Genomic DNA, 71,551 nt, shown 5'->3' with positions numbered 1-71,551 from the left:
CCTCACTTGCACTAACAGTGTAATATTCCTGGATTTCAGTAGTGTTTCCATAAAGCAGGCTGTACCCATATCTGCATTTACTCATTTCTGTGTCACTGCAGATGTAGCTGTCCTTGCTGATGGCAAAACTAATGCCCACACAAAAAGTTTATTGAAAGCCTGAGAGATATTTTCACACCAAAGCAGCCAAAAAACTGGAAACAGCAAAATGAACCCAGTAGGATCTGCTGTACATGATGTGGGCTAAAACCCCAGGGGTCAAAAGCAGAGGGTGCAGGTCACCCACCCCACATTTAAATCATCCTGCTGATGGGTGGAGACCCCTCATCCCTGGTATGAACAGGCAGCAAAACCAGCTCAGCCAAACCACTGACTTTCCATTTTCTTTAACACCTTGTCCCACCCAGCAGCTCATGCAAGCCACCAGGGCCAGCTGAATGCATCCCCCTGAGCCAGCACATTCCACCAGGGATGGATTTGCTGGCTGTGACCCTCCAGGGATGGATTTGGCTGGCTGTGCCCCACCAGGGATGGATTTGGCTGGCTGTGCCCCACCAGGGATGCATTTGCTGGCTGTGCCCCACCAGGGATGGATTTGGCTGGCTGTGCCCCACCAGGGATGGATTTGCTGGCTGTGCCCCACCAGGGATGGATTTGGCTGGCTGTGACCCACCAGGGATGGATTTGCTGGCTGTGCCCCACCAGGGATGCATTTGCTGGCTGTGACCCACCAGGGATGGATGTGGCTGGCTGTGACCCACCAGGGATGGATTTGGCTGGCTGTGACCCTTCAGGGATGGATGTGGCTGGCTGTGACCCACCAGGGATGGATTTGGCTGGCTGTGACCCTTCAGGGATGGATGTGGCTGGTTGTGCCCCACCAGGGATGCATTTGCTGGCTGTGACCCACCAGGGATGGATGTGGCTGGCTGTGACCCTCCAGGGATGCATTTGCTGGCTGTGCCCCACTAGGGATGCATTTGCTGGCTGTGACTGATGCCCTGGGATATTCCTCAGAGGGCAGCTCCAGCCCTGGGAGGGAGCACACAGAAATGGGGCTGCATCCCAGGGCATTTTGTATTCTACTGGGCTCCTCATCATGCATTATGTGTAAAGAAAGTTGGAGCAATAAAGCCCAACTGATTGATTGATGCATCACCACTTTTAGGGTCCGTTGCACAAACTATTTGGATAGTGGGAGCCCATAAAGTATAATGTCTGTGCTAAAAGTGACACAATGAAGGAGATGATGCACCTGCTTCAATTTCAGCTTGGAGTCATTATTTAGAGCTGGGGGTCTAGGAGTTGCAAAATACTGCCTTTCTAGTTCCCTACTGGTTTGCCACAAGATAAATGTCTAAAACTAAGGACCCCGGGCACACAATAATAAAAACCTTTTTAGAGTCTAGACCCTTCCACTAGTTAAAGGAAACCTATTCCCATTTTTCTGTAAGGAAAAAAAAATGGGATGCAGTTTCCCAGTGGCAGAGATCAAATTTTTTATTTATATTAAAAATGCAGGATTTGGGGGGGGAAAAAAACCAAACATACAACCTTGAATGGACAAGACCAGCGAGTTGAGGGGCAGATCTGATCTCAGCTCCCCAGCTCTGATCCCAGCACGTTACAAAAAGGAGCAAAACTGGAATCCCTCTCCATGGTGAAACACAAACCACCCTGGCAAATTAGCTAGTGGTGTCATTTCTATCTGGGAAATGCAATAAAAAATAACAAAACACTCTGAAAGCTGAAACTAATTAGAAATTAATAATCATAGTGCAGAATTATTGGCCAAATCAAGGTTGCCTTTCCCTCTGGTAAACTCTGGCAAATGTAAATTTGTAAAAAAATTCAATCCTCTCCAAAATCAGTTCAAGACTGAGCCCCTCAGCTCTGTCCCTGTTTTCATTGTGGGTTTTGCAGGTCTCAGACATCTTAGGGGGGAACACATTCCTCTCCAAACTCAAGCCTGTTGATAATTTTTAAGGACAAAGCCAGCAAAGTTAATTTTCCATTCCCACCTGTATTAAGAGCAGTTGAGGACATTCAGGTTAGATAGTCCCAGATAGATTTTTTTCCCCTCAAACAGATTCTCAGCTCTTTCAGAGGTTTTGCAGCTTTTTCAGTCAGAATGAATGATCCATGCATGAATGCAAATCCTCACAGGCAAAACTCTCTGAGAAAAATGTAATTTGTGAGATCCACTTGTGAAATTCTCACTGGAAAATGGGGACATGAACCTCTTGGAGCAAATCCAGAGGTGGCCACAGAGATGCTCAGGGGGCTGGAACATCTCTGCTCTAAGACAAGCTGGGGGTGTTCAGCATGGAGAAGGATCCAGGGAGAGCTCAGAGCCCTTCCAGGGGCTTCAGGAGAGCTGGAGAGGGTCTGGGGACAAGGGATGGAGGGACAGGACACAGGGAATGGCTCCCACTGCCAGAGGGCAGGGATGGATGGGATATTGGGAAAAAATTCTTCCCTGTGAGGGTGGTGGGGCACATCAACACATGTTGGCATTACTGGGGGTAAGTCAGGTGGGAAGAGCAGTGAGGCAAAAGAGGAATGAGATCAGACTTTGTTCACAGCCCACAAATTAATTTGCCTTGAAATGATCCTTTCATTAAATCCATGCTGTCATTTGTAGCATACAGGATTGAATCCATGGAAATTGTATGTAATGCATTTATAGGGAAGAGGCTTGGCTATCAAATGACCAGAAAGAAGAAAGGTTAAAGAGCATGACTTATTGAGCAGTGACCTTCAACTGTTCTTGCAGGAGACACATTTTCCCTTGAGGAACAGAACTAACCTTTGAACCTCAGACCTTCACATTTACCTTCAGCCTTCTGGCTGCTCCTGACAAAACTGCAGAAGAACAGTCCTGGCCAGATCAGGTTTGCTTCACCCTTCTGATCAGCTTGGGACACATCTGGCCCTCCTCTGCCCTTTGCACCTAGATTCCATTTGCTACACAGGGGCAATCCCCCAAGGTCAAAAACAGGCACTGCTTTTCCAGACTCCTCACAGTCATCAACACAGATCACTTTAGATCCCCATCAAACAGGAGCTAGTTGATCTCCTCCAACCCATCACCACAAGATCTCCCATCTGTGTTGATTCCATCTGCAGGGTTGCTCTACAAAGCAATGACAAATATCTTTCCAGATCAATGGCTCCTGCTTGGAAAATAAATGTCCTGGATTAGCCTTGGACATTTGGGTAGCAGTAGGGCACCATTATCCTGCAGTAATATTCTTGTCTGTTGATGTTATCTCTTCATTTTTATCTGTTGCAGACTAAACCAGCATTGTTCAGAAGGAAAACCCTGGATGTGATTTTCCAGCTTGGTGGAAACATCAGAGCTGTTACTAAATGCTTCACCTTTAAAGAATTTCTCTTCTACTTTCATTCCATCAAGAATGCCACTTTTCCAAAAGAGACTGTAACACACTGCTGCAAGCTTCATCCAACAAACGGCTTTATCCATCAGTTTTCCCTTCTCTCCACACATTCCAGAATTTTCTGTGCATTTTCACTGGTTTGTTGATCTTCTGTAAGGAGAAAAAATAAATATGAGTCAATACAATGCTATTGACTCAAAAATACAGAATACAATTCCTAGCCTTGGTGTTTCTCTCATGATTTTCCTGACTCATACCAACCCTGACCTTCAATCTCCTTCATATTTTAAGCTTGGATCTTCCATGGAATGACCTTTATGTTGTTGTTTTTTGGGGTTTTTTTTATTGTGGGCAAGTGTCCACTAAGGACCATTTGCCTGATCTTATATAAATGAACTCATTCAGATGGGCACCTCCATCAAGATGGGAACCTTCAAAACAAATTCAGCCAAAGCACCAGTTTGCTGTTTCCTGGCTCCCTTCTTGAAAGAGCAGTGCCAAAAAGAAATTTAAAAAAATAAATAAATAGGCCATACCTCACAGAAACAGCATCAACAGAACCCATCCATAAGATGCTGTAAAAAAATTGCCACGAGTCTCAGAATCACAAAGGTCAGAATCTCTTAGCTAAGTATCATCACCCATTGGTATGGAAAAATGTCCCACTGTTTTAAGAGTGCTACAATGCCTTCTCACAATGGAGCAGATAAAAAAGAGCACTGCAGCTTTAACTTTATATTTCTGGCTTTTGTTGGCTGAAGCCAGATCCTTGGTGTTATTTTAATGCAGCAGCAAAGAGCTGCATTTAATACATGATAGGCTCAAGATGCTTCTTTCTTTTTTTTTCCCCTCTTTTTTTATATGTGTGCTGAATATCCAGCATGTAATTGAAAAAGGAAAAGGAGCTGCTTGTTTGCTGCCTGATCCAGGAATGATTAAAGGTAGAAGTTTTTCAGGCATTGCTGACAGAAAGGGTATAGTTAAAGCTGCTTTAAAAAAAAAAAAAAAAAAAAGAGAGCCTTCATAAAGAGCCACTACTCAAACGGCTATTAAAAGCAGGGAGTGAAATGCAGCTTCTTCACCAATTACTGAGAGCAGTGTACACCTTAAGCATCCTTTGAATAGTGAGCTGGCAGCTCCCCAGCCCGGCCGGGCTCTGTGTGTGTGTGTGTGTGTGCTGGGGCTCTCCAGCCACTGCCAGCCCATTCAGGGCCACATTAGTGCTGCAGGGGGGGCACGGGGGGCCACGGAGCTGCTCCAACTTCACTCCTGCCTCCTTGTTTGCGACCCATTTACAGCTGAACGCCTCTGTGCAGAGACAGCTCTAAATGACTCTCTCCACCTCTTCACCGAGCCACTTGTTTTTGTCATTTCTTTCTCTTAAAAAAAAAAAAATACGGAGGAAATAATTGATAAACTCAATGCTATCCACCTTAAAGGCAAATGCATATATCCACCTGGTTAAAATTCCTCCTCTTTCTATTTTCCATCTCCCTATATCCATTTTGCTCGGCACTGTTTAAACAATACTTCATCAAATGCAGCCCGAAGCAAATAAAAAGCACAGTAGAGTAAATAAAAAGTTAAAAAAAAAAAAAAAAATCACAGGCTGGAGGGTAAGTACTTTTATTCCTGTACTTTCATAGCTTGGGGGAATTATTATTCCATTGCTGGTTTCAGGAGGCGTGGGGGAGTGGGGGGGTGAAAGGACAGCCGTGTTATTCGTGAAATGGATTGCTCCTCTCACTGCTTTTCACTCCTCTGGGTTCTCAAAAGTCCAATGATTACAACAAAGTGTGGCCATCTATTCCGTCTTATTGACAAAGGTCCTTAATTACTGCTGCACCAGTAATACCTGCTATTAAATTCTGCTAAACAGAGGCTGCAAATTAGCCGTGGATCCCGGTAACCTTTTGTGTGTAATTACAGGATTGACGCTGAGGCTGCAGCGCTGACCCGAGTCACAGCAATGGGAAACCTTTGTTTATCACCTGTGGTGGGGGCCAAAATGTGAAATTAAAAGCTCTCCATCAGTGGAAGGCCTTCAGAAGCCCGGGAAAGCAACAGGAAGGCAAAAAGCAAACTGCTCTGTATTTATCACCGGCTTCTTCAATTGTGCTTTAAACTCGCGCCTCATTAACCTGGGGGGTGCTCCAGCACCCAGGCAAAGTTTAAAATGGCAAAAATTTAGGTTGTCTTTTTGAGGTGTTCTGTATTTCATCAAGGCCTTTAACCTGCATTTAAGAGCCTGCTTGCTGCACTTCCTAACACTAAACAGGTTGTGACGTTGTGAAACCAAATAACACACAAATGTTTTGCATTTCCTTGGCAGGAGACAGGTGAGGGGGAAGCCCTGGTCTGCCTCCAAAGGGTTAAAGTGTGAAAAGTGTAAAGTGTGTAAAGTGTGAAAAGTGTAAAGTGTGTAAAGCCCATCCTGGGGCACTGGAAGCATCACCAGCCATGGATCCACCCTGCCCAGCCCTGCCTGGGTGGGACAGGCATCTCCTGGTGTGCTGCAGGTGCCTGGGAGCACCCACTGCAGGTATAGATGCACCCTTAGGGCTAGCAGAGCAAGAGAGAGCCCACAGCATTAAACCAGTGCTGAGATTCTTTCAGTTATATTGTCTTTTTATAGAGTTTTGGTTTTATAAAGCGAGCTCCTTGGAAATGTGGCATGGGCAAGTATCTCCCACAGTAGCTCTTTTCTCCTTCCTCATCCCCAGCCTTAATACCTGACTGGTGAGCTTATTCTACTGTTCAACAACCTTTTCAGTCAAAAAAGTCTTCATAATATCCAGTCCTGATTCCCTGACATACTTTAAAGCAAGAACATCCTGCCCATCAGAGATGGAATCAGGCTCCCTCCTGACTGCCAGACCCTGATCCTTGAGCCAGAGCCCGGGAGAAAAGCAGATCTGAACATTCAGGAGTGGATATCAGAGGGGTATCCCTGAGATGATGCCAAGCAGAAATTGCAAAGAGCAGGATCCACATGGTTGTGAATTTCAGCATATGGTTGTATTCACTTCAGCATAAAGAGCAGTTCCCACATCAAGCAACTAAAATCCTGACTTTATAAACAATTAATTTATGAAGAAGTCTCAAGGACTCTGATGCAAACCCTGAAATCCTCATCCCAGCAGCACTTTCACTTCTCCCAGCAGGTAGGAGCTTCTGCTTAGAGCTGCCCATTAATTCAAGTCTCTGGCCTGGGTCCTGTGGCTGCAATTCACATCTTTCCTCTCTCTCTAACACCACACAATCAAACACAGGGCTCTGAAGTTCTTTCATGCTTCACATGGACTCATTTCTGCAAGTTACTGAACAATCAGGGTAGAGTGCACAGCACTTTGCAGTTCTGAGGCAAAGATGAGGTTCCCTAAGGAATAAATTTGATTCTGTCCAGAGGCCTGGAACTAGAGCCATTCCAGCCCTCAAGTCCCAGCTAAGCACAATTTTGGGGACATTAGTGATATTAGGGACAGGTATTCCTCAGTTTTTAAGGATGAAGTGGCAGAGCACTGCAGCACCTTGTTACAGACAGAGGTGGAGCTGGGCAGTCAGGGCCAAGTGACCCTCTGAAAGCAGAGCCCTGACCCTCCTCTCCTGAGCAGCCATCCTGCCCTTGCCCTGCCTTTCTGTGCTTTACCAACTCAGCCAAAACCTGCAGGGCCACATCAGGCTCCAGATGTAAAATGGGTACCTTGCAGAAAAGAAGAGGGGAAAAAATATCCCAGGTCACTGTAAAGCATAAAAAAAAAAAATTGTGGTCCTTGATCCAAATCTCAGGATGGATTGGGAGCATTAGACAGATTCACCATTGTGGCAGAATTTTGCTTCCATATACAGAAATCTGTATCTTTACAGCAAGGAGACCATTCTGTTAAGTTAATCTTTCAAAAGTGGGTTTTTTGGGGTTTTTTGGGGGGTTTTTTTGTTGTTGTTGTTGTTGTTTTTGTTGGGTTTTTTGGGCTTTTTTTTATTCCAAAGCATTACTGACAGTTAAAGCTGTTTGTGTCATAATCACTTGAAATCCTAAAGTCTGAGCCTTTATGAGAGGCTGTCCTGACCTCTCCCTATATTCTTTAGGAAATCAACTAATTCTCCTGGGTTCAGAAAAGAGCTTGAAAATTAGATCTGGAGGCTTTAAACCCAAAAGACAAATAAGAAGAAATCATAGCTCATTGGTTTTTAGAGTAAAAAGGGTTTTTTTCCATTTATTCATTTTGGGTGAGCACTTAATATTTTATAGTATGTGAGCTTAGCAATATCAGAAATCGTTATAGAAATGTACTTATTATATTTTTGCAAAATTTCGTGTGATAATGATAGTGTACAACCTGTTATTAACAGGAGAATGTTTTTTCAATTAACAGTGTTAAGCATAACTAAGTGATTTTATAAATCATCTGTTTTAACTCTCCCTAAAACATTCACTTGGCATTAGACTCTACTTCTGGAAAAACTCTCCATGACCTTATCCCAAGTCACTAAATAAATAATGCAGACACCAAAGAAACTGCCAGAAACTGAGGGAAGGGACCTTCTTTTTATGACTTGTGAATGTTTGCATTCTTAACAAATTTTTAAGAAGCAAATTGCATATTAGAAGAGGGCTATAAAATAAATATGAAATAAAAAGTCCATCCCTATTCCTTTTGGACCACTTCTTGAGAAAATTCTCAAAAGAAGCCCAAATAACATTTTATCTGAACGTTTCTATAGAGACAATGCAATTTACTGGGGTAATTTGCACTTCATTGTCTCTGGGGGTTAAAAATTAAGCATCTGCCTTAACCTTTCTAGGTTTTTCTTCACAAGATGCCTCCAGACAGCAGGAGATCTCATCCTGACCCATGTGCTGTCCCACCAAAGTTTCTTCTCTCCACTCCAAGCTCTCAGACTGTCCAGGTGCAAGGTTAGAGGAAACATTTAACTTTTGAACAACTTACAATAACCTCAGTGAATCACAACCTATTATAGGTTCAGGCTAGACTGCAGTTTTTCAAAGTTGCCTTAAGTCCTTCCCTTCTCAATGAAACATTTTTACCCTTTCATTTGGAGGGGTTCAGACAATGCAACATCTTCTGGAACCTATAGGGAGGTGCAAGAGAGCTGGAGAGGGACTTTTTGCAAGAATCTGAAGTGACAGGAGTAGGGGGAATGGCTTTAAGCTGAAAGTGGGTAGATTTAAATGGGATATTGGGAAGGAATTCCTCCCTGTGAGGGTGGCAGGCTCTGGCTGCCCCTGGATCCCTGGAAATGTCCAAACCAGGTTGGATATTGGGGTTGGAGCAACCTGGAATAGTGGAAGGTGTCCCTACCCATAGCAGGTGGAACTGGGTGGGATTTAAGGCCCCTCCCAACCCATCCCATTCCATGATTTCACAATTTAGGGGCATGATCTGAAGCTGATGAAGCTCAGCTGGGAGCTGCCCCTCTGGTGCCTTTTCCAGCTGATGATTTCAACACCCACCACCTCCTCTGTCAGGGGCACATCTCACCTCCAAGCAGAGCCTGCAGGAGCATCCATGGTTTTATTTTAACAACAAAACAACAAAAAGCAGCCTCAGCAGCTCTTGCTCCACAGGGACCTTGCAAGAGCTCTACCCAAGCCACCCTAGTGACCTTGTGAAGGCACATTCAGTGTCCCCATCACCTCACCTTTGCTCTGTGCACAGCTCAGGATTTCACCCTTTGCCATTGGGCTTATATCAGCATTTGCCAACTGCTCTTTAAAATATTAAAACACAATCATGAGTTTCCAGAGCAGGATGAAGGTTGAGTTTTTTCCCTTTCTCACTTAAAATGCCTTAAAGTCCCAGAAGACAGTGTAAATATATGTGGTACTTCACAGCTCAGATGGCCAGCACAAACCTTTCTAAACTGCTTGCCTATCAAAATCATATTTGGAATTGTGTTTGGTAAGTATGTGCAAAAATTTACATTACAAAAGATGCAGTATGACATCGAAAAAGAGTTACTACAACTGTTCTCAACCACTGTAATGTGGAAAAGGGGCCTCCAAGGATTATTTTTATCGCCCTTAGGACTCCTGTTTTGAAGTGCCTCAGCATGACAGCAGAAAACCTACAATTAAATATTGAAATCACCATGGCAGTATTTTTTAAGGAAAAAAAGAACTTCAAGAAACCTCTTTAGAAGCTGAGTGATTCCTCGTCACATTACATATGCTGGTGAAATAATTCTAAAATAAAAAGGTAATCTAAATTTTATATTGCCCTGGATGTAATAAGCTCCTGGTGAGCAGAGTAATATCAGCAGTAAAATATGAAAGTGCAATGTGCTTTTTGATTACATCAGGGCTTTCTATTTGCCACTTTAATCCTTAGAATTCAGCTGTTCCCTGTTCAGTCCTTTTACATCATCCTTAGCCAATCTGTCAAACATTTCAGACAGCCAAACCAATTTTCAGATTGTTCAGGACTTTGCCACAAGCACCGTGTGCTGTTAATAAGATTTTCATTTGGAGTGATGCCATGTCGTCCATGTTTCCCATTGTATATAAATACTGAGATTTAATGGCTCCAGGTTTTGTTTAATGTTAACATCAACAATAAAAAAAAGGGAGGTTCTCAAACGCCAAGCCCCATAGTGAAATGCACTAGTGACAGCTATTTGCAAGGTTAATGTTGTGGAAAACAACATCCATCTTTGAAACAGTTTCATTAGCCCCATACAGCTGACCTCTCCACATAATGTTGTCAAATGTGACGTGCATCAGATTATTGGGAATATGGAGATCAATAAATATGCAACACCAGCGCTCAGAGCGCTCCTGGCACGGCAGCCCTGCAAACACCATCCAGCATCCCAAAGAGAAGCTGTCATCTGTCAAACCTACAGGCAAACAGACAGGCTTAAGGGGAAAGCCATTGGTGAGGGTAAAATACATAAGCAAAGATGAATGTGGGAGTGCAAAGTCAGGGCTCTGATACATTACAGCTCCAAAGGAAAAATTCCAGATAAACACTTTAGAGCAAGGCTTTCCTTATTTGTTGTGTTAAATGGAAGCCCCTCCACGAGGCACCCTCCTTGTTTCACTGCTTCCCTCAGTGCTGCTCTTGCTGTAAAATCACAGAATTACAGAGCCCTTTAGGTTGGAAGAGGTCCCCAAGGTCACTGAGTCCAACCATTCCCAGCACTGCCCCATGTCCCCAAGTGCCACATCCACACAGCTTTTAAATCCCCCCAGGGATGGGGACTCCAGCACAGCCTGTTCTAATGCTTGACCACCCTTTCTGGGAAGAAATTTTTCCTAAATCCAATCTAAACCTCCTCTGGCTAATCTTGAGGCTGTTCCCTCTCCTCCTGTCCCTGTTCCCTGGAGCAGATCCCAAATCCCCCTGGCTGTCCCCTCCTGTCAGGGAGTTGTGCAGAGCCACAAGGTCCCCCTGAGCCTCCTTTTCTCCAGGCTGAGCCCCTTTCCAGCTCCCTCAGGAATTCTCCAGCCCCTTCCCAGCTCCTTCAGCCTCTCCTGGGGCTGCAGATCCTTCACCACCTTCCTGCCTTGTCCCCACACTGTGTCCTCTGAGGGTCACCCCACTCTGTGGGACACACCCCAATGTGCTCACTGTCCTGCCAGCCCCAGGAGCTGTGGTCCCCAGTCCTGGTACACTCCAGGTCTGCAAACAAGGCCTAAAAATGGGATCACAGGGACAGGAAAGGTATGTTTGGCTGTCATAGCTCCCACAGAAGTCACCAATTTGTGATAATATAATACTAAATAATGAAAATAATATTATTTCCTTTGATTTTTTTGGAACAAATTCTATCAACATCAAGGTCATTCTGGTCTTAAACCAGGGTACAACTCAGCAGCAGATAGAGAAATCAATGTATGTCATATCATCAGCCCACTTTGTCTTCAGATCCAAAGATCTGAAGATATGGAGCAGTGACAGAATTTAAAGAGAGGGTTGAGGAGCTGATTTCCAAAGAGAGGAAGAACAGGCAGTACCTTGCACCACTGAGCTCCCAGTAATTTCAACCCAAAAATGAAGGTGCAAAGATCTGTCCTACCCAGACTTTGACTGTAAACATCTAGGGACTAAAAATAGCTGATTGCCTTTTTAATTGTTTTTCTTTTTTTTTTTTTTCTGTACATATGGTGTGGTTCTCACTACCCTGCCCTATATAATTGGGTAGAAATGCTCAGCTCACAGCTTTGGTGGGTGATGAAATCCTGCAATAAATCAGTGATTGGCTTCATTCTCTGAGTGGGGGCTGAAAACTCCCCCAAAACTCAAAGAATGACACACCTGTAAACAGCACCTTCTGCCAATTATATATGTTTATTAAAGATTTACAATGAGGACATGCTACCCAATTAAAGACCCAACAGATTTGGGTTCTGGGGGATTTTTTTTTTTCCTTATGTGGTTTTAAAAAACACTGCTCATGCTGTGGAAAAAAAAAAAAAAAAGGAGAACAAACAGAAAGCAGAAAGGTATTTTTGAAGTATACAGTTATAAGGTGCTTGGCTGATAATTTGCAACCTTGGTACACAACATACCTTTTAGCAAGGCTATTTATTTCTCAGGGAGAATGCTACAGTACTTACGATAAAGGCCTCTGTTGGACCTCTTCATCAATAGCAAACCTTTAAGCACAGCACATTTCATAAATAGGAGTTCCACTAACACAGACTTCAAAAGGATAGAACCTGATAATTCAAAAATAGAGCTATATTAAGTGTTCCAACAGTCCATCCATAAAAGCAGCCTCCAAACGCCTCCTCTGTGCAGCATGACAGTCTATTAGAATAATGGCAGGGGAAAGCATAATTACAAGTAATCATTGGTTGGAAAGGAGCTAGTTGTTTTTGTAGAGTAAAATGCCTGACTGAACCCAGCAGAAAATGCAGTGCTGGTTCTAGCACAGAGGGCAGGCAGCCACAGAAAATAATCAGAGCACAAATCTTGAGTGATCAGGGTTTATTTTTTTAAACCCCTACGGATCGTTTAATATTTCCCTGGTGAATTGCACTTAATTTGCTGCCACAGTTTAAGTCCAGTTACAATATTATTGCTGCAGGTTGGGTGGTGACATCCCTCCAGCTTGGATTTGGAAGGCCCATGACTTAATGATTTTCTTCTCATCAGTGTGAGGATGTCCCTTTTATGGCAGGAGGACCAGATGTGAACCAGCCATCCTGTGGTTCTGTGATTTTAAGACAAAACATCTCCACTGACCATGATTTTTGGCCCATTCAAAACCCTCCCTGCAGACTCTAAAGCTGGTTCAGTTACTTGTGTGAGAAAGTTCAGGAGGGGTTCAGAGTTCTTTCCACATTCCTCATCAATGTAGGACTTTGTCTCCAAGAGCCCAGACGTAAAAGCAACCTGTGTTTGCAGGTAGAAGAGTTTAATAAACTCCACTTCTGATTGTTCCTTCTCTCTCCTGTTTACTGAATGTTCTGCCTTCAGTCCCAGCCTCAGTCATTGTGAGCCCACTTTAAAATAAGAGTGGCAGATTTGACTCCAGCAAATGTAGCACTGTGGGGTTTAATCCCATAAACCTGTCCCTGGGATTATTTATGGTTATCCCTGCTGGAGTTGTACTCAATAACCTCTAAGTACCCTTCCAACCTGCTCTAGGAGACACAGCCCAGCTCGTGAGGCCAAGGAACTGAAAAACTCACCTGGCCTTGCATTCCTCAGCTCCCTCACCATTTCAAATCCCAGCAGTTTCCCTCATCACAAACGAGGCCAAGAATACCCTTGGACCAATTAAGCAATTCTAATTATACCACCAAGTGCCCATCATTTCATTCATTCTGCCATTCCATGGGAAGGATGAGCAACTCTTTTGTATTCCACGTGCAGAAAGCACCTTTGTGGGCCAGGCCTGGCCCTCCTGGCTGGTATGATAATGCTTTTAAGGTAAAAACACCTCTTTGTGAGCACAGCCCCATTAGAAATGATCTGCTTAGCCAGTGCCTGCTGAAAAGTTTCAATGTTCATTACATTAGCTAGTCTTAAAAATGGAATGCAAACCAATTTTAATCAATATGGAGTAATAAATAAATATTAAGGAACTATAGCACTAATGTACAGGTAGCCTAATTAAAGTAACAGCATTTGCTGCACTCACATACCTTAATTTTCCCTACAAAATCCTTATTGAACCACTACTTTTTTTAAAAAAATTGCATTTGCAATTAGAAACACTGAAGTTACATTATCGATTTTCTGCTAAAAACCTTTTTAGTAAACAAGCACAAACTACATTCATTAAATGTAAGTGCTTGGAGCTATGGTGTGAAATTCAATTCAGCCATTATCATGAATTACACTGATTATTGCTGTAATTATTTTCTCTTGGATACAACTGCATTTCTGTTCCTTGCTAGTTGTGTTGGACATATAACCGTGTTCATTTTATAGCTAATAATACTCAACTGTAGTTTCAGCAATTACTATCACTTATACAAATCATTAAGTTAAGCTATGGGTAGCTAGCAAATTAAAAAAAAAAAAAAAAAAAAGCAGGTAGGTAAAACATCCTTTTATTTTTTACCTCTAAAATAACTAATGGCATTAGCAACAGAGGAAAATTACCAATGTTAAATGATTTACACTAGAAAAAGTGATCACCCCTGATACACTTTCAGTGGTATTTCAGTCACAGTGAACTCATAACTCTCCATTCAAAACCAGGTAAACTATCCTTTTACCACACAGCCCAATAGAATAATCCCTTTCTAAAAGTTTATCTCTTAAGAGAACATATTTCTTTTGAGGGCCATGTGCACACAGACAGATCCTAGCCAAAATTAATTTTCCATTAATTATATCCATTAAAACAATACATTTCAGAGATTAATTCAAGCAAGGCAACAAAAAATTGTCATGCAATTTGTGATTCATTCCCAAACTCAGTACTGCAATTGTGCTGCCAGCAAGGGTTGTTGCACTTTTCAGCCCATCTAAATTTACTCATTTTCAGTTTAACCCCTTCCCCCTTGTCCTGTCATTCCAGGCCCTTGTCCACAGCCCCTTCCAGCTCTTTTGGGGTCCCTCCAGGTTCTGGAAGGGGCTCTAAGCTCTCCCTGGAGCCTCCCCTTCTCCCAGGTTGTCTTCATAGGAGACACAAGGAGAAGTTTTGACCTGGAGATATTTTTAGCCAAGGAGGCATTTATGCAACACACTGGCCATCTCAACATTTAGAACATTTTTTTTAAGGTCCCTTCAACCCAAGTCATTCTATGATTCTGTGATCCTTCTCTGAATGTCAAATATATGGAAGTTTCTGTACACAGAGTATTGGGGGAAAAAAAAAAAAAGTTTGCTGCATTTGCAAAAATGCAAAAATTTTAAAAATAACACATGAAAATTTTCTAAAATAAAAATACCACCTCATCTTCCAAACCCAAGAAAGCAATTGGAAACCTAGAACAAAACTCAACTTTTAAAATTTTAAAACCACTGCATTCTTACTCTCTGTCCCACTTTATGGTGTGCTAAATTAGAAAGCACTGAATAAATAGCAAGGAAATCCTACCTGAAATGCAAGCATTAAACACACAAAAAAGACAATGGATATTCCCAGATATCTTCTTCATAGAGGAACCTTTCCTCTGGCCACTTTGAAACCGTGTAACTCAACCTTCAAAGCAGGGCAGATGTGTTGTGGAAGTTCTGCTTAGCTAACCATGAGTGCTAATTGCAGGGACAATGATCTGCTGGGGCCGCAGGGCATGAGCTCAGCCAGGGGCACAAAAGTTCCTTCGTGCTCCTGCAGACAATGAGCAGGGTGATGCTCTGAGTGCCAGACATCCCTGAAAGGGGATACCTGCCTCAGCTCAGCTCTGCAGGAGGAAGGGAATGCCCTTATCAAAGTAGCCTTGGAGAAGAAAGGATGAGTAAAGAGGAATTTTGTGTGTGTGTGTGTGTGTGTGTATTGCCCTTCTGTGCAGCTCTGAATCCCCTTCCAGTCTGGCTGCACAGACACTGCCAATATCCTGGGTGAACCACCCCAGCCACTGCTCTGTGTTCAGCAGGGGCTCAGCATCCTCTGCCACATCCCCACCACATCACTGAGCCCAAACCTCTCAATGTTCCTGAAGGAATCTGAGCCACAGGTCAGGGAATTACTGCCAACAAAACATGACTGGAGAACCATCAGCAGGCAAAAAAACCCCACTGAAGCCACAGCCCCAGCACCCCACAGTGGGCTGTGCTTGCTCCCAGTGCACCCATGAGCTGATTGATGGTGGGGACACTCAGCTGGACTTGGGGAAGACAGCACTCTTCTTTCCTTCTTCCAAATAAATGTTCAGCTCTGCCTTGAGACAAGGGAGGAGCTCAATGACCTGTTCTCTAGAAGTCCATTGATGTGACAGTGCCAGATGGAAGAGGGTTTGAAAAGGCCTGATGTTCAGGGAGGAGCTGCTATCACTGGTTACAAGGCAGGGTCTTCTCCCAAATCCAAAATTCAAAACTGCAGGATCCAAAATCCTACCTGAAACACAATTTTCTAATGAGCATCACAATAACCCTACTGAAGCAACTCTGTGGTGCCTTCCAGACAGTACAAACCAGCAATACTTCCAGAAAAAAAAAAAAAAAAAAAAAAAAAAGGAAGTTTCTATTTTTGGATCAGGGGATATGCAGAGAAAAGCAAAAACAAAGGAACTGTGACTGAAAATCCAGGCTGTAACTTTTCAAAAGCAGCACAAGGGTTTTCTGGTCTCTGTTTCCTAGCACAGGCTGGGATTCCCTTTGCCCTGGCTAAACCCTCAGCAAGCAAGAACAACCCAACACTGAATGTTTTTGGAAAGCAGCTATATTTTTTCTTTCCATGTGGGATGTGTGCAATGAGACTCAGGAGAAGCCAAAGTCAAACTTCCAAGCACTGACTACAAGTGGAGCAAACAGACACATAAACAAAATATCCTTAAAACAGGGTTTGTTTTCTTTTCTTACAAAGCTGGGGCTTGGGCAGAGAAACAGAGAGAAGCTGGGGAGCAGACTGTGTCCCACTTCAGGAAAATTATGGAAATTGGATTTTTTGTTGAGGTTTTTTTGTTTGTTTGTTTGGTTTGGTTTGGTGGTTTTTTTGTTGGTTTTTTCTAGACTTCCCAGTGATGATGTATTCTGATTAAAGGACCGAGTCTAGGTGAAATATTTTGGTTTAGAGCTTTCCTTTGAGATAAATGGCAAAGAAGCAGCATCATGATAGTGCTTCCCACCTTCAAAAGAACAGAAAACCTAATTGGGGACAGAAATGTCCTGGGATGAGCTGATTCCCCTGACAAAACCTCCAGCTGCCCATGGAAATGAGATGCATGAGGGTAGCAAGATAACAATATGAACTTAACCTGCTCGAGCACATCTTCACAGAACTTTGCTTTTTATTTGTTATTAAGAAAAACTGCAGCTGAGGTTTTCCCTCCTTCCTTGCAGCACTCAGATCTGTCCAACTGAGGTACTTAAAATAACATTTATATGACTGCTAGCAATGGTTGATCAGTTACTGTGACATGGTACAGATAAAAGTTCCAATTAAGCCATAACTGTTTACTTAATAGAAAGACCTGTTAGGAACAAGGATTGCCTGTTAGTAGAAGAACAGAACTTTTTCATGTGGCAGATTATCAGTATTCTTTAGATTCACAAATAAACAAGCCTGAAATGCAATTACATTTTTCACAAGGACCCAAATGCTTTTAACCTTTTCAAGGTAAAAAGAGTAAAAAAAAAAAAAAAAAGAAAAAAAAGTTGAAACTGCTGTTGAATTAGGTCCAGCTAGCTTTTATTTTTAAGTTTTTGTTTCATTTTAATAATGGTTTAGTCTGTTTCACAGCCTGTGGCCTCTTCAAACCTGTTACTTTTAAAGATATAGCAGATGCTTCCTAAATGGAAAGGAAATTGTAATGATGCAAATCCCTATTCACATGATTTTCCAAATAGGTTTGAGCACTACAGGCTGTATAGGGCAGGTGGGGTAGTGTTACTGACAACCAGAAAAGGTAAACTTGAATACAAATAGACAAATCAAGCACATGTGTTCGTTTGGAAGTTTGTAGTCAGCTCCTCAATCTCCATCTGAGAAAATAAGCTATTATCAGCCCTGAGTGGCCTTCTCAGCATCAGAAAGCTCAAAATTAACTTAATTGCTGAACTGCACCTAAAATCAGCTGCTTTAAACATTACAATTTGCCTTTTAGTCTCATCAAAATTCCAAATATGTTAAAATTCTAATTTGCAAGCGTGCTAAATTAACACTTTGAAACCACAATATTTAACCTGTTGGCTAATCTGATGTCAAGTGAAAACATGTCAAACAGTATGGAAATCATATACTGTACAAAAAGCCACAGCAATTCACCTAAAAATCTTTAGCTTGGGGGGTGCCACTAGGAATTCTGAAGTTTGGCTTCATTACAAGCTCTATTGAGTCTTTTCTCATACTAGTAATAATGCAGATTTATCTGGATAAAGAGAAGGTGGTTTTATTTGGGAGTTTGCTAACATTTCCTTTGCTTTAGAAACTTTGCAAATCCTTGCAGTTTTACACCAGCAAGAAGATTTGCATCTGAAATTGAAATTGGCAGCATTTGGTAACCTGCCAAAAATATCTCTGAGAGGTGCCTGCCATTCTCAGGGGTGATTTGTAGGACTGCTCAGCAAACTACTCAAAATACCCATTTTTCCCCCATTTTCTACCCCAACTGACTTCATAGCAGTGGGTAAGGTTTCATTTTTGGGGACACTGAAAAAGGCAAAGCACAGCAGAGCTGGGGAAGGGTCTGGGGCACCAGGAGGGGCTGAGGGGGCTGAGAAAAGGGGGATCAGGAGGGACCTTGTGGCTCTGCACAACTCCCTGACAGGAGGGGACAGCTGGGAACAGGAGGAGAGGAAATGGTTGCACAGGGGAGGTTTAAATTGGATATTAAGGAAAAATTCTTAATAGAAACAGTTGTCAAGCACTGCAATAAGCTGCCCAGGGCAGTGGTGGAGTCACCAACCCTGGAAGAGTGGAATAAACACGTGGATGTGGCACTTGGGGACATGGGGCTGTGCTGGCAGTGCTGGGGAATGTTGGATTCAGTTGTCCCAGAGGTCTTTCCAAGCTAAACAATTCTGCAATTCCATGAACACCCAAACGTGCACCCCAGCATATGATAAACCATCAGGGTTAGACCTTCTCACATCCAAAAGAAATGATACAAAAATCACAAAATTTCCTTTACAGAGCCTGCTGTTCCTATGTAACATGAAGAGATTGAAAGAAGCAAGGCAGAAATTCAACTTATGGTTTTTGACAAACTCATGTCCAAACCACTAAGAGGCTGTGGGAGGTGAGGAGCAAAATATTGTTATGGCTTAGGAAGTAATTTGCACTGATGAAGTTGAGAGAAATCTCAGAGAAGTCTGCTAAGGAGACAAATTGACTGCAGGCCAGCAGTGACAGCCAATATTGACAAATGCAAGGCATGGGAAGATCAAAGTCAACAATTCCAACAGGAAATCGGTCTCTGGGGGAAATAATTTTGTTTATTTCAAATTTTAATCATCCGTTTTTAATGAAATTTTAATCATCCTTCAAGCATCCATCAACAATAAGCTTAGTATAGACAGAATTTACCTATTCAGAAGGAAATTAATAAAGTTTCCAATTTCATAACTTTTGTTGAACTTGTATTAGCAGGAGATATTAAAAGAAAATATCTATTCTGTTACAGCTTCTTGACTTGTTTGGGTTCTGCTTTTTCTGCAGGTCTTGGGCTATTCCTTATTACATTATGGCATTTGAACAGTGACAAGATAAATTGCTTTTAGAGTAAAACACAACAGAGGGCCTCTGGTTCTAAGCACTTCTAATTAGTTCCTAATGTACTGGTTCCATCAATGAATGGATCATTTCTTAGACTGGAAACCTCTCCAAAAGTTTGCAGCAGGAAGGGAGCTGCAAATCCTGGAGCCCTCTGGACTGAGATGATTCATGAGCAGCAGGGCAGGAGAGGCAGCAGCAGAGGGGATGCAAAGGGAGAAAATGCCCCCATCAGGAAACCTGACACCCAACTAATGGTTACAAATGTGTTTTTGAGGAGAAAGAGAGGGGAAAGGGCTTTAGAAATCTTCTGTTCTACTGTGTGGGAGAGCTTTTGTTTTTTAAAGCAGCTTTTTCTGAAATCATCTCTAAAAACACCCCCCTGCTCAAGACTACATTCAGAAATGCTGGCTAAAAATAGCAGAACTCATTTCTTATGCCAAAATCAACAGCAGCCAAATAAAACAAGGCAGGGATTAAATCAATTTAACACCTTCTAGGGTTTCCACCCAATTTTCCTAGAAAAAAATATGGGTTTGTTTTCTTGACTTTCCTCAGTCTTTTTTAAATTTCACCATGTCTTCTTTGCCTGTGAATGCTGAGTGTTGGGATCATGGCTGGGCAGGCATGAGACAACACCACAAAAACAGGGGCTGGATCCTTGGGGAGAGCAAAATTCTGTTGGGATGGTGAAGAGCCCTGTGCATGCTGCCTTTCTGCTTACAAATCATTAATTATTTTAATTATATATATATAATTATCTGCATATTTAATAAGATGCAAATTATACTTTTTATATATATTAATTTGCTGTTGAACAAACAATTAGTCTTTCACATTTGCTTCTTTACTGACAGCACCTGTGGTTTATATTAATGCAAGAATAAATACTAGCTCAAGTTAGCTAGAAATTGTGAATTATTCCTTTCCCAGGTATTAATATTGTCCCTATAGAGTTAGCTGGGAGGATTTCATCTCCTGGTTTGTGACTTTTTGAGACATTAAGAAATAAAGAAAGAAGACTTGATCAGGAGTGCAGGGAGTGTTGTCCTGGAGTCTGTGGAGTTAGGTCAAGCTGGGCTTCATACATGAGGAAAAGGCTCAAAAATTATCAGAGACAAGAGACAACCAAGCCTTTGCTCCTGCCTGAAGTGAACACAACAAATCAGATACAAGCACAGCCACTCACACTTCCCTTTGCTACTTTCCACAAATAATACCTGTATTAAACTAATTTATATACATCTTGTTATTTTCTTTCTTCCAAGTCCCTAGTCTGGATTTGGGGGAAAAAAACATGAGAGGAGAGGGGAATTCCTGAAATTTTCAACCATCAGGAGCTGGCCATGGCAATTCCTGGACTGGACTCTGAATTCCTTAAGCTGTACATGTATCTCATAATTGAGTAAGTGCAAGAGAAGGGAGGCACAGGGCTGTGTGCATCTGTGTGCATGAGCACACAGGAACTTTCTTCTTGGCTGAGTTTTAAACTGCTGGAGGAAATCTTCAGAATGGGCAACAGCCACAAGGCAATCAGACAGACTGTCTGCAGCACAAGGATTTAATTTGGTCCAGTTGCCCCTTCTGAAAAATGATGTCGACAGAAGATAAGGAGACAGAGAGTTTCAGATTGTTCTATCAGGACCAGTTGCCTGCTTAGGAAGAGTATTTGAAGCAATTCAAGATTGCTCCTTTTTTTCCCAGGGTGATTGCCCATCAGGAGATGTTTGGGGCTCAGATGGTTCAGAGCAGGGAGAGGTGCTGTGGGTTTGTACATCCCCTGTACATCCCCTCCTGTGCATATTTCCCTTCCCTTGTTTAGCCCTTCCTTCTGCTTGCTGCTGAAGCTCTTTCTTCCTGAGAGTCTGTTTATTAATTGAAAATAACAAGAGCTTTTTCATTTTTATTTCCAAGGCATGCAATTAAAATAATCTCAGAAAATTGTCTCCCTATTCACTTAGGCCATACAGTACTGCAAGGCCAAACCTTGTCATTTACTAATGAGCTGAGATGGATTTAGTAGGGGAGGACCAAGAGATTGATATGGGCCTGGCTCATCTTCTTCAACACCACACAGACATGTGTTTTCCATAGGGAATGGCTAGGAACATCAGCCAGGGACAGCAGGGAACACAAGGGTGTTAAGAGCTGTTAGGAACACCTCTCTCATTGCTAAATACAATCATTCTTTTCCAGTGTATAACTTATGGTGGCCAAGGTATTGTTTTGATATTATTTATACATTTACTTTTTATATTGTTTATATATTCATGCTTGTTCATAGTATTGAAACAGACTGAGATAATCAGTGTAATTCTGGTATGTTACTGTACAAAGTGATGGCATTTGGAAGTGCCTGAGCTTGGCACTTAATAAAGGAATGATCCTTGGATATTTTGTTGTTATGAATGGCAAACTTGAGGAAGGAGCTCTGAGAACCAAAGTTTCCTCAGTGATCAGCAGTCTCCCATTAAGGAAATGAGGAATTTTGGCTGCACACACAGGTTTGCTTTAAGGACCTCGTGGCAGTGGTTGGCTGAAAGTTCCTTGTCAGTGCAGCAACACCAAGACAGAGAACAGCTCCTCGAGGAAAACTCAGCTAGGAGACATTCCCTCCCTGATTTAGGGAGCCCTGTGTCCACCTCCCTACCCAGAGCTGCTCCAGAGCTGTTTAACCCACCCACAGAGCAGCGTGCAGGAGTGACATCAGCCCTTGGTCCCCACTCCTCACTCCTGGATTTAGGGCAGTGAGCACAATGCTCTCTTCACCTCCTCATCCCTCAAGTCCTTGTGCAGCTCCCACCTCTGCCAAAAGGCAGAGTGCTGAAAGTTGTTTTATGACTGAGCAGAGAGCAATGCCAGAATGAGGGAAGTGCAAAGGTGGCTCTCACAGACTCATGGACAAGAACATTATTAGATCACCAAGTCTGCCTTTCTTCAGAAGGCAAAAAGGAATTTCATACAGCAAAACTCTTCCTTGAGCCCAGTAATTTGTGTTTGGCAAGGACTTGCAGCAGGACTGAAGCCAGATCCCACCCAGGTCTGAATGGCAAGAAGAAGTGATTTCTCTGATTCTTGGTGCTTCAAACTGTCTGAACATCTCTGAAAAGCTGGCAGTGACCAAACACAATCTCAAACAGACTGTGTTACACCCTATTTAATGAAAGAACCTCATTCTGCACCTTCCTCTGCAAATAACACCAGCACATCCCATGGCAAAGGCTCCCAAAAATCACTGTTCCAGCCAGGACCTGGAGCAGCCCAGGGTCTGATCCTGCAGCTCACAAGGTCAATGGGCTCTTGTGCCATTGAATCCAATCCGGGCAGAAATGACATTAAGATTTTTCCAGTTCAGATGTCAGCTATTAATTTGGATGATGGTTATTTGATTCCATGGAAAGTCAGTGGAATCAAGTTAAAAAGACAGAGATATATTCATATATCCTTAAACTGGGAGACACCGCAGCTCACTGATAACCTAAATTAGATTGAGCTCGTGCTATCTCTAATTAGGATCTTTCACTATGAACAAGGAAAGAAGCCAAAGTGGATTAGCAAAGGAAACAGTACATGCATTGGATCAAAACAATAACCAGAAATGTTGACTTCCATTTCAGGATGTCACGCATGAAAACAAAACGTTTCAAAAAGTATTTCCCTAAGAAAAAGCTGAAACTCTTCAGAATTAGAGAGACTCACTAGAAATGCTGGTGACATTTATTAACTAATTAGCTAAATGACCTTTGCATCATTTTTATACACAGTTTTCTTTCATAAATATTTCATGAATTACATGTAATTATTAGTAACATCAACTTTACTGAATTAATTACTGCCAATTCCTATTAATAAAATGCATCTTGTAATAAATAATGTTAGTTTATTACAGAGTATTGGTCTCGGAGGTATTCACATCTGTCAGTTGCCTTCTACTTCAGGCTAAAAGAAAGGTAATCAAATAACTGTAATTATTGTACTAAATATATCACCGTTTGTTTAAAATGTCAATGGGAATGGATAAAGGCATTTGTAACAATCTGAACTCTGTGCAGTGCTGTAAGTGCATGTGACAGAGCCACATTCCCAGCAGGACACGGGCCGTGTCTGGGGCTGACAGACAGAAACCTCAACAAATGGTTACTGCTCTGATTTACTCGCAGGGGGTTTGCCTGCAGCCCATTGGCTTAGAGACACTAATAAAGTCACAGGGAATTTAATCTGATGGCTCCTAATGAGCCCCTGTGAGAGGAGTGCTGGACTCAGGCCAGGCCTGGCAGACAGGTCCCCACGCCCTGCCCGATGCTCCAGCAGCATCCCTGCAGCAGGGCCAGACCAGGCAGCTCCAGCTCCCTCCTCCTCACACACAGCCCAGCCAGGCTCACCTGGAGCAGGGATGGGCTTCCCCTCGCTCTCCTGGAGGTTCTCCTGGGGCATGGACCTTTCTCCAAACAGCTGCTCCCCATCCCACATCTGGCAGGCACAGGAGCAGCCAACAGGTCAGCTCAGCCCTGAGCCACACAGCAGCACTGGGAGTCTAAGACTCTTTGTCACCATTTCCACTCAAAAACAGGGAGTCTGAGACTCTTTATCACCATTTCCACTCAAGAACAGGGAGTCTGAGACTCTTTATCACCATTTCCACTCAAGAATGGGAGCTTGAGCCTCTTTATCACCATTTCCACTCAAGAACTGGGAGTCTGAGCCTCTTTATCACCATTTCCACTCAAGAATGGGAGCTTGAGCCTCTTTATCACCATTTCTACTCAAGAACAGGGAGTCTGAGCCTCTTATCACCATTTCCACTCAAGAATGGGAGCTTGAGCCTCTTTATCACCATTTCCACTCAAGAACACGGAGTCTGAGCCTCTTTATCACCATTTCCACTCAAAAACAGGGAGTCTGAGCCTCTTTATCACCATTTCCACTCAAGAACTGGGAATAATTCTCCAGCACAGCCTGTCCATACAGATCTACATATCTGTATGTAAGCAAGAGCAGCTCCACCTGCCAATCTTTAATCTGGAATAAACCCCAAACTGCCATGATTTTGCAGGGTTTTATACTGAAGTTTCACAACATGGTATTATCTGATTATGGTATAAAATGTACAATCTGAGCAGCTGGAATAGAATGGGTTTCCTATTCTCCACTCCCACAGGCTTTTACTTTTTTCCTTCATCAGATAAATTCCCACAGCTGAATTATAGGAAGAAAACTAAGAGATGAAAATGGAAAATCCAAACAGTGAGGAAGAAAAATAACCAATCAGATGCTGATAAGCTCAGACTCCTGTATCAGCCTAACTTACCTTCACTGCTCTCCTGCTCACCAGGTGCATCTCAGGGCCTAATAATATAAGTCCAATAATTTTTCCTTATTTAAATATAGAACTGAACTTGTTGTGGAGCTGATTGTTATCCCCAGTATCACACCTGATACCTCAGAACAGCCCTGCACCCCAACAGCTGTGGCAGCATCTTGGAAAGAAGCTGGAATTCCTTTGCCAGAGCTCAGGGCTGAATGTGGGTCAGCACAGCTGAGACAGGCACTCACTCTCTCCACTAGAAGCTTTTTGTTGTTCTTGTTTTAAGAGAAAATTGCATATATTAGGCAGGCTTTGAAGTTCCTCCCAGACTGAGGCAGCTGGAAGACATGAGCAGAGCATTATTGTTGATGTTAAAGATGAGGGACATGTTGACCTGCTCAGAGCTATCCAGGAGCTTTGGCTTTCAGGAACTCAGAGAAACTTAATGAGAGAGGGTTTCTGTAGCTTTCTTGATAATGGGACCACAGATCTCAACCAACTTCCAACCTTCCTTGTTGCAAAAGCTTTTAATTTTAATGTCCTGCCTCCCTCTAATATTGAGGAGAAGATTTTTTAAGGGCTGAGACCCTTAAAGCAGCAGGTTTCCCCTCCTTAGCAGTATTTGATAAACTTTGACTTGCAGGCTAGAGGTAACTCTGGTTAAAACCAGAGAGTTTTAAATCATGAAACATGGAGGTACCAAACTTGTTCCTTTTAGCTGCCAACCTCACCAGGGCATTATCTTAATGCTCAAATTTCATTCATGCCCTGTTCTTTGATGTAGCCTTCCTCTAGATTTATACACTGAGTTGCAGACAGGAAAATGAGATTTTACCACTGCATGGTAAGGAATTTTTTTCAGGAGCTCCTTTAATTTCCTCACACATTGTAGGATAGTACACTGCAAAATTGAGAGGCACATTTCTGAAAGTATGAGGGAAAGAACTAGGAAGAAAATGGAGAAAATCTAGCTTAACAACTCTTTCAATTTTGAAAATTGCAATTTGACAGCAATCCTGTGGGCTGGGAAATAAACGTTCATGCCTTTGCCTCTATAGTCATTTGATTGATGTCAAATTGCTTAAGATGAAATAAAGAGTGAGATGCAGTCATATTTTTCCAGCTTCTTTCTATAGAATTGGGGTCACAGTATTTGGGATCAAAAAGTTATTTATGACATTTATTTTCTACTGCTGATTGCACTTTAGCCTCTCAAAATTTTGGTTTTATCATGAAGATGTGCCTTTATATTTAGAACTTTGCTGCACTGTGGTTTCTTAGACAGGAAAAGTGCATTGCTGATAAAAGAGCCCACCAGTTTCAAGACTTAATCCTTTGATCACTACAGATTCAGATGCTGATCCTACCAAACCCTTAAATTAATATATTTTAAAGTAAATAGCAATGTAAATAGTGTGATCAACTTCAAAGGGTGGAAATGCAATATATTCACACAGGAATACACATCTTCATTTTAAGAAAGTTTCCTCCATGGCCTTCTTTTCCAAATGTGCCAAGATGAACAAGGTAAATTTTCCCAGCTGGCTGCAAAAATGTCTCTTCCAAAGAGAGAAATGAAGGCACACAAGAGTTTGGTAACAACCATCACCTTCCTTCCCCCCATTCCCTCTCCAGCCACCCCTGCTGGACAGAGGCTTCCCCCCCTCCCACTGGAGCTGGATTTTGGTTCTTTCCTCCTGCAAGGTGAGGGCACAGAACAGATGTGATTTGCACAAACAGCTGTTTTTTAGCAATACTTCAAACACAGGAAATGGGAGAGCCTGGTGCCTTCCTCATTTAGACCAAAAACCTGCTTTTACAGAGATGAAGGTAGGGGAGATAAATCCACTCCTGAATTTCCTGTAAGAATTAGACATTTAAATGGCCTTAAAAATGGCAATTCAGCTCCCAAGGCAGAGATCACCCTTATACAATTTGACTCCCAGATGGTATTCCGTTCATAATTTTTACAGTATTTTGAATTTTAAAATAAAACAAAAAACAAACAAACAAAAAACAAACAGAAAAGCAAACAAGATTCACCTCATCAGAATTACAGGAAGGAAACAACACTGACAAAATGTAGGAAACTAAGAGTAATTAAAATCACTGTTGATTTTATGTTTACTGGAGTTAAATGTTGCATTATTGTTGTTAACTTTACCTATCATGCAGCTTTTCATTCATTCCAATGCCCTAAATGCTGCACTGTGCAAGAGATCTGTGAACATTCATCCAGAACTGAATACAAGAAGTCCCCCCAGCATTTAATATTACAACATGCATAAAAATAAATTTAATTAGTCACTGAGGAAGGGCGAAGTGATAGTAAAACTTTATATAAAGATAGAAGAAAGCACCTAGCAAGACCATTCTGTACTGGATATTATCCAGGCAAAAAAATTAAACCTGTGTTGCTGCTTCAATACCATCTAATACTAGGAATTGGCAGAAAAACATCTTTTCTATGAATAATAGCTCAACAATCCCAAAGGACATCAATACATGAATAAGGGGGAAAAAAAAATCTCAAGCCTTTCCAAAATGGTGCTAATGCTCCACTGAAACTTAATTTTATAATTTACTGGCAGTCAAGATGGCAGGAAATAAAATAATTTGCTATATATTCTGCACAACAAACCCCCTGCTTTTCCTGGGAAGGGTAATTATCCCTAAAAAAAAAAAAAAAAAAGAAAAAAAGAAAAAATACGACATCTCATATTAAGCTAAAGTCTCATCAAGAAGAGAAAGAGTGCCTCATTACATGTAATTACCAGGGAATTAGAAACATCATTTAACTAAATGAGCGAATAATGCTCAGGATATTGAAGAAACTTGCCTGCACTTCTGCAGAGCACTCTAAGTCCCATTACAAAAATTGCACCTCTTTAATGGAATAATTTTAGGCCTTGTCTGCCTTGCTTTAAAAATAAAGAGCCTCAGAGAGGCAGAAAGAGGCTGAAACTACCATAAACAACTGTTGAAAAGAGCTGCAGAGTAGGAGTAGTCTCTACTGGATACCATGATTTAAAATGACTCATAATCTAACATAATCATGAAAATTAAACCTAAGGACTTGGGTGGGAGGATGGGAAAGAGGGAGGGAAACTAATTACCCTTTTTAATTGTACTTACTCTAGACTACAATGTATTTATAATTATGCATTATAGATAACGGGTGAAAGATTTTAGGTTAAAGGTAAATGTTGCAGAGAGGGATGAAAAGCTGTTGCATTAGAAGCTAAAAAAAAATAACCATACCTGCTGGTAGATATTTGCTGTCCTGCAATGCAATTTTTTTCTTATAGTAAAGAGTTACTGGGGGAATTAATAATGGCCATGATCATTAATGCAAATGATGGAAACACAGCTTCTGTTTTAGCAGTTTAAAATCTTAATATTTCTCTGTCTGTAAAGGTGATTCTGGTGCTGAAGTTACAAATAAAATCTGGAAAAACTTATTTTGATGCAGAGGTTGATGCTGTGGCAGGAGAAACAAGGTTTTCCTCATTGAGTTTAGCCAGAGGAATTGTCTCAGCCTTACAGCAAGGCAGTAAATGGAAATTAAATTCAACTCCCATGAGTTAAAAAGGTTTTGGTCAGGGTTGGAATCCAGTTCCACACCTGTCCATGAAGAGATAAAAAACTGAAGTGATGCTACAACAAAGTCACACCAAAATGTCTTCCAGCTGATGCACAGGAAAAGCATCACTTCTTTTTTTGGTGGTTTGTTGTTTTTTTTTTAATAAAACATCCTTGGGGAAATGAAAAATGCAGAGGAGTAAAACAAGAAACAAGGGGATACACATAATACATCATCTGAAACATGTGTGCTTCCTCTATTAACATTTCCATCCTTCATTTCCTTCTCTCCACACAAACAAAATCCCTCACTATAGAGATTCTAGGCAAACAAGAGGATTTTTTCTTTACAGCAACCAGTTCCACAGCAGAACAAGCTGTTAGCAAAACAAAGACTGAAATAAGAGGAAGAAAAGGGCACTAGAGCCCCAAAGTGTTGAATCTGGACATCTCCACTGGGTAAAGCAGGATCACAGAAAATTGATGATTTTTGCTGCTTTTGAGATTATAAACATCTCAGACTGTTCACATAGGCTTGGTTTGCAGTCAGAACTGAAAAGAAAAAAAAACAAAAAAAAACCAAACAAAAAAAAAAAAAAAACCCAATAGTTTGTTTGGGGTTTTTTTGTTTAACTTGGGATTTTGGTGGTGATTTAGAAGATAGTCCAGAAAATGGCTTGTAAAAAGGTGATGGTTCTGTTCAACCTCTCCACGTGTCTCTGCCACTCAGAAGTTATACTTGAATTATTTCTGAGTGCAGGGGTAGAAGATGAACTGTTAAATATTCAAACACAAATTACCAGTGAGGTGGGGAGGGAGAGTAAATAGAATTTTGTGGAGACCAGTGGGATTTCCAGAATGTGGGAAAAAATAAGACAACCCCTCATAAGAGGAGAAATTGGTTAATTAGCACTAAGGTCATTTAGAAGCAGGATGGGGCCATGTTCCTTTGGGGTAATGCAGCTTGTAGGGAATTCCTGATGCTGGAAGAGGAACCAAACTGCAGCAGGGAATCCTGGCACTGCAAAGGCTCCAGCTAAAATGGAAAATCCAGGATTTATCCCATACTTGGATACTCCAAACAACAGCCCCAAGAGGTTTAATCCTGCAGAAGGCTGGGGAGGATATTGTGTATCACGGATACTCCAAGGATTGTTCTGCCCAAGTAATTGAAGGAGGAGAGTGGAGGGTCTTTAACCTTAATTGATTTTTTTATTCCAGTTCCCTACGGAAATGAGATTGGTGCAATGAAATTGGCTGTGTCTGTCTGCCCATCCCTGCTCCTCTCATCCCCCTAATAACTTGGGAACTGAGAGACCAATTACAACAGGGCTTGACAGAGGAAGGAGGTCTCAGAGCTATCAGATTCCTGCATCCCTCATGAAAGCAGGCAGCCAAGCAGAGGAGACAGCCTTTAATAACCTGCCCAGGAAATCTACCTGGGAAAAGTCACTGTGGCTTAAGTCAAAACTCCATTTCTCAAGAAAGAGCAACCAAAACTATGTAGAAAATTCTGCAGCTCGTTGAATTACTTGTTCCCTGTGTAGATACATTCAGTTTTTCATTGATAATCTCAAAACCGAGACAAAAAAGACAACACAAGTGGAGATCAGGAAAGAAATAGGACTTTATTTGCATTTGCTTCCATACTGATTTCCACCACCATCAAAAAAAGAAAAAGTATCACTCCAAATATTTCCATCCCCACTCCATCCTTACAAATCTCCCTTCTAATCCCATTATCTGCCTAATTAAATTTTGGGTGTATCAAACTGTTAGGCCCATCTTTTGGGAGGCTGCATGCTTTAATCACAATTCCATGCTGCATATTTCATGATATATATCTTTTGCCTATAATTAGGAATAAAATATGTAATCCCAAAAAGATGCTTAATAATTTAAATCCTGAGGATTTGATTAAAAGCATCTGAGCATTGCAGATGACAAGGAAAGAACAGTGACTCCATTACAACCAAGGGAAAAAATCAAGGGTTTAAACACTTTTTTTTTCCCCACACCAAGGCCTATAATCCTAAAAACAAATAAAAAGGAACAGAAAAATATGTCAGCCTTGAAATATTCCTGCAATTTAATCTGTGGTATAGGGCTGAGGTTTCTGCACGTTTCATTTAAAAAATTTATCTGCAAATTTTTTTTAAAATGCTCTCTTCCAAAATTTCATTAGCAGAAATTAATATTCTGATGGAAACAAGGCACTTATCTCAGTGCTCAGGCAGCATCACTTTCCAGAGGCTGTGTTTGCACACAAAAAACAAAATAATTTCAAAAATATAGGTAGAAGAGGAACAGCCAAGATCATGTACTCAAAACAATTTGCAAATTCAGGATATTTGTTGTTTTATTAGTCAGTGCCACCAGTTGACATCTTTAAGTGATGCAGAGGAGTGTAGGGATTATCACCAGCAAGTGAAAAATTAAAAACTGGGATTATATAGATATTAAAGCAAACTGGGATGGGAACAGGGAGGCCATTCCCATTTACAAATTTGCATTTGCTTCCAGGGAAAACACACCTGCAGCTTCTCCACAGCCTTGCAGCAATCTCTGAGCATCCTGCAGCCCCCAGACCTGCACAGGCAGCACTGCAGCTCCCCAGAGCACAAATGTCTCTGTGGGATAAAAAACTGATTCATCAACAGGAGGCATCAAAAATCAGGGGTATGCAACATGGCAAATAGTATTTATATTTTTTTTATTTATTTTGTAATTTATATGTCCTCTCTGCTGCACAGGCTACAGCCATGCCAATTTTTTTTGTTGTTGGTTTTACAAAAGAAGTTACAAATTCTCTGCTTAATACTTCTTGATTGTCCTTGATTTGCAGAGCCTGAATTTTTTTTTTTTTTCTGTCTGGATAATATTATATAGAAACACAGTGGTACATTTTATTATTTTTAAAAGTACAACATCTAATAATGCTTGCACTTTCTAATTTCTTCCTGTCACATCTCTCACTCACTAAAGGAAAGGCAATCTTGGCATTTTATTGGAATCTCTCTTGCCATGTAGCACTACTAAATATCAACACACCAGTATACACTGGATCATTGTATGAGAAATAAATTGAATTTTAAAAGATAGACAAATCTTTTTTAACAGCTTGGTCTCATTTACCTTTACAAGGAAGCCCTGGCTGTTCAATTGACCAAAGAATTACATCACAGGACTAAAAAAGATTAACTGAAATAACTCCCTGCAGTAAGTCTACAGCAGAGGCAAAAAAATTAAACTAATTACGTGCACTAAGAATCAAGGCATCTGCTCAAGTCCTGCCTTTGCTCTGTGACAAGGAAATTCACTTCCTTATTCTGTGCCTTTGTTGACATCTGTGGAATGAGAATATTTCTTCTCTCTCCACCTTTGTCTGTCTTGTGTATTTAGGGACCAAATTCTGCAGTCAGGATCTCCCCAGCTGTGCCCAGCTGAGGCAATCAGTGCCTTTGTTGCATTGCTGTGGCTGCAGAGCAGCTTGCAGGGAAAAACAACCCTTGCTTAGTTTAATTATAAGGAAATCTTGGGCCTAAGTGAATAAATTATTGCTTTGTGTCTACTTGAGGTTACCTAGCTGTGTTTTTTCTCAGAAGACAACACAGTGGGTTTCTGCAAGCAGGGAATAGATGAAAACACACAACTCTGCTGCTCTGCTGAGTTGTTCAGTGCTGCTGATGGTGAAGCTGTGTGCAAGCTTAAAGTTATGGAAAGGCTGATGTAAACAAAGTTTTTATATAGCAAATAAAAGTCAGACACTCTTGATTAACCTTCATTCAGAAATCAACCCTAAGAATTAATCCAAGTTGAGAAATGCCTACAAAATGAATGCATACATTGGTTTTAAGAAGTATAATCAGAGAATCACAGAATGTTTGGGTTGGAAGGGACATTAAAGCCCATCCAGTGCCACCCCTGCCATGGGCAGGGACACCTGCCACTGTCCCAGGTGCTCCAAGCCCTGTCCAGCCTGGCCCTGGGCACTGCCAGGGATCCAGGGGCAGCCACAACAAATCTGGGCACCTGTGCCAGGGCCTGCCATCCTCACAGAGAAGAATTCATTCCCAAAATCCCATCTATCCCTGCCCTCTGCCAGTTCAAAGTCCTTGCCCTTGTCCTGTCACTCCATGCCCGTGTCCAAAGTCCCTCCCCAACATTCCTGACAGCCCCTTGAGGTACTGGAAGGGCCATAAGGGCTGCAGAGCTTTTCCCTGGGAGATCAGATCCCACTGCCAGGGGAAGCTGGGAAGCAGAACAACCACTAGGACAATCAGTCCTACCTTATCTTCCCTGCCCAAAGATGAGACCAGCTAAAACCCCACCATTCCTGGCAGCCACTGGTCTGACCTGTGCTTGAGAAATTCCACAGATGGAGACACTGCAGCATCCCCAGGCCATTTATTCCTGGACTTAACCATCCTTTCACTTGAAAAGTTTTTCCTAATGTCTACACTAATCTCTGCTGCAATTTAAGCTCATTATGCCTCGTCCCAGTGGACATGGAGAACAGTTTATTCCCTTCCACTTTGCAGGTAATCACGGGAGACTCTGAAGACCTATTAGCTCCCCTATGTTGCTATCACACGTTTTAGCATTTGTGCTTTTCATGCTATAGGAAAATGTCTGATACAGTGAAAAACTGCACATACAGCCTTGGGAAAAAAGAGGTATTTCATAGACAGAGCCTTTAGAATATCAGTTATATCTGGGCAAGTCGTGTCTTTGACTCTTCATTTCTAAATTCCACGTGTCTAAAATCATTTGAAACAAAGAATTCTGACACTTTTCAGTGCAAATGTCACATTGCTGGGGGAGCAGAAGTTGGATCAATTGCATATTGGTTAAAAAATGGCTGCCTTTGTGGTTGTGATTATGCTGAACATGAGAGCAGCTAATGGTGTATTCACCAGAGCAGAGTGTGCTGGTCCAAAGAAATGGGTTCTGCTCCACACCACTGATACCAGTCCCTCAAGGGGGATGGGCCATTCAGGCCAAATTTGCAAGAGAATTCAGTAGTAGAAAAACCCATGCTGAACTTGGGGACCAAGTGGCTCCAACTCTAGAAAATGTGTCATTTTCAAGGCAGTGAAAACCACTGGGCACATACAAAAGTGTCAGGCAATTACGATGGAGCAGGCAATACCTACACAGTCATCCTCAACATCATCACTTCAGTCTTTGTTGGGGACTGAGTTCAACTTTCACTGGTTTTGCTTGGCAAAACACCTACCTAAAGAAAGCTTTTTTTAATATTTATTATAATTGCAGCAGCACCAGGACTAAAGATCCCACCTGAGATGCAGCAGAGCCCCAGACCTGCACAGAGGAAGCACACTGATTATCCTGAAGGACTGGCCAACAGAGAGAAGTACTCACAGCTTGCTTTTGTGACATTCAGGGCACAGATGCCACTTGGCTTCTAATACCAGAGTGTTATGAGGCTCTTGTGAGAGACAACCCTGGATATTCAGTGCTGCCAGCAGTCAGTGGTGATTGATGACTCTATTACAGTGATGGCTGTGGCTCCATGTTTTCTCCACGGCCTCAACACCAGCCAAAAAGCAGTGACTTAAGGAGCTTTTTTAGCTCTCAATTCCTCTATCAAGAGTCAGTACATCCTTTGTTCAGCTGCTTGTTACAGAAGTCAGGAAAGGCTTGTTTCATGATTCCTCCAGCTTATGAACCTCTGCCTTGACCTGCATTTCCAGGAGAGTGCTAATAAAAGGGAGATTAATCTTGTAAAAGAAGTATCTGTATTTCAACTGCACACTGTGGTATTTCTACCCAACACATGGACACAGCTGTAGCCCTGACCAACCAATATTCATTTTCCCCACTGGCTGTCTCATTATTTTTGTTTGTTTCAAGCATTTACATAAAACACCAACTCACCACAAGGAATCCTCCTCTGGGTTTTAAGCCAAAAGAGAACCAGCAAGTCAAATCCATTCCCTCATACATATACTGGGCTTTGTCCACTGGAACATGCAGATCTCAGCACATAAACAGGTTTTTCCCCCAGTACTTACCACTGAAAAGTTGTACTAGTGGCATCATTTCCTGGTTATATTATGGTTTACTTTGTCAACCAAAGTATTTGGAATTTCCCTAATGCTGTTTGTTTTGCCCTGTGTTCTCTAGCTCTTATTTCACTTTGCTCCCCACAGCTCCATACCTAACTCCTCACTCTATCCTCTCCCCATATTCCTTTCTCCACATCATCACTAAACCACCTTTTCCTCAGTTCCAGCCTAATTCTGCCTTCACACATTTTTGATTTGTTTGGACACGTCCTCACTTCTTTTTTCCATAAAAAATTTTTGCTTTCCTAGTCATTCTGACAGAAACCTTTAAACCACGATTTGGCTCCAATTGACCTTCTTTAGCAAAGCTAAAATTCTAAAAATAATAAAACACCTGAACACCAAGGAGTTATGACTTCCTAAGCTGACATCAAAAATTCAACCTCAGCCATGTAACCCTCACTGCAAAAAAAGCCAATTAAAACTGCAAGGAACAGGGGTGGTGCACAACTACCAAAACAGAGGCTGGATGACAGTATGGTGAGGGCATTACTCGTATTTAACTCAGGAAGATCTTCATTTTTTCCAAACCTATCAACACCAGCTTCTATTACCAAAGAATCCACATCCAGCTCGTGACAAACTACAAAATATTCCATGTACAACTCATTTACCACGTGTACCTGGTAACAGCTCAAGTTTGTCAGATTTCTGCACACACAGAGCTGTTTCCTCTCCATCACCACCTTCTCTGCAATGATCTGCTACCATTCCTGTTGTCAGCAAGTTTGTTTTCCTACAGGTAATGAAGTGCTCCCACTGGCTACAGAGGCACTGACAGAAGAGAAGAAGTTGGAAGCAAAGAATGAATCCAATCTCCAACCCAAAATACTCACAGCTCTATCACCTTCCTCATGCCTCAGCTTTTCTGTCCCTCCTTACTATTCACTGTAAAATAAATATTTAATTAGTAATACCTGACAAAAGTGACCAGGAGAGCAGTCTGAGTCTGCTCTGCAAACAGAGTTGAGTGAGACAGCTTTTAATGGTAATAGTTAACAGAAAATATTTATTTTTATTTCCTGGTTCATCTCATTGGAGGAATATTAAAGATTCAGAAATTTTTCCATCAGGAAGATTTGGAACTCAAGAACTCCTGTGATTCAAGGGTTTGGTCTCAACATTTGTTTCACAATCAGTAAAGGCTGCTACACAAAGTTTTTGTTTTCAAAAAATCTGTAGATATTTATTCAGCAAATAAGAAAGCAGAGGAAGTTTTCATAATCAGATACTACAAAATGTTTACATTTTCAAAAGGTTATCTACAGGATGGAACTAATTCAGCTCCAGACAGCAGATAAAGAAAATAGTTTCACTAACATTACAAGCAAGCAAGGGATGACAAATTTAGACAAACTACAATAAACAAACAAACATTTCTTAATTAAAAACAACAGGAGTACAAAGATTGTTCTTCTCACTTTGCTTGTTTTAGTGAAGCCTTGTTAGGAGCAGGTGAGCATCTCTTGTGGAGAAGGAGTAGAACCAGTAGTCTATGTAGACCTGCAATAAATAAACTCTATTTTAGGAAGAATATTTAGAGCAATCATAAACATCCTAGGAGAGCAGAAAGCCAGCTTTCACTTGTACCAAGATACAGAATATTAAGAGTTTAATGATGAAAAAGTGGCACCATCTTGATGCACTAAGAATGCATTGTGCAGAAACTCTGACTCAAATTAACATGCAAAAAGATCACTATGAAACTGCCATTAGTCTTCTGTCCTAAGTAACTTATTTTTAGAATAAACCAAAGATGACTCACACTACTGAACCACTAAAATATACCCATCATTCTTAGTGCCCTAAGGTTGGCACAAGCAACTTGTAAATGTCAGAAAAGCATATAAACCTCGTTAATGTTTTCAGAAATTCATTTAAAGATAGAAACAGGTCCAAAAAGATGCCTGTCTAAATGCATTGCAATTACGTTACAATTATTTTCCAAATACACAGAGATGCTCTGTCTTTTCTCAGCTCATTACTGACTCAAACAATTTGCCCTTCTGGGATCAATTGTTTGCTAATAAATAATTGTTTACAGTCACAAAATGATATTAAGGAGTATTCTTATTAGTTTTCCTTCTACAGCCTAATAAGATTCCAAACTAGCTGATTCCCAAGAGTCTAACCTTAACCTTGCTGTGTTTAACAGCCCAGGAAATGATGAACCATCTGTTTCAGAAAATAATGGAGGGCCAAGAGGAAATATTGTTTAATTGTAGATTAACCTCCTTGTACAGCAGAATGAAGCATCTACAGAATTAGCAACTCTAACTAGCAATGAATAAAAAAAAAAACTGAAAGCAGTTCTTACTATTAAAACTATTACTACTAGAAAACCAACAACAGCAAGTATTCCTTTATCAACTTTGGAAAACAAAACAAAACAAAACAACTTGATTTGGTTTGTTTGTTTTTTTTTTTAATTAATTATCATATTTGGATTTTTCCTCTCAAGGAACTCCCAAAAATAAATACCAAAATAGTTCTGGCTTTATTTTTCTAGGAATATCAAAATTACTTTAAAACAAGTATCTCCAAGTGAAAGATGTGTATTTTATACAATAATAAATATGTCATTTTCATAGATATAAACCAGCTGCTCCAAAGCAACAGACAAGTCACTTAAGGGAGTGGAAGGAAAGGTCTTGAGGTTTTAAACTTGAGAAATTTGATCACTTATGTATCTGTTTTCACAGCCACTTTTAATAATGGAGACAACCTGATAAGGTGTAAGACAGATTGAGTCCTAGAAGAGAAAAAAACTAGCAGTGATAAAGCACAGGAATTTAAAAATAAAGCAAACTGCTCCTGTGCCTCCATTATTAAAGGCAGCACGATTTTGCACTGGGATGGCAATTTTTCTATGTAACATTCATGCCAAAGTGAGCTGAACAGGAATTTTTACCTCCATCAATCAGTTTGCCTCATTTTGACAGCAACAACAACAGAAAAGTGTGGTCTCAAAGGGCTGCAGCAAACTCCAACACCCAGAAACTGAGACAGCTTTTCCTTGATTTTACCCAACCTTCCTAGAACAGAATCTAAATTCACTGCTCACTCTGACAGCTGGGTGCACACTCAGTGTGACATATCGCATTCATTCCAAGTTTTAAATATCCAAACACGCTAACATTTACTCCAATAAATTATTCCTGAATTCTTCACTCAATTCCTGAAGCAATGAGCTTGCAATAACTCTACAGCTTCACATAATAGCACCTATTGAAAGAGGATAAGAGTTTGACATTCTTCTCCCACTAAACAACCAGGCACAATTTTATCCATCAGCCGTCTATCAACCGACGGATATTGAAAGCTTGGGCGAAGCAGATACCATCAAACCCAGCCCTACTGTCAAGCTGCACTATCTCCTACCATCAATAATGCTATTCATGAATTTAGGAAAATTAATAAATCTTGGGGTGGAGGCTCAGAGAGCCTCAAGTGCAGGTGAAGCAGGCACTCACTTGGGCTTTGTCTCTGCGTCGGTCACCTGGCGGATGTAGATGCCGTCCTCGGGGTGCTCGATGTCGTCCATCTCGTACATGTAGGAGGAGGCGATGGCCAGCGTGGTGCCGTCGTTGCTGAAGGCCAGGGAGGCAATGCTGGTGGGGTAACGATGGAACTGGCACAGCCTCTTCTTGTTAAAGGGATCCCAGATATTCACAAAGCCGTCCGAGCCGCCTGCGAGGCAGCGATTTTGGGAAAAAAAATCATTTGTAAGGTGTAATTGAGGAAAGAAAAGAATCAAAGTGAAGAGATGCAGCACAGGAAAAAAAGAAAACTGCTCGTAATTACTTTGTCAGGAAAAACACAGGGTTGATTCATTCAGTAAAGAGCACAATGAGCATTTCCCAAACTCCCTGTTGAAGCAATTAACTGGAGAAAAGACTGCAACACAGTTTTATCTCATAGCTCTCTAAATCCTAAGAAAAAACAAAACAAAAGAAGAGAAATTCTCATTGCATCATAGTTTTAAGCTGACAGTGAGACTTGTGATTACATTTGCACATCCAAACACAAGCAGGGAAGAAATACTAAAAGTTAAGAATTCTCACTACATCAAATAATTTTAAAACCCTGCTTATGGGCATGAATACAATTTAAATGCTTAAAAAGTCAGGGCATATGAAGTCAAGGCTGATCTGTTTATATCAAAACTAAAGGAACTGATGCAATGTTACAAAGAATTGAGTATTTACCTGTAGCAAAGGTGTTGTGGACATTATGGAAAGAAATGGCATTAACTGGATAAATCTGCTCAATGTTATTCTCCTTCAAGCGGTGACATTTGAACGCGTATTTCTTCTTCTGGATTTCTGGGCTTGGATCCAAATATTCCACGGCTACACGACCTTCAATAGAACTTAAAACATAACCCTAACAAGAAAAAAAAATTGGAGCTACATGTTTTAGAAGTTTACAACTAGAGAAAAGACTGCAATACAATTTTATTTCATAGCCTTCTAAATTCTAGGAAAGTGGCAAGGCAGAAAAAAGCTTTCTAAGAGAGATTCTCATTGCATCGTAGTTTTAAGCTGACAATGAGACTTGTGATTACTTCTGCAGGTCCAAACACAAGCTTGTCTTTGGGGAAAAAAAATTCAAGAGATAAGAACCCCTTGCATTACCTTACCTACCCCCCCAAGGGCTTAATATCTGAAATATGAGACATACTCACAGGACTATTTAGTTTCAGAATTGCATTACATTAAAATTAGTTCAGAGCTTTATACTAACCACTAAACACTCAAGCTGAAATAGTATTTTCAGTGAAACTTGATTACAAGTTGTGTTCACTTATCCAATTAATTACAGTCCTGACTTGGAGCAACCTGAGATGCTTTTATTATCACTTTTGAGTTAAGTCCATAATAGATCTCTTCAGAAATAGGATTGCAATGATATCTAGCTATAACAAGGCTCTTTAAAATCCATCACACAATACAATCTGGAAGATCAGCTTGTTTTACTATAACTAGAACTGAAAATGGACAAAGCATTCATGCCAGTTCAAGAACAAGTAACTAGGTCTTGCAATTCCTGTACTATCACTCTGTACAGGAGAAAATTCCCTTACAAATTAGTTTGGCAGAGAAAGCCAATCTTCTTGCTTTCCTTGAAAAAGAAATACCACAGACACACCATGTTAACTTGCACAGAACAGCTGGAGGAGCACCTGAATTGCACAATTCCCCCTGGATAATGGATCCAGGGTTCTGCAGTGCATGCCACAGGCTCAGAGAGAAAAAAAGAGAAAAATACATAAACGACATTCATGCAGTTTTAATCCTGCCCCTGTTCACAGACAGTTCAAGAAACCTGGATTACAAAAGCTGCTTAAGAATCACCAGTTCTGGCTTTCTCTCTTCTACTGCAACTGGGGAGGGGAAGGATGTTTTTTAATTACATGTCAGCATTGTGGTTCATTAAATAGGTTATTTCCAAAAAGGAGACAAATCTTGAGGAACAAAATGACAACATAATATGCTGCTAAGTCAGTGGCAAACATTGCTAAGCTGCACTAAAAAGAATTAATGTACAGGAAGCCTCCCCCCTGACAGAGTTTGATTACAAAACACACCCCCCCACTGAAAAATAAACTTGAAAATAAAGGCCCATTTTCCTGAAGAATATTCAGCAGAAATGTGATTGCTGCCATACCTGTTTGTTGGGGAATGCTCTGATGCAGCGGGTCTGGTACTTCAGGCTGGATTCCCTTCGCTGCTGCACGTATCCCATGTTCCTCAAATCCCACACCAGCACCCTCCGACCTGCTGTCCCCACAATCAGCCTGTCCCCAGACACAGAGAGGGTGTAGACCTTCCAAAAAAATATATTTACAGTATTTAACATTGATGTTAGCCTGAAAAACCCCCTGCTGTTTGTACAGAATAAGCTGCCAGCAGTGAGCTCTAACACAACTGGTGACATCTCCCATGGAAGGCACAGCAACACCATTCCCTTCAGCTTTCATTTAGATCCCAAATTTGGGATAAGCAGCAGCAATGTGCAGCTGGTTAGTGAGAACACCCTGATGCAGCATTCAAAAGCTCAAAAACTATCCCAAGCATTAAATTTACAGAAATTAATGGCAAAAGAAAATCCCATACAAAGGAACAGAAGGGGAAGTGATAGATATTGGAATTAATCTCTGCTTGGTTTTGCATTCCCACTGTCAGTTCATGAGCCTGCAGTTTAGTCCTACATAAACACATCACACATTTTCTTCTCTGTTTTCCACCACCTGGTAATCAAGTATTTTTCTTTATAAACTAAATATTTTGAGTTGAGCTTCATGTTAATAAAACAAAATATATTGCCAAGAGATCATTAAAAAAAAAAAAAACACTTATTACTTTGTATACTTTAATAAAATGAAGTGAATTTGAAGAAAGCAATATGCTTGACATATTAAAAAAAAATGATAATGACTTGGAATTTTAACTCTACCCCAAAACTTAGCTCTGTGGGAAACTTTGGCTTATCAAATTTCCACATGAAAATATTTAGTGCATGAATTGTTGTTTCCAACTATTGCTTGGGATACAGTTCATCTGGCAATAAGTTAAAAAAAATGCCAAAAAAAAGGAAAAAGGTTTAGTAAAAAATCCCTGTACTATGGAATGAATTCCAAGTTGTGGATACATAAGCAGATGGAATCCATACCATCAATACCTACAGCTGCCACTGAGCTGCTAACAAGAGCAAAGGATAAGAATGAACTTTTTCTAGTGATCAAATGCAGGCAAACACACAGGAAACAGATCCTGGGTATTCCTCAGATGAGGAATGAAAAGTGTAAGACATCTGGTATCCTGCCAGAGACAATCAGTTTACTTTGGCATGTGCTTGGACAATTTCATTTGGTTTCACTTTCTGGTTTTCTGACAAAACCCAACAAAGCTGCTTGGTTCTGGTGAGATTGCACTGAAACATCAGATACAACAACTTTTCTCTATTTGCTACAAATATGTTTTCAAAAATTAAATTTCTAATAAAAAACTATGCAGACAGGTGTGTATGTATAGATACAGATAAAAAAGCTTCATTTAACCAATCCTCACCCACCCAGCATACTTTCTTCTCTAAAATATAATTATTGAAATCTTAAGACTGAGATTTTAAGATGGCAAGAGTCTTAAATATTCACACAGGAATCATCCAAAATTTCTGATGATCCCAATTATTCCTAAAAAGGAAGAATGATTATACCCTAAAAAGGGTAAAAAAACTTTGAGCCCATAGTAGCTACACCTTTTAACAAGAAAGTTTTTTGTTATTGATGCAAAAACTGCTGCAGAAATATTCATAAACACTATAGGAAATCTGTTTGTGTACATATAGGGAAACAAAGGCACAAAGAACATTAAATATCTTAAATCTTCTTCAGGAACTGATGTCACACCTGTACAGTGAGTGTTCTTTCTCCACCACACAGCCATAAATCAAATGAAACCGTTGTCATGCAGTGGAGTAGGTGTACACATTCATCAAAGGCAGCATTAAAAAAATGACATAATGAACCTTGCTGAACCAATAAGCAGCTTGATTCACTGTGGCTGTCCATTATATGATATTCTGTCAGCAATTTATCACAGTTCTTTACATGCTACATACATCTATAAATCAAAACTAGAAATAATGCAATTACTTTATTCTGCACAAAGGTCTTGCCAGAAGTAGATCCAGCTCTGCTGGAATAAAAGTAAGAGCTATTTAGGGCCAAAGGGGAGTTAATGATGGCTCATAATTAGGACTTGACAATAGGATGTCACAGTGCTAAATGAAATTTTTAAAAGGTACAGGCAAAAAAAAAAAAATCTTCATATGTAAAATTATCCAGCAGGCCAGCCTGTGTTTAGGAGTCCCTGAAAAACAATCCCAGGAATTTCTGTTAATTCTTCCAATGACACTGCTGTAAGCAGCATGAGAAGTTACCACACCATATGGCAAATTAGAAAAAGCTGAAGACATTATCCCATTTTATCCTATTTCTCTGAGTCTCCCATTAGTACAGAAGATTTCTGCTTATATCCAAAGAATATCCAAATTTACTAGGCATTAATACAAAACAGGTAGATCACAATACAAGCAATTCTGTTCAAATTTTTGAACACAAGTAAAAAACCAAAATATTATTTCAGGCAACATAAATTGCCTCCTATAGAGATTTTTTTGTGCACATTCCAGAACAACCAGACCTTAGGAGTGCCAGGGTCTGATATACCTAAAATCTTAACATTTAAGGAAACCAACTGTGCATATTATAATTAAGCCAAGATGCTTGGTTTTCCTTCAAATTTATTTTCAATTTTAAGAATGTGGTCCAGCACAAGCACCAAGAATTAGGGAACATTCAGGAAAGCTCAAAGCCCTGACCAAAAATGGCAATACACTCTGAAAACCAATCTTTTAAAAGGCTCCATTTTCACCCAGTTTAAAAAACATTCATTAGAACTTCAAAAATCCAGCCCACAGCTTCACAAATTCAGGCCAGTCAGTGTCCTGTGTGATGTTTCAGCCCCAGCATGCATTATTGAACACCTGGAGTGCAGCACATACCTTTTCAGGCTGGGAGAAGGTTCCTGCATTACAGGGAGTTCTGGGATCCCAGAGTTTGACTGTTTGATCCCAGCTGCCAGTCACCATGACATTCACTTCTGGGCAATACTCCACACACCTGATAGGAGCATCATGGGCACCAACAAGGTTTTCTGTAAGAAAACACAATATACTGCAACTTCACTGGCCCCACAAACAGTCTGAATGGGTGAAATAAAGAATAATAATAAAAAAAAGGACACAACTGCAGCACAAGCATTTTCTGACATTCTGAAGGTGCATTTCCATGCCAGAAGTCCCTGTAAGGATAGTTCAGCCTTCAGAAGCATAACTTTTGCAAAGATCTGGACTGTTACATTTAAACTTATGTCTCTTGAGCTTAAGATTTAAGAATTTTAGGCAGTCCCTGAGAGTTCTTTAGGTATAAAGTATCAACTGATATCATGCTGACAAACACACTAATACAGAAAGCAATTAAAGCTTGTGTATATCAGTAAGATGACAAGAGAAAGCAATTAGTATTACATCTCAATAAAAATATTAAAACACTTGTAGGAAGTCAGCTATGGAAGAATTATTTGAGCTTTTTGCTACCATTACTGCACACACTCATTTGTCAATGAGCAGGATTATCACCAGAAAATCAATTCAAGGCACCCTCCAAGCAGCTACCAAAATTTCTGGCAATGGCAAATTCTTCCAGGCTTTTAGGTATCACTTATTATTCTGCCAGACACTTAAATATCCCCCATCTAAAGAACCTTCAGGATACTCTGTGCATGTAGGTACATGAATCTGAAGCTCAGGCCAGTTGCTGACAGCATTTGGAATTCAACCTGCTCACCTTGGTCTGTGTTTAAGTCGTGCATTTTCAGTTGCTGATCCAGCCCTCCACTCCAGGCATGGGTAGGATCCTATAAAGCATAAAATTTACCTTATTAGTTTCCATGGCTGCTCTGCATTCAGCATCCTAAACTCATAACAAAGGACTTGCTTTCAAGAGTTTTGGGAAGATTAAGACACAAATGTTAAGGTCTGACTCAGATCCAAACAGACAGAAGCTTTACAAAATGTTTAAGTGCTTTGAGTGATATGAATTTCTTTAGTTTAGAAGTAAAACTAAAATAAATTTTTAAAAGGCAGATAGAAGCCACACCAAATAATTTCTTCATATATTTAAATGACTGACAACTTAAGTCCCATTTAGGTGCAGTGTAATCCTAAAACTGAAGGGAGATTTGAGAACCTGAGTGTTGATCTAGAGTACAGCACCAACCACATGACAAAACATTCAGTGAAAAAAAGCACAGGTAGGCCCCCTCTTTAATTTCAGGGACTGACAATTTCTCATACTTTGGACACTCTACAGCTATAAAATAATAATTAAAAACCCCTCCCACACTTACATAAAAAGCACAGTCCAGGACAGCTCCTGAATGCTGATATTTGAGTCTCATGGTGTTGGCAGGAACATCATAGAGCCGAACAGTTGTGTCCCAGGATGAAACAAGCAGAAACTGAGATGTGTTTGGACTGAACTTCACTGATGAAATCCCATCATCTGGAGTTTGGTTGAGTTTGAACTCGTTTGATCCAGTCATCTGCAGACAATGAGGCACAGATGCAATTTTAATGACTACAAGAACACAAGCCTAGCAAGTGAACAAGACTGAGTCCTCTGAGCCCAAAGCAGACCTGAAAACTTCACTGGCTTTTACACAGAACAGGTTCAGAACACCTAAATTTCTCACAAACTAAAACTCAAGATGCCAATCCCTGTCCAAAACCTCAATAAATGCCTTTCTCTACAAAGAGCTTTTAAATATCAAATGCAACATGAATAAACAACACAAAAATATTATGATCATTATCATAATCTATAAGCTTAGATATTGTTACTTACAAAAGTTTTTCCCTCACTCTGCTGAGGGTGTGGCTGTGTTTTCTAAATATTCACAAGTTATTGTGAACATCAAGAAACTACTTTTAAAAACACATACTAGAAGAAAGGAACTGGAATTGAAAACTCCAAAAAGTGTTCATTTGCTCCTGGATTGGTATGACAGTCACACACTTCCAAGAATTCCAAGTGGATCATCTTTTATATAGTTTTGGCCACTGTTAAACTTTCAGACCTTTAGGCTTCCATAAGTGCTATGAATTATGTACAACAAAAAGCTTTAAGACTCTTATTCATCCTCTCTTAGAATCCAAGGGACAGGTAAAGAAAGGAAAGTTATGTTTTGTGAAGGGCTGAAATGTGGAGTGACCATGGAACTGGGATGTGACCAGGAAAAAATATCAACAATTCAACCAAAGAGCAATGACTCCAAAGGCAAATGCAGCACTCCCATTCCAGGACAAGTTTGTTGAAAAATTCCAAGGACAGCAGAAGCTATGAACTGCAGATTTCAGCTGGAAAACAGCTTAGACCTTACAAACACTCTTTGTTGGTTACACATCCACAACAAAACAACCACAGCCCTTTTTCAGGGGCACATTTACCTCCTGCTAAAGGGGCAGAGCAGTGAAATCAGCTCAGATTTTCTGGAACACTGTTACAGAATTCATATCTAACTGCAAAGGTAAGATCACACCTCTGAGAATAAATCAGGAGACAAGGAGCAGATGAACCAAGGGCAAGGTGCAAATTTAGGGCAGTGGTTCCAAGCTCAGTGCTTGTCAGAAATTAAACCATCATCAAGTTGTGTAATAAAGTGAGGAACACACATTCCTACACTGGAGAGATTTCCTGAGTGGGAGCTTTGCTCTCCAAGACATCCTTCAAAAAACACAAAAAAACACTCGCTGTGTCAACAGAAAGTGCTATTTAAGCATGAAGTGATGGGGGAAAAAAAACCTTTTAATAATATAAAAGCTTCTTTCTGAGCCCCCTTTTTGCCCTGCTTTGGGAACACTTGGGAAAAGAGAGACTTGAGGTTTTACCACACATCTTTCCAAGGAAAAGCTACTTGGAATCCAGCAGCACCTGCTGAGGATGTTTCAGATACAGGTCCAGAGACAGAAAATCTAAAGGAATTGTCCCAAAGGTATTTTTAATTCAGAACAATGTATACAATATCATAATTATAAGTATAACCTGACTCTTATACGTGGCAAAAAAAAAAAAAAAATTAAAAATCAGACCCAGAGCTCCACATTTTCACAAAAACAGCTGCTCCACCATCAGGACTGCCAAACCACGGTGCTGCGCCCACCTCAAACAATTAAGTTCTGGTAAAATGTTGTGGCACCACAAGAAAAAAAACTTTTAAATACTACAGAAAAAGCACATGTTGCTGAAATAGCGATTCTAACTTAACTATGGGGCTCAGTTAAAAAAAAAATGCAAAAAAAAAAAAATTTAGTCAACAAGCAAGAAATCTGTACTTTTACAGCTCCTCTTGGCAAAGGTGTCACTCAGCTGGACGGGGCTGCTGGAACAAAGCAGAACGCTCCGTTAAGAGCATCGATCCTCCCCGCCCGCGTTTTTATTCCCAAAACACGAAACTCAAAGTACCGTTTTCATGCTGAACGAGTTCCTCCCGCTGCTCCACGGGCCGCCAAGGAAAAGCTTTGGGAGTTTCGGCAGCGCCGAGGCCTCGGTGCCTGTGAAGAGCGCCGGGATGAGGAAAACGCTGCGGGAAGGGACGAGAGTGAGGGAAGGGCCTGGGAAGCAGCGAGCGCGGCGGGCACAGCGGGGAACGAACGCGTGGCCCGGACGGGAGGGTTAGGGCGCGCTCAGGGTCCCGATCCCCGAATACCCAACCCTGGATCAGGATCTGATCCCGGTTCTCGGTCCCGGTCCCGGTTCTCGGTCTCGGTCTCGGTCCCGGTCCCGGCCTCACCTCAGGCTCCGCCGCCGCCCGCGCGCGCGCACTGCCGCCCTGCCCCCGTGATTGGCCGCTTCGAACGCGCGTGGCGCTGCGTCCCCGACGTGCCCCGCGAGCCCGCCGCCGCGGGGCCTGCCGGGAGTTGTAGTTCGCGGCTCCCGGGGCAGTGGCGGCGTCGCAGGGGTCGGTCCCTTCTGCCCGTCCCACCCCGGCGGATAACGGAGGGGCCCGGGAGATGTCCCCGAGGGAACGGCTCGGGATGGTGCTGCGGGGAAAGAGAGGATGCTGCTGGGGTTTAGCAGTGTTAATGGATAAAACCCGAAATACCAGTTATTACCCCTAAAAATGAAACGAGTCCGAAAGGCGGAGCGAAGGAGCGGGGCTGTGTTCCCCATCCCGGCTACCGCTACCCCGGGGCAAAGGGTCTATGGCTCAAACACCGGCTGTGGAGGGCGGGGAGAACATTCCCCCTCCCCACACTGAAAAACGCCTTATTTATCCCCTCGGATATTTTATTTCTCTGTTTTTCGGGGGTTTGTTTTTCGTTGTCCTCATTGCTGTTGCTGTTACACCCCCGGCGCTCGGCACGGCCGTTCCTCGGAGCCGGTAGCCGCTGTTTGATCGCCACTTGACGCGGGATTTACTGGTTTTGAGTGCCCGATCGAGGCCGTATCCCGTGGGGACCCGTCGAGGATGCTCAGTGCGAACCCGGGGCGTGGAGAGCAGGGACCAGTCCCCGGTAGCACCGAGCCCACCACCTCGGCTTCCACCAAAACACTCCGAAAAACAGGAAAAAAAAAGGTGCCCGTTTACGAAACTTTTCGGGCAATACCCTTCATCTCCCAGCAGAGAGAAGGGCAGCGAGCCCCCTCCAGCCCCAGGCCCGGCTGGGATTCCCTGCAGGAAACGAGATAAGGAGCAAAAATTCCGGAAAAATAAACCCTCGGCGTTACAAGTCGGTTTGGCTCTCCCGTGCATCGATCCCGGCCCCGCGGGCCCATCCCGGCCCGGTGCCGGGTTCCCCCTCGGGGACACGCGACCGAGGTGGCAAATTTACAAACGAGGCTTAAAACGCTTTAATTTTTTTTTTTTCTTTCTTTCTTACTTTCTTTAAAAATATTTACAGATCTGAAATAACGCTTTTTTTAATTTTTTTTTTTTTTCTTTTCAAGTGGCAAGATATCAAGGAGGGCAGAGCGGGGGTGCTCTCCGTTTGCCCATCCCTCCCATCAGTTTGGATGCTGTGTCCTCTCCGTGGGGGCGGCCTGAGACCCCTCACGGAGCCTCCGCGGCGGCCCCGGCCCCGCTCCCGGTGCGGGTCCCGACGGGGCGGGCGCGGGGCTCAGTAGTCGATCTTGTTGTAGAGGTTGTAGAGCGGTAAGGCCGAGAGGTTGCTGCCGGGGTAGTAGAGAGGGGCGGGGAAGGCGATGGAGCGGGGCACCGGCACTCGGAGGAGGGAATTGTCTCTGAACACCAGCGGCATCCCCACCAGAGTCTGCGCCGAGGCGTGGGCCATGTTGGCCGCCTCCAGCTCGGCCGAGAGCTGCCGTTTCCACTTGTTCCTGCGGTTCTGGAACCAGGTCTTCACCTGTGTCTCGGTGAGCTGCAGGCTGGAGGCCAGGCAGGCCCGCTCCGAGCTGCTCAGGTAGCGCTTCATGTCGAAGGTGGACTCCAGCTGATAGACCTGCGAGCGGCTGAACACCGTGCGCGTCTTCTTCTTGGCGGCGCCGGCCTGCCGGTCCCCGCCGTCGCGCTGCCGGTCCCCGCAGGAAGGTGAGGAGGGTCCCAGCGGCTTCTCCTTCTCGTCCTTACAGTCCTGCTGGGAGGGCGAGAGGAAAGGCCCCCGCTCCCCGCTGCCCGCCGCCGCCGCTCCGCTCCCCTTGGCGCTGCCTGCAACAGAGCGACAGCGCGGGGGTCGCACGGCGGCCGGCACCGGGACCCCCGAAGGCCGAGCCCCCCGCCCCGGGGGGAAAAACACCGGGGCGAGACCCCAGGACCTCTGCTTCCGGGGGAACACACAAACGACACCGGGGGAAGCCACCCTCTCCTGGGTATCCCTGTCCGTCGGATGGATGGATGGATGGATGGATGGATGGATGGATGGATGGATGGATGGATGGATGGATGGATGGATGGATGGATGGATGGATGGATGGACAGGTGGGTGTGAGTCCCACAGTGAAAGCAGCTTAGTACCAGGCTTTCTATCCGACACGAGTCAGCAAATTTTACTTTACAGCATCGCATTTCACAGACCGTTTATTCAGAAATAATGCTTAAAAAATAAACATCGTTCTTCCCCCGGCCCGAAAGCTGTAATCAGAATCTAAGAAAACGAGCGTTATCCATCGCACCGCATCCCTCGGGAAAATCAACGCCGGATGGGAAGAAAAAGATTTTTTAAAAGCCATCCCATTTTCCCTAGAGTTCCTTCCTACCCGCTTCACCCACGGACGGCGCAAATACTCCGTGCCCCGAAAGCGGAGAGGGTGCGACGTGCCCCCGCCTCCCTCTTCCCGGCGGGGGCCGGACCGGGGCCGAGCCCTTCCCGGCGGGGCCCGTCCGCCCCTTCCCATCTCTCCGGTACTCACCGAGACAGGTGAAGCTGAGGGGCTGGTGCTTGTGGCACGCCTCGGCGGGGCCCTGAGCCTCGGGGCAGAAGCAGCCGCGGTGCTTCCAGCTCTCCTCCGGCTCCTCGTCCTCCGAGGACAGCGAGAGGGTCCGGGCGCGGGCGGGCCAGGCGGGAGCCCTGTCACCGGCTTCCCGGGGGGGGGTCGGCGCTGCCGCTGCCCAGGATGGACTGGATGGTGAAACTGGAGATGGGAGCAGCCGCCGGACAGCACTTGCTCGGGTCTTCTTTGCTGCTCATCCTGGGTTCATAAGAAAGCAGAGGAGGGAAGCTGTCGCTTTAGAGGGAGCGCGGGAGGGGGAGCCCCGGCAGCCGGCGGGGAGCCGTCGGTGGGGGGTGTTTCGGGGGGCGCTGGGGGCGTGCGGCGGCCGGCTCTCCCCGCGCCGGCCCAGGCGGAATGCATGCTCCTTCCCCCGCGTCCCTATTGATCTGCGGGCGCCGGGCGGCGGGGCTTCATTTGCATGGAGGTGGCCTCCGCCGCGCCAATCACGGCGGCGGCGGGCACGGAAAGTTTGGAAACCCGCGGGCTCCGGGAATGGGGAGGCGCGGGGGAGATGGAGGGGGGAACCCCCGGCGGGTCCTCGCCGCCGTCCCCGGGGGCTACGCTGACCCCGCGGCCCCAGAGGAGGGCTGCTGGCCGCCCGCCATCCCTCCTGCCCTCCACCTCGAGTGGGCGACAACGACGTGGGCTGAATGGCTTATGCCGGCCGGGGGCGGGGGGTGCCGGGAAAAACACCTTGTGCATATCCGGGGATCTTTACCCTTCTCCTCATTAGAGGAGGGAAAAAAGCCTGTCGCGGTGTGTTCCCTGCTCGGCAGCACTGGGAAACCTTCCAGTATGCGGGATTTGCTCTGCACTGCAGCCGGTAACAAATGTCCCACGAAATGCCTCCCGCGCTTTCATCCCAGGGCCTGAAGGCCGTGGGGAACAAGGAGGGAGGGTACGTGCCGCTGCATTACCAAATAAACTTTGTCAGGAGTCAGGGGCTCTTCCCCTCAGAGGGGTGTATAAATCACAGCCATCGCAGCTCTTTCCCCTGCCCGCGGAAGGGGAAACCTGCAGGTGGCAGCTGCTGTGTCCCACCTGTCCCAAAGGGAACGTGGGGCCGAGAGCAAGGATGCACCACATTCCCTAGAGAAGCCGGAGCGGCAGCTGGGAGCCAGAGAGACTCCCCAGGCCCGCGGTTCCGGAGCCTCCTTTCCCCGGAGGTGGCAGGCGGAGATCGAGCCCCGACGGCAGCCGGCACCGGGAGCTGGGGCCTCCCTCCCACCGGCGCGGGATCCGTGCCTGCTTCCGTCCCGGGAATCCCCAGAAAGGAGCCCCGGTAACGGGGCCGGTGTGGAAAGCTGGTCCCCGAGTTGCCCCACGACCCCAGCCCCACGCTACTCCTGGCAGACCCTGCCGCCCTCCCCGCCTCCATTTCCCCGCTTTCTTTTTCCGAAAGAATAAACTGCCCTTGTCCCCTGCGGACACCCGTGTCCGTGGGTCGGACTGCCCCCGAGCCCGCAGCCCTCCCCGGCCGGGCTGCTGCAGCCCCGCTACGGCCGGGGAGAGAGTGGGAAGCGCTGCTGCAGTTCGGAAATCCCGGTGGGTTTGGTCGCACCCATATCCAAGTGCAATATCCTTGGCCTTGGCAGGGGCCCTGGCATCGGGTTTTTAACCCCAGGTTGCCCGAGCGGGGTAGGGTGGGGGTCTCTGCAAGCTCCAGCTGTTGATTCCTCCCCCCACCGTCCGGTCGTTCCCTCTCTACAGAAATATACCCCCCTTATTTAAAATAATTTTTAAAAAATATAAAAGGAAAATAAAAGCTCAAAATCAAATAGGGAAAAAGCAAAGAATGAGATGGAAATATACAAATCAATAGAGACAAATGTCAAGACGTTTTAAAATGACATTTTCATTAACTCCGAGTCACCATATTATGTCCGGTATATTGAATAAAGTACTTATAATATAATTAGGTATAGCGAGATGACGACTGTTACCCAGACCAGCGGCATAATCTTTAACTACTTAACTACTTGATAGACTCATTAATGGACTAATTGATTAGGAAAAGTGTTCCAGCTCCTCCTCTCCCTCTGAGGGGCAGGTGCTGTCCTGTTTTACCACATTAACCTTTTCAGTGCTTTTCAACAGGGTCGCGACACATTACAAATGGTCAGCTTTAATCATGATGTCAGCTCATTAACCCGGAAAGACCCCGCACTGAAATACAATTTAAGAAATCGTCCTTCATCCCGCTCTGCCGCCCCGGCTGGCCCCGCACTCAGATCCCAGACCCCTCCCAGGGCGGGGAGCGGGACAAGGGGGCTCCGAGCAAAAACAGGGGACCTGTCCGACCTGGAAGAGCCCCTGGGGGCTGCCAGCCCTCGGCTCCTGCGCGGGGACGGGCCCGGAGCAGCGAGGGAAGGTGACAGAAGGGCCATCCCGCTCCTCCGGCACCCCCGACGTGACACTGCGGTGCCACCGCTGGCCTCCAGCTGCCGCCCACAGAGCTCTGTCCCTTCGAAGGCCACCAGCACAGCGTGGCACTGCTCTTCCTTCCCCACGGACAGTGTCCCGCCCGTGGGAGCAGCACGAGTGGCTGCGGCCGGGCCAAGGGGACGCTGCAGAATTGGGATGCTGGGCTGGCCGGGATGAACAAGCGCTGCGGGCAGCGTGAGCTCTGCTCGGTCACAGCCAGAACAACACCAGATTTCCCTGAAATGAGGATTTAAGAGAAACTTGGGAAACGGCCGCTCCGCTCTGGAGGGAGGGAAGCCAAGCAGATTCTGCGGGAAGGGAGGGACGGCGGGTCGGAGCGGCCCAGCCGCGCTCTCATTATCATCTGATCAAATATTCATCAGGGCAGGGGCTGCAGGTCACGGGAAGGGTTTTGCGTGGGGTAACCCGCAGCTGGCCGCTCCCCCCAACTCCCTCCCCGCCGCCCGTCCCGTCGGGGCACCGATGATCAAACGCCGCCGCAAAGATAAACTTTGAAAGACAGAGCGAACGCTTAAAGTTTAGATCTCCAGATTATTACAATGCTCGATATTAAAGTGGCCCTGAGCAAGCTTTCAAAGGGAGCCTAATAAAAATTGATCTCCGCTGCTTTTGCAGCACTCGGAAAATAGGCTTGTTGAGCGGCCGTAATATCGGGAGAAGGTTCCCTCTGAAATGACAGATGAAGTCATAAACAAGTTTGATCTTGGAATCAAGCTTCGATAAATATTAAACACAGTTCCCTTTACACGTGTGGATTATGATATATGGCGCGTCCAAACTTTAAAATAAGGAAATACCAGAGAAAATGATCTCAATAAATTTTCTAAGTATAAACGTTGATTATGTTTCGATTTTCATTCAAGAGCCTCTGCTGCTCGTTTTTTGGTGCAAATGACATCTCGCAATAGGCTTTTGGGGAAAAGGGCTCCCTATTTGAAAAAGAGAGCCCTAGAGGTGTACAATTTATGTAATCTGTGGCTGGAAAATGAATCGTGTAATTTATTGGAAAACAGAAAGTCATGAAGATTGGATCAGCATAGCCTATCCAAGGCCCCCTATCCATCAAGTTCCAATTAACAACCTAACCAGAGAGCTTTAATGTGTTTCCAATCTAGTGGCCTGATAGACTCATCAATTCCTCTGGGAGAAATTAAGAAAATCGACCGCCCCTTGGCGTTGTAGTGTCATTCCTTTCTGCAACTATATGTCAAATTAAAAACACAATTAAAATTTAAACTGTTTCAATCAGAGGGTGCCCTGCAACCTATGTTTCACTTAATAGAACTTTGATGAAAATCTGATGGTTCCACTCTATCATGAAGGCGAATAGAGCTGAGGAGAGCAAGAGATTCTTTATATTTATTTAAAATATCGGAGCTCAGGAGAGCCGAGACCAGGTGACCAAACCTGAGGGAAGCGGAGGTTTCATTCCTGTCGAGCGGCCGCTTCCCACGCCCGCGGGGCCGCTCCGCGCTCTGCCTGGGCGACACGCGTGTCCCCGCGGGGGGACAGCCATCCCACGGCCCCTTCCAGCGAGGCAGGGAGTGGGACCAGCGAGTTTTGAATCCGAGGCATGGCTCTGATCGAGAGGGATTGGCTGATTTGGGCGGTAAAATATGCACGAGCAGCTCGGCGGAGTCACCCCAGGCCCCGGGCGCGGGCAGCGCTCCCCGGGGTCCCCCCCGCGCCCCGGGATGTGGGGTGGGGGCCGTCCGCAGGATCTGCACCCCTTCCACTTGATACTCATCTAAACAGTTTCAGAATTCTCTGCTGGGCAGCTCTGGGGGCTCCCCGGGGGTGTGATCCCGGGAGAGGTTTCATCTCGGCAGCCGCGCACACTGCGGAGCGGAGGGAGGCTCGGGCGAGCCGCGCGGAGCGCATTCACACCGGGTTCCTTCCCTCCTACATAACCGTTTTCTAATTTTTTTCTTATTTTTGAGGTGATTCTGACCCTTCAAACCACGCTTTCGGGTGGGTGAAGGTCCGCGGGGACGGCGGCGACAGGTCCCACTGGCCGGTCCCCAATCATGTGGGAGCAGCGAGAGAATAATTTGGATGTGGGAGAACAAACCAAGGTCATCAACACCGCCGAAAGAGCGCAGGAACAATAGATTCATTTGAAACAATATTTTACAGACGTTTTACGATCAATATGAACTGAAGCATTATGCTGTACCAATCTGTTAATGCTCTTAATGGTCTTCTCATTCCGTTAGCACACTATGCCAAGTCGATAGAGTAAAGTGATTATTACAGAGACACTTGCAGCATATTTGGAAAGAAAAAGAAAAAAAAAAAAAACAAAAAAACCCAAACAAACCTGAAACCCAAACCCACAGGGTTTTCCACCACTGTTTTAAAGCGGGATTATTCCCTCGGAGCGACTCCGTGTGTCCCCACCTCTGCCGCCCGTTCTGCACGTCGCAGACACTGACTGCAGAATCAAACATTTCCCACCGACCCGTACCGGAAAATTTGAAAATATTCAGCTAAAAAAAAAAAAAGAACTCAACAATAATTAGGATAAAAAGTACCAACCTCCCAACGTGGGTCGCCGGGAGTGTGCGGCTCTGGACGGGGCCGAACGGCTCCCTGCTCCAGCCCTCCGGAAGGCAAAACTCTTCTGAATCCCCAAATCTGGTGGCTGGGAAGTTTATATCTTTCCCCCCGCTGTTTGCTATACACAGCAACCCCCTATTTACTACCAAATAAAAGAAATACATGTGTGTTTCGACCACAAACAGGCGAGCTAGTTCTGTTCAGCCCGGCTCAAAACAGTGGCCGAGAAGAACCGCGTTATCTCCCGAATTACAAACAAAGGCAGAGATTTGCCGAGCGGGGTTGCAGCAGTAAACACGAGTGGTCGCGGGGTTGCCAACAGCCGAGAGGATCGAAACAACTTTCTTTGAATCGCACTCACTTCCCCGACAGACAGTTTTTGTTTCTGTAAAGATGATTTTCTTTCCACCACTCAAAGCGATTGCTTTCACTCCATCCCTGAGTGATGCGAGATTTCCAGAAACTTTAAGCAGGGCCAAAATGCGGGAGGAGGGGGTGGGGGGTCTCTTAGCAGCCTGTCCCGCTCCTGTCCCGTTCCTGTCCCGCTCCAGGTCGGCGCTCCCCGCCCGGGAGCGGCGCAGCGCAGCGGGAGCGCTCGGTGGCATCTTCCCCGAAGGGAGAAACGGGACACTTCGCTTGGCGTTTCGCTGGATCCTTGAGGGATAGGATGGAGTTTGGGGACACCTCTTGAAGGCTTGAGAAAAGCCTGAGCGCCAGGCTCGGCTGGCTGCGGATGCGGGCAGAGAGGAGCATCCCGCTCCGAGCGATGCATCCCGGCCGGGCTGTGGGGAAACTGCGGCTGCAGGAGAGGGGCGGCTCGGGGGGCAGCGAGCCGGGCTCACAAGGCCCTCGGCCCGCGGCCCAACTTCACCGCCACCTTCCACAGCATCCGCCTGCTGCCGATCCCGCCGTGTGCAAGGGCAGCGGGAGCAGAAAAGCCTAGATCTGCTTAGATTGCTTGGTTGTTTTTTTTTTTTTATTTTTTCCCTCTTCTTAGTTAAAAAAAAAAAAAATCCTGCCGGGCCCCACCAACCTCACCAAGACCATCGTTCCCCTGGGAAATGTCCCTGACAGTCCCGGGACGGGCACGGAGAGCCGGTGACCGCTGCCCGCACCCGCGCTGCGGGGCCCGAGCCGCGCTGGTGTCCATCGGCTCCTTCCTCTGCTGGGGAAGGGCCAGGAGGGTCCAGAATCGTTTTCTGAGCACTGACCAGAAATAAATGAGCTTTCTTTCCTTGCCGTTTGATAACATCGTGCTGCCGCGCTGTAAAATGGAAAGACGTATTTACTATGACAACAATATTTTTAATGGGCTGCAAGCGACTTGTCCCAAAGTTGGTACTGCAAACAGCAAAGGCATCGCTCTGTTTGTTGGCGACACAGCCAGCACCGCGTTTTGACCCCGAAACTCTGTTTATTTTTCATTTACGACCCATTGCCAGGGTTTTTATCCCAAACGAAAAGAAAACGCGGGATTATCTTTTCGCAACGCTGAGTTTTATTTTGATTTCTTTGGCCCCAAATCCTGCCCTCGGCGCTATCAACACGTCGATTCGGGCCAATCTGCGGGAAGCGGAGAGCGATCCTATCTCCGAATAACCCTGCCGGGGGTTTTAACACGCGTGAGGGCTCGGCCGTGGGCAGAGGGGTTGGACACCCTGCGGCAGCCCCCGGGGGAGGGGGGCGAAGGGAAGGCAGGGGCAGCACCGGGGGGGCGCAGAGGAATGGGCGGCCAGGAGTTCAGGGGAAGCCCTCGGGGAGGGGAGGCGGCGCTCCCGTGGGAAGGAAGGGAGGGATCCCCCCTCTGCCCCCAGGCAGTCCCGGGGGCTCCCCGGGACCCCTCGCTCGGGTTAACCCGGGCACCGTGACCCCGCTGCGCCGGGGCTGCCAAAATCCAAAATCCTCCCGCCGCCCATCCCTGCCCGGCGGAGGGAGCCTCCGGATCCCCGCTCCAAGGAGCCCCGGCGCTCACAGACAGCCCTTGGATTATTTGTTTTGTTGTTTCTATTTTTTTAAATTGTCTTGTTTTGTTGCTGTTTATTTATATTTTCTTTTCGCCCGAAACCACACTTTAAAAATGATAAGGAACGGGTTTTATTGATTTTTTTTTCCACCACAACATTAAGTTTATAACAATATAGGCTGTTTTAAAAATAGGACCGATCCCTAACAGAAAACGAGAGGGCAGAGGGTACAACCGAAAGGGGAAAACAAAATTCAAAATCAAATAAAGAAAAGAAACCGACCAACCCAAACCCTTGGGAAGACAAGCAAACAATTGTCAGACAACAGGTGAGCAGACACTAAGACAGAGAGAGACTAGAGGTGTCCACTCCTCACTTGATTTCTGCCTATTAAAATCCACATACTCAATGGACTTTAGAAGAAAACTGTACATCATATCAAATAAATTAAAATTACCCTAAAGTTGATTGTCCTTCACTTAAAGCGCCCAGCTCACCGAATCTCCCTTTATTCGCATTATTTATTCGCATAAGCCGGGCTGATGCTAATTCCCATGCCCTGCTCCTCTCTTCTCACTTTCCTTCGCTTTTAATTCTTTTTTATTTTATTTTGCACAACATGAAGAAACGCAATTTTACAATGCTAAAAACCCTTTCCTCACCATTCAAATAAAAGCAGTGCTTTAAGAATCATCGTACAATATTGCACAGTTCAAAAGTACAATAATATTAATAATAATAATTAGTATTACAAAAGAAAGCAAAAGAGTACAGATTTTTTTTACCCCCCCCCCAGATAGTGAAATAACTTTACAAGGAAAAAAAACCCGAAACAACCCGACAACTAGGAAAACAAGAATTATAAACAAGAATTAAAAATATCTAAGTAAACGATAATAAATAAGGGTCACTCAAAGCGTGCAAGTGTATTTAACCGTTCACTTTGAGGCTGTCTTTCTTGCTCGGGAGAGTCTCATGACAGAAACCGAAAGGTACAAAACGTGGGCAAGCAAAGAGGCAAAGGTCTGCTTAAATGAAAAGCCGTGGTCGATGAAGTTTGAGTCGCGACAGGATCAGGAGCCTGAACAATTATTTGGAGGCAGAAGGAGAGGTCCGAAAGGAACAGAAATTCAGCTTCCCATTAGCGTTTGGCAAATCTCGAGGAGTGGCCTGGGACCATTCACTTTTTTTTTCTTATTACTATTATTTTTTTCATCTTTTTTTCCTCTTTTTTTTTTTTTTTTTTAATTTTTTTGAACGTTTTTCTTACAAAAATAAAACTAAAGCCACAGAGAGACCATCGCGGTTTTCATTCTCGTTTACAAAAGGTGTGACAGCTCCAGGGTTCCCTACAAGTCCCCGCTTTCATTTTCCTCATTTTCGTTTCCCTCCCCTCACATTTTTCTTGTTATTTATTTTTTTTTCCCCCCTAAAATTTCCGCGACTTTCCTCCTACCACCACCCGCCCAGGGGTCCCCCCATTCCCGCACTCGTGTCCCCGCAGTCCCCCCCGCACGAGGGGCTGCAGTACTTACGAGCGGGCGGGTGCCTTGCGCGCCTCTCCGCGCCCCTCCGCGCAGCGGCGGCCGGGCTCAGACGGGCCGCAGCAGCGGCACGGAGGTGACCACGGGGTGGGAATAATAGACGGGGTGAGGGAAGGTGAGCAGGGGCTGCGTGCCGGGGGCTCCGCCGCCCCCCGCGCCCCCCTCCGCGCCCGAGTTCTCGTGGTAGAGGATGGGGACGCGGACGATGCGCTGCGCGGCCGCGTGGCTCAGGTTGGCCGCCTCCAGCTCGGCCGCCAGCTGCCTCTTCCACTTGTTGCGGCGGTTCTGGAACCAAATCTTCACCTGGGTCTCTGTCAGGTGCAGCGAGGCGGCCAGGCCGGCGCGCTCCGAGCTGCTCAGGTAGCGCTTCATGTCGAAGGTGGACTCCAGCTGGAAGACCTGCGAGCGGCTGAACACCGTGCGCGTCTTCTTCTTGCGGCACGGCTTCTTCTCCGGGCTCTCCTCGCGCTTCTTCCAGTCCTCCGCGCCTCCCTCCTTCTTCGCCTCCTCCGAGTCGCTCTCCTCCAGCACGATCTCGTCGGGGCTCTTGGAGTCCAGCTCCTTCTGCTCCCCCTCCGCCTTCAGCAGCGGCTCCGGGGAGTCCCGGTCGGTGCCCGAGGCGGGGGACGAGTCCCTCAGCAGGGATTTCTCTGCGGCTGGATGGGAAGGACGAAGCGGGGCATGAAGGGGGGAAATGAGGGACACAAAGAGACACCTTCGCCACCCAGGCCCCGCGTACCGTCAGCGGGAACGGGACGAGCCGGCAGCATCCCCGCGCCGCCCCAGCGCCAGCTTCACCCCCCGCCCCGCCGCCCCCGGCCCCCAAGGCCGCCGCCCCGCCCGGGAGGGACGGAGGGAAGGAAGGAATGATGGAAGTTTTGGGGAACGGTACCTTCCGTGCGGGGCAGGTGCGCTCCGGCCGGTGTCAGGGCGTAGGGGTACCACCAGGTCTGGGCGCGCTCCAGGCAGTGCGCGCTCAGGGCGAAGCGCGGCGCCGGGATCTCGAAGCGGGGAAAAGCGAGGTCGCCCACCTGCGAGAGGGCGAAGCCGGCGCCGTCCACCGCCGCCTTGCCCGAGGGGGCGAACAGCGCCCGCGGCTGCTTGGGGGGCGCCTTGGGGGGGCCGCCGTTGAGCAGGTTCTTGATGTAGAAGGACTCCTTGGGGGGCGGCTGAGGGGCGCTGGGCGGCTCCTGCCCGGTCTCCGGCATCCTCCGCTGCCCGCCCGGCTCCTGGCCGCCGCTGGCCCCGGTGGCGGCTCCCGGCGGCGCGGGGGACAGCAGCGGCGGGGCGGCGTGGGAGCGCGGCGGCGGGGCCGGCCGGGGGCCCCTCGCATGGGGGGGCGGCAGGGCGGGGGGCCGGGGGGACCCGCGCAGCCCGCGGCACCGGGGGGCTGCTGCGGGCAGGCGGAGAGCCGGGGTCGTCGCTGCCGCCGCCGCCGCCGCCGCCTCCCGCCGCCGCTGCTGCTGCGTCAACCTGACGCCGGATGCTAATGATGAAATCAAAATGTCATCCCCGTTCCGCGCGGGGAGCACGCGGCGATTGGGCACGCACAAAGGCGAATGGGATCGGGCGGGAGGCGGCGGGAGGAGAGCGCTCCGCGCAGCCCCTGCCCGCAGCCGCCGCGGCCCCGGCCCCCCCGCCCCGCCGCGCCGCCGTGCCCGCAGGCGGCGACCGCCCGCCCGTTCCCGGCGATTACAGAGTCCAATTAGGCAGCGAGCGGGGCCGGGCCGGCGGCACAAAGGGAGCGGCGCGGCGGGAGCGGCGGCGGGCGAATGGCACGGGCCGCGCCGCTCCTGCCTCAAAACCGCCCCCGCCCCGCCGCGCCGCCCCCCGCGCCCCCGCCCCGCGCCGCCGCCAACAAAAGCCGCCGGCGGCCGAGGGGGGAGCGGGCCGGACCGGGCCCCGCCGGCACACCGGGCACCGGGACACCCACACCGCGCTCCGCTCCGCCGTGGGGCAGAAACGACTTAGCGGACGGCTGCGGGGCGGGGGCTGCGGGGCGGCGGGAGGGCTCGGGCTGTGCCCCGACGGTGCCCTCCGCACCTCGGGCGGCTCTGCCGCGTCCTCGGTTCCCGGCGAGGTTCACGTCGAGCCCGCGGCGAAGGGGCGACAACGGGCACGGCCCAGGCCCGCCGCTCTTGGGATCAGGGCTCAAGGCTCTGCCCGGATTCGTTCCTGCCCTGCTCTCGGGGTTCGGGCACGGAGCGCTCCCGGGATCCATCCCTGCCGCTCTGGGAATCTGAGCATGGTTCTTCTAGGATCCATCCCCGCCGCTCTGCGCGTTCGGGCATGGGCTGATCCCAGGATCCATCCCTGCCTCGTTCCCGGGTTCCATCCCTGCCCTGTTCTCAAATTTACCCCCGTTGTTCCCGGGATCAGTCCCTGCCCCGTTCCCGTGTTCCCTCCGTGCCTCTTTCTCGTGTTCCTCCCGTTCTCCGTTTCCCGGTTCCATCCCTGCCCCGTTCCCGGTTCCGTCCCCGCCGCTCCCGGGGTCCGGGCGCAGGGCGCCCCCTGGCGGGCCCGGAGCGTTCCCCGCTCATCCCGGGACATCCCCGCTCATCCCGGGACATCCCCGCTCATCCCGGGACATCGGGAAGCGGCAGTTCCCTGGCGCCCTGGGAGCCGCGCCGTGGCCCCGGTATTGCGGTAACACCGCGTACTCCCCGCCGGTCCCCGCTCCACGGGCGGCGGGGCCGAGGGAAGGTGTGGCTCCCGTTTTCGGAAGTGAGAAGGAAGAAAGTAAGCAAGCAGTCAGCCAGCCACTCGCTCACTCAGTTCTGGCATCCTTCTAAACGTTTGGAATACTTTTGAGCATGCACTGCAAAAATCTGCCCAGCACACGCAGAGCTCTGGATTTGGACGTGCTCACCTGTGCATAGGGGACAACAATCTCTGCTTCTAAACATTTTAATGCCTTGATCAAATCTGATTTTTCTTGCTATTTCGTTTTAAAGACGCCCACTTGGCAATTTGAAGGAAGATTTTTTTTTTTTTTTATCTGAATCAAACTGCCCAGGAGTTTTTATTCCTCCTGAGCACCTGGGGTTATTAGAAGGGAAATTTCTACAAACCCGGTCACACAATGTTTTTGAATGCAACAGACGTGGTATTTCATGTACCTTCCAGACGTCTTGGAGATAGGGTCCCAGCAATTAATATTTGCAGAAATATTCTGTTATTAATAATTGTTTCTTGTTCCTGCTCTCGTTAACAACTTAAAGCACCTGGCAAAGTAAAGGTCATCGGGCTTTTTTCAAAGAAAGGCTGTTTCTCTGGAATTATCCTTCAACTCCTTGGTAAAATGTACAGAGGAAAAAAAAACCTCAGACATATAGGGAATAGTTTTATTCAGAAAACAGCCAATAGCCACCTAACTCAGGCTCTTGCCTGAGACCTGAGTTAAGGTCCGTGCTAAATGTTTGCAGCTCTTACATGAAAAGCCAAGGGTGAAAAGTTCTCATAGGAGACCCCAGTGCATTTCTACATCGCAGTGAAGATTTTATTTAGATATGAGTCGCCGAAATATTTCTGTACTGAAACTCCCATCCTTGTCCTTCCATCTTTCAGTGCTTTGGTAATTATCAGGTCCTAATCCCTTTGGAGTCCCTCAGGGCAAACAACTCACGGTAGAAAGCCAAGCAAGGACAACAAATCAAACCAGCCTCTGGAAACGTAAAAGAAATTCTCACTTTGCAATTCTTTACTACAAAACAAACAAACAAACAAACAAACCCCTGCTGTGTTCTAAAAGAGCATTTCTCTCTCTCTCCATTATTTAAGGTCCATTGATTTCTCGCTTATTTATGTATTTTATTTATTCCCCCTCCCCGGCAATATCTGGGTGTTAAAGACCGGTATTGACCATTCCCCCCTTTTCCCACTGGTGATGGAGCTGAGTGGATTTTGCTGCAGTCTTTATTTCTGTTCCTAGACTTTCCCTCGTACCATTCCATTGTAAACAGATAATTATTATTTCATTAGCGTTGCAATTCAGAATTAATTGGCTAATTTACACATGGATCAATTGTATAAATGTGATGTTTGTGATAGGTGCTTGATATGATTTAAAGTAATTGTTTATTTTCGGGTTTTGGCTGTATTGTATTGCAAAGTGATTTATCTCCTTATTTATCCTGTCTCAGCGCTGCCTCTTCTTTTTCATTATTTTTCTAAAGAGCTACACTCTTGCTAGGCTGAACCTGTGTGCTGTGATTCTGTGGTGCCCCACTGGTATGAGCTCCAAAAAGCCCTGGCTTGCAGCCTGCTGATGAGGATGTGCAGAGCACAGCAGCCCTGTTTCCCTGGCAGGAATTACCCTCTGCAGCCTGTATTTCACCCAGATTCCTGCCCCATCTTTATCTGCCACCCCTGATCATCCCCACAGGTGACTAACTTTGGGTCAGGTTTCTCTTTCCATCCTGAGGAAAGGGCAATGCTGAGTTTCCTCGTTCCTTTATTAGTCCAAGCTCTCCTGGAGAAGTTTACAGCATTTGGACTTCCAGGTATTGTAGGGAAGCAGAATTCCACCCAGGCACTGCTTGATTCCGTGGCTAACATTAAATGTACTCCCACAGGAAAATGCACTCCTTGCATCAGAGTTTGGATGTCCAGAGGGAGAAGGAAGAAGGGATGAGAAGACATTTAACAGCTTGTCCCACACAGAAACATTCATTTCCCAGGCAATCAGAATGAATCCTTCCCACCAGCAGATTTTAGAGTTCCAGTCGTGCTGTCCAGGCATGTAAACACAATTTTGTGAATGCCAGAGATTAACTGCTGCAGAATCTGAGCTGCTCTCAATGGCTCTCCCCTTCCTATTGCAAATCCTTTCATATTATCAGGGCCTTTTTAAAATCAGAGTTCTTCAGCAACATGGCATTTCTCTGTCAGTCTTTCAAGTGCTCCTTCTGAAACAAATGGCTGGAAAAAAACAGAGGTTACCCAGAAAAGGGATGCTACTTTCTCATCAAAAGGAATGCCTCTTGTGGGATGTATTTGATAAGGATATTTTATTCAAGACTGGAAAAACTACAAGGGAGTTATGCTTGGAAGCCTGTCTCAGGTTTCCCCAGGCTGAGTGGATCAGGGTGTATGAGATGAGTGTGGGTTGAGAGGTATTTTGGAACAGTTAAAGTTGTTCCCTTATTATGCCTTACAATGGCATTTTTGTACCTTTAAATGGAAGGCTTTGTTAGTCTCTGTTTTCCAGTGGTTTCCTGGCAAACTGAGAGTCTTCCCTGACAAATATTAGAATCTCCTAGTGCTTCGAAAAAGCAGGTTGTTCAATTGATGAGACTTTTATTTCTGAGGCTCATCACAGTCCTGTGTCTGACTCACAGAGATAGCATTTTTATCAGAAAAGGGGAGAAAATTCTTGGTTGTGATGTTTTTGTGAAGCAAGTGCTGCTGCAAATTCTGTGTAATTTGGAGTAAACCCACAGGGACAGAACTGATGAGGTGATCTAAGCACAGAGCACCACACTCATATTCTATAGAATGTGATAAGATGCTCTGATGTCATCACAATCTCATACAACATATCCTTTGCTTTTGTCATTTTGTCTTGCCCACCAGCCTGACTTCTAGAAGGTTTCATCACCCTGGTATTAGTCATGTGTGCACAGTTTATCACTTCCACAAGTGAACTCCCAGAATGGGGGTCAGCTGAATACACTGGAGGAAATCCTTTGTGAGAAGTATCATTGGAGGATTTGAAGGCAGAGCATGTGCTGTTCTTTAGCATCTTATCCAAACATAAACTTCAGCTCATCTTTCAAAAAATGTCAGGACAGAGCCACCCAAAGAAAAGTGAATAGATGGTGGGTTTGCAGCTTATAGCTGATGACCTTGTAAACTCTGAAGTATCATGAAAAAAGTAAAAACAACCAAAAACCAAAACAAGGACTATGTAAACATCAGGATTAGTGAAATCCTAAGTAAGCAGATGTGGCTATAAATAGGTCATTTATTAAATCCACACCAAAAAAAAAAAAAAAAAAAAAAAATCATGTCACCCCACCTGAAGGGTGCTGAGTATTTGCAGCTCCTACTGAAACAGAAATTTTTTGCACAGCTCTGTGGTGACTGTGGCTAGAAAAGAGCTGTTCTGACCCACACCCAGCCTTCAGCTCTTGGATCCAAACTGTCCATTTGCAGAGAGCCAACAGAGAGCAGAGCAGATCCAATGTTTGTGTGCAGGGCAGCTGGATAATGTGCAGTTTTAGGAGTTCTTAAATAATCATTGATTTCAAAGGTGTTACAGCCCATTGACTCAAAAATCAGCTGCTTATAAAACCTCTCGTGCTCCTATCACAGATCCTTGGCAATTGTAGGAGAGTTATGCTGGATGCACCTACTGAACACGAGCTGTGTTTTGAATCTCATGGAAAGATCCTCAGACCACCCTAATTTCCCTAATAACATTTGCTGTAGCTGGCATGGCAGCCTGAACCAGCTTGTTCTGAGTCAGCAGATCCCCAAAATAACTCGTGGTTTTGCAAAACAAATGAGTGATGGCATCATTTTGTGCTTCCACAAGAGCTTCTTTGTCAAAACCTCCGTGTGTTTTGCACTTATTAATGACTCTGCCTCCCTGCCAGTCCCAGGGAAGGCTGCTCCTCAGGGAAACTCAGAGTTTCAGGAATCCCAGGAAGCCAAAGTGATGCACACACCACAGGAGGCTCCTTCTCCCTGGTTTGGCTGGGGAGTCTCCAAGGTTTGTTGTCTTCAGATATTCAAAGAGTTTAAGTTCTCACCTTACTCCCATGGTGCACAGACTCTTCTACCTGTTCTATAAAACAGAACAGAGAAAAGAGCATTTTTGGCTTCTTTCTACACAACCTTCCTGTAAATTCCAGGGAAACTTTATCCTAGGCAATGAAGTTGCTTGTTTCTAAAGATATTAATATAAATGCACAACTTCACATTATAAAAACAAAGTATCAGAGGCCAAGAAATGACTGCACAAATTGCAAATCATCCTACTTCGAGCCACAGCTTTACATTGAAGTTTTTCTTTGTTTGTTGTTGGTTTTGAGGTTTTGGGTTTTTTTCAGATTGCTTTTTTTTTATTTTTTTTTTAAATATATATTATACTACTGAAAATTTGGAAATCTATTACAAAAATAAGCATCATACAGAAAATATTTTTAATACATTTTGGTTAAACTTTAGCAATACACATCCAAAATTCAGCAGTAATAAACTTGATGGAAGAAATGCTGGTGGAGAGCAGCAGGACTGAATGCAGGTTGTGCAAAACTTTTGACATTCATCACCATCACAGCCATCATAGTTACACTTCCTTTGGACAAGAAAATTCCTTTTGGAAATAAGACACAGTGATCCAACCAGTTCAGAGTGGTGGCTTGAAATCCCTTCCTCAGATGAAGACATGAAAAGCACTGAGAAAACACAGCCAAGGTTGACTTCTTCACATCATTTTACATTGTCAGATTTTTGGCTTGTAATTAAGAATCTGTAAGTAATATCAGGAAAATTTTAATGATTAAAAGGGACTGCATGCAGTTAAACACCTTGTTCAGGTGGCAGATAGTGCAAATATTAATAAAATATTAAGTGTGACAGAAAGTGAAAGGCTTCCTGCTGGGTATATGCATGAAATGCAACATGTTTAAATATTGTTGGGTATCTACAGAGAAATAGAATTGTCAAAATAACAATTTTAATATAGAAATAAATATTAGCTGTTTCTCCTTAGCAGCCTGATGTGCATCCTTGCCATGTGTTGTTCCCAGAGAGTGACATCTAAGTTATTGGTGCAATGAAAAAACCCTCACCACATAACAAAACCCACACAGATCGTGTGTTACCTTAAATATTCAAGTCAGGAAAATCCTGTACAGTACATGACACACTGCATGAGAGGTTGGTCATGTATTGCTGTGCTTGAGAGCTGCAGTGGAGTGAGGAATAGAGGGAAAGTGAAAAGACTCGAGGGCCAATGTGTGAACACCTCTGCTGTTTGTTTATTTATTTGTTTATTTGTTTAATTGTTTATTTGTTTGTTTGTTTTTTGGCAGCCAGGGCTGCTTGGAGGGAGAGGATGAGGCGCTGTCTCTCCAGAGAAATCAAATCCCGATTGGATTCTGTTCCAGCCACGATGCCTGTAAAGCACTGAAACTGATCACAGAGTGCAGAGCACTGATCAGGATTTCCAGATGCCCTTGAAAATGCCCTTCACCTTCACAATCAGGCTGTGAAATGATAATATATTGATCGAGATGCCTGGCAGCAGCATCACACACAGGGTTATTGATAAGCTGCACTGATATTTTCAGGTGACAAACAAGGCTGGGGGAGGTGCTTAAAACAGGAATGCAAAGCTGCCCATGAGAATCTTCAGCTGGGAAACTTGGGCTCAGTGGGATATTGCCCACCAAAATGTTTCTGCTTTTTGTCTGTGTGTTGGATCCCAGAAACCTGAGTTTTTTGAGCTTTCTGTGCTTTCTGACATTGACCTCCAAGAGAACATTGCTTTTGACCTGAGGCCTTGGAGAAGGCTTCCAAATTTGAGTGATGGAGTTAAAGTAACAGGTGTGTAGTTAAATAGAAGTGTGTGATTTAACATGGTGAAGGGTTTTAAATTTGAGGTTTTTATAACATAGTAATAAGTGTAGGACAAGATGGAGGATTTTGGGCAGTGTCTCTTTCAGTGTTCATCTTCCTTCTTCATGGTTTTAGGTAGTAGTTTCTGGTTGGACAGTTAGTGCTGCACTGAGGGCCATGGAAAGTTAGTTACTGGGTTAAAAGTATAAATAATATAGATGTTATTTCTCTATTGGACTGTTTGGCTGTAAGAGACCTTGTAGCAGCTGTATCTCTATTTTACTCACTTCTAGCAGGTAACTAGAATTGCTGCTGAAGGCTCTGTACTTTTGATAGGATTTAACAAACAACCAAGCCCAATAATGAGAAAATCCTTTGTGTATTTTTTAATCCTGTCTGTGAGTGAAGGCAGAAGAGACTCCAGAGAAACCACTAATTAAGTGGTGCAAAACACCCCCACTGTTACCTGTGGGAGCAGACCTCCATCCGCATCTGCAGAGATCAACTCCTGCTGATTTTGTACTAATGCTAATAAATACAAATCCAGCAGTGGGTGGATGGATGGATGGGTGGATGGGTTGGTGAATGGGTGGATGGATGGGTGGATGGATGGATTGATGAATGGGTGGATGGATGGGTGGGTGGATGGGTGGATGGATGGATGATGGGTTGATGATGGGTGGATGGACGGATGGATGGATGGATGGATGATGGATTGATGATGGGTGGATGGACGGATGGATGGATGAGTGGATGGATGGATGGATGATGGATGGATGGATGGGTGGGTGGATGGATGGACGGATGGATGGGTTGGTGAATGGGTGGTGGATGGGTGGATGGACGGATGGATGGATGGATGATGGATTGATGATGGGTGGATGGATGGGTGGATGGGTGGATGGATGGATGGATGGATGGGTGGGTGGATGGATGGACGGATGGATGGGTTGGTGAATGGGTGGTGGATGGGTGGATGGACGGATGGATGGATGGATGGATGGATGGATGATGGATTGATGATGGGTGGATGGATGGGTGGATGGGTGGATGGATGGATGGATGGATGGATGGATGGATGGATGGATGGATGGATGGACGGACGGATGGATGGGTGGATGCTCTCCCGCTCCAGGAGGCGCGGCCGGCCTTCAGCACCACGGCCAGCGCCCGGAGCTCCTTCCCGCAGGTTTGGGAGCGGGGCTGGATCCCATCCCGCCCCCTCCGCCCTCCGGATATCCCGGGATAACCCTGCTCTGAGCAGGATGGAGGGCCAGAGCTCCTGCATGCTCCTGGGCTTCTGCGTGAGAGAAAGAGGGGACTTAATGGTTGTATTCTAAAGGGGGAAAAAAAAGGAGAAGAATTAGAGTTCACCACTATTGTAAAAGCTCCAAACAACCAAATAATTAACTGTAACTAAACCCTGAGATTGCAAGTTAAACTCAGGACTCTTTTTCTACTGTTCCCCGAGCCTTGTCGGGCAAATTCAAGAGAATTACATCTCGGGTTATTTTAATATCAAAGAATTTCATAAGAAGACATGGGAATTGTTTTCCTTTCCAACAGTGTTGATGCATTGCCCTGTTTATTCCCCAGCTGGTATTTTTTGTACTTCTCAGGGATATATCAAAGTTTATGCAGTATGTGTAACTCGTAGGAGATGGAAAAGGCATTGACAATATTAATTGTTTCATAAATAGCGTCAGATAGGATATGCCTTTTATACCCTTGGTTTAAACCCTGTTAGTGAAAAACCAATACCCTGCCATTTGTTTATACTTTTCTTGGCGTACAAGGCAGATATATTAGAGAGAATGAAGCCAATAAAAGGTTACAGGCAGCCTTTTCCACTCTCAACTTTTAGGCATGGCCCCTTTTTCAAAAGAAAACTGTCTTTTATTTTGGGACATTATAACCATTCCACCTGTCTGTAAAAATGTATGAAGAACCAGAAATTACAAAGGACCAAATAGAAAGGACCTTTTCTTTTTAGGTGAGCACTTCTTCACACAAGCAATTCCACAGGCTCCACCACGAGCAGTTCCAAGCCTCCTGCTGAGGTAGAGGGATGAAGGACTCCACCAGCCAGCCCAGCAGTGTGGGGGTCTCTGAGGCAAAGATGCCTCAGAGAAAAAGGCTCAGCATGGAAAAAAAACCCCTTATTTTCTTCTGTGTTCTTATTTGGATCCAAGAAGTTTATCACAGAACAAGTTCTGAGGGTGGAAAGAGGAACTGCAAACAATCCCTAAAGCAGCACAAGACTGAAAGCTCCAGACAAGAAAAACACTCTGCAAATTAATTGCTGGTAGTCTTGTAATTAATCCAAGTTTTTAATCCAAGTAATGGCAAAGGAAACTCCTGAAAAAAAACATTTGAACTGCAAGCATTTTAATCTTTGCAGTGCTTTTATTTCCTTTATTCAACATTTTAGTCCCTGCAGGAAAGGACAAGGAGGTAGGTTATGGTGGGTTTACCTGGTAGGTTATGGTGGGTTTACCTGGTAGGGTGTGGTGGGTTTGCCTGTTTAATTTTAAATTGTTTTAATCATGTTCTATGCAGTGTCACATGCAAAAGAAATATAACACCTTTAAACAAGTTCAAATACTGTCGTGTTCTGCTATATTAATATTACAGTTTTGGAAGATATGTAGCATAGCAGCAACTAACTGAAGGCTGGAACACTGGAAATCAAGAGAGGAAAGAAGGAAGAAAATGCCATTCAATATTCCTGGAAATTCCATGAAAGTTCATTAAAATGTGCTGTGCATGGGGTTTTTTCACAGCATGAAATGTCCCCACTGCAGCCTCGAGTCCCTTCTGCAGGATGCCAAGAGCAGCAGTTATCCTTAAGGACAGGCACTCCCTAGGTTTTCCCTTGATCTGTGCACAAGGAATGTGAAACTTGATGTCCTGGTTTTCAGAGCAGCTCTGCATGGATCATCTACAGCTTCAGGAGCTTTCTGTGCAGAGTCAAAGGTCAAGCCCTGTGGAAAACCATAAATTTCCTTACCAGGGGGAACACCAAGACATGGTCCCTTCTCCATTTCAGCTGCAGAGGAGAGGAGGATTGCTCAGCAGTCATTTTTATTCCAGACCTATTTGTTGCTCTGACTACAATAAATCAGGAGCATCTGACTTCTTCAGCATCTCTAAGGCCCAGAATGTTTTTAGAAACATGTTCCAGAAAAGTAGAAACTTGCTGAAAAACAGAGGAAGAAAAGCCATAGTCTGAAGTACCTGTGGAGGCACAGAGTGCCAAAGCCAGGCAGAGATCAGATTTTTTATTTGCCTCCCAGGCAGACCCTCTGAACACCCAGACTACAGCAATGCCTGGAGAGGATTGTCAGATACCTACAGAAGCACAGAAAGCAGTGAGAATAAATAATGCATTGAGAATAAGTTCTGTCTGGAAGATGCTCCCACTTGTTGCCACAGCTGACTGTAGCTTAGCCCTGTGATGTGTGTAAGATTTTACTATGGACAAGATGAGAAAAACCTTCCTGAGCAGAGTCCTGCATCCTGAATCCTCCTGTGACCTGATCACACAGAGGGAACAGTATTGGGGTAATGAAGTTTTAAAGAGCCATCCTTCACCTCTTTTGTAGCACAACTTTTTCCAGTTGCTCTAGAAGGCCAACAGAGACAACAAGGGAGAATTTTTTCCCCCTCAATGCAAAAGCAGATGTGACAAATGATGGAATCTGTATAAAGTCTTTACCTAAATCATGTTAATCTCACTGTTAGACTCCAATCTCCAGGGTTAGAGAGCAGAGTGCACCCCACTCATGGCATCAAGGCTGACCCTGCAACCCCTTTTGCCACTCACTACACCTGCTCTGAGCTGATCTGAAATATCACAACCAAATCCCATTTCCAACAAAGCACATGCTTTGCTTTCCTCCCCAAGCCACCAGTTCTAATGTCTTGCAATTAAATAAAAGCCTTCCTCATGCTCTGAGTCTCCCTCCCTGTGAGGCTGTGGCTTTAATTTCACCCTTCTCACAGCAGCAGACTTAGGGCAGGCAGCAGGATCATGACTCACATACTGTGGGAAGTAATGATGATCCAAAAAGCAAACGGAGGTGGGCAGTGAAGGAGAAATCACTTATGCAAATAGAAATATTTTCAATAATGATCAACAGCATGAGAAAGAATATAGGAAAAATTACATTAGGTAGAAGAGCTTCATTTTTAAAATGTTCCCTAAGTGCTAGAAATCTTCCCATCTTCATTTTTCCCTTTAAACTCTGTCATTTGTACAGCCTATTAACCTTTAACTTTATGACTATCCTAACGTGAAATACTGGCAGCATTTAAGTCTGAGAATACTGGAGAGCTACCTTCCTGTTGGCAACAGAGGTGAAGCACTTGCTTTTAAATCAGTCATTTTTAGTATCAGTCATACACACACAGCATCAGAGACACTGTTTTTAGATTCACATGCTGGTGTTACTTGTAATAAATGCTCTACAGACCCCAGGTATCTCCCCTCAGAGATCTTAGAGTCCTTCTTCTCTGTCCTCTCTCAGTTCATCTCCTTAATTGTAGCCTTCAATTCTGCTCAGAAGTAGAGGAGAAAATTAAATCAAATCACTTCCTTCAAACTGCCTCTTTCCTGCTCTTAAAAAAGACAATGTAAAATTAATTATTTGTGTTTACCAGAGTTGCTGTGGAGTTGAGGCTGGCACTTCACTGTGTGAGGCCCTGAACCACTTTTTTTCCAGCCACATGTGCCCTGCAGGTGTGGGGCAGGTGAGGATGGGTGATTAAGTGGCTTCCAAAAGGTGGTGAAGATAAAGTGGCTGGTGGGGTGGGGAGTGCTGGGGCTGCATTGATTCCACCTGCAGCAGGGGATGGCAGAGCTTTAGCACAGAGCTGGTGAGGTTTTAATTGTTGCCATCAGTTCAAACCACAGCAGTGACAAGGGCTGCTCAGACCTGAGGACAGGAAGCTGTTTGTAGTTAAATCTCAGTGATTAACCCAGGGATGAGGGGTGATGAACTCTTGGGAATCTGCTGGATCTCCTCCCTGTCAGGGAGTGCATTCCTCCAGGGCTGTGGGCATCACTGTGGCCTGGGAGAGCTTCCAGAAAGAACTTCCAGTTGGACAGAACAGCCAAAGCTGTTATACTGATGGCTGAGAAAACATTGCCTCAGAGCTGAACCACCAGGATTTATTGACACAAAGCCTTCCCCTTTTCCTTTGCTCTTTCAG

The 71,551-nt window shown here is 44.7% G+C and overlaps 3 protein-coding genes across 4 annotated transcripts; all 3 read right to left on the bottom strand.

Moving 5' to 3' along the window:
- Positions 1 to 35,339: 35,339 nt before the first annotated feature.
- Positions 35,340 to 46,726, bottom strand: BUB3 (BUB3 mitotic checkpoint protein; the record flags this gene model as incomplete). 2 transcript variants are annotated; one of them, XM_079313150.1, is made up of 9 exons in its annotated part: positions 46,601 to 46,726; positions 46,273 to 46,390; positions 44,159 to 44,353; positions 43,597 to 43,666; positions 42,753 to 42,904; positions 39,852 to 40,010; positions 38,390 to 38,567; positions 37,655 to 37,871; positions 35,340 to 35,684 (listed from the first exon to the last, which is right to left on the bottom strand). In XM_079313150.1, exons 2-9 carry the CDS (start codon positions 46,279 to 46,281, stop codon positions 35,675 to 35,677), a joined length of 990 nt encoding a protein of 329 aa, XP_079169276.1. In that variant the 5' UTR covers positions 46,282 to 46,390; positions 46,601 to 46,726. The 2 variants fall into 2 exon arrangements, with proteins under 2 accessions (XP_079169276.1, XP_079169277.1); XM_079313151.1 differs by lacking the exon at positions 35,340 to 35,684 and having other exon boundaries at positions 37,651 to 37,871.
- Positions 46,727 to 47,716: 990 nt separating this feature from the next.
- HMX2 (H6 family homeobox 2) lies at positions 47,717 to 50,441 on the bottom strand. Its single transcript, XM_079313252.1, is given in 3 exon segments — positions 47,717 to 48,475; positions 49,177 to 49,355; positions 49,357 to 50,441. Coding segments are annotated over 3 exon segments (825 nt in total). The 5' UTR covers positions 49,455 to 50,441; the 3' UTR covers positions 47,717 to 47,927.
- Positions 50,442 to 57,700: 7,259 nt separating this feature from the next.
- On the bottom strand, positions 57,701 to 59,124 carry HMX3 (H6 family homeobox 3). Its single transcript, XM_079312276.1, has 2 exons — positions 58,662 to 59,124; positions 57,701 to 58,425 (listed from the first exon to the last, which is right to left on the bottom strand). Exons 1-2 carry the CDS (start codon positions 58,975 to 58,977, stop codon positions 57,818 to 57,820), a joined length of 924 nt encoding a protein of 307 aa, XP_079168402.1. The 5' UTR covers positions 58,978 to 59,124; the 3' UTR covers positions 57,701 to 57,817.
- Between the last annotated feature and the right edge of the window lie 12,427 nt (positions 59,125 to 71,551).

The sequence above is a fragment of the Erithacus rubecula genome (assembly GCF_903797595.1).
Source record: "Erithacus rubecula genome assembly, chromosome: 9".
NCBI lineage: Eukaryota > Metazoa > Chordata > Aves > Passeriformes > Muscicapidae > Erithacus > Erithacus rubecula.
This window is presented reverse-complemented; position numbering and strand designations above follow the sequence as displayed.

Excerpts from the sequence above, each read along its gene's own strand:
- HMX3 (XM_079312276.1), bottom strand. The coding sequence starts at position 58,977 with ATGCCGGAGACCGGGCAGGAGCCGCCCAGCGCCCCTCAGCCGCCCCCC. Across the intron at positions 58,426-58,661 it reads GCACCTGCCCCGCACGGAAG|CCGCAGAGAAATCCCTGCTG; the intron begins GTACCGTTCCCC and ends CTTCCCATCCAG.